Below are 72089 nucleotides of genomic sequence, written 5' to 3'. Positions count from 1 at the left end.
ATAGAAGGATAGATCTTGCCAAAGTCTATGACAGATCAAAATGGAACTTCATTATCACTTGTTTGAAGGATATATTGGAAGTATAAATGTGTCTGACACTAAATTATTGATGATATTTTATACAAATGCCTGCAGGACTGTATACAAGAGGAAAAGAAAGAAAAAAACCCTAGACACAAAGACTAAGCACGCATAAACCTTTTTCCAATCAAGCCATATATATATATATATACCACAAACATAAATATATGTCACAAATCAACAAATTGGGTATCTGTCTAATATGAGGTTTGGAATATGTCTGTTTCTTCATTTAGAGCAAAACCATGCTGTTCTCATCCACCTCAAATCTCATCTCGTCCAAATTTGGAGCCACCCCATTGTCGAAGCTGCCGTCTTCTAAATTCATGTCCCATAGAAACCCATACTCGCAGTCGTTTTTCGCGTTTAATTCGGGGATGGAAGAGTTGGTGTATTTTTCCTGATGAGAAAGCTGCAGGAGATTCAGGAAAGAGTTGCTTTGGTTGTGGTTGTACACACAAGGCATTGTTTGGCCATGAGTTGGAGGAGATGGAACTAAATTTAAAGGAACAGTGCATGGTGTGGTCTCCAACATAAAATCATGGGGGCTGAGTTTAGTGCTGTTCTCTGGTCCCTTGCCTTTGTGGAAAACTCTGCACAAAACCCAGTCTTCCTGTGAAACAAAAGAACAAAATAGTGAGCTTAATTTGCAAAAATGCAGTTAAAACATGTAAAAACATTATTAAAAATATACATATGTTTAATGAAATATATAGAATGCTACAATATATTGTTGCGATTTGAATGATTATAGCTCAGTTTCATTAATTAGTTTATGTAGAAGTGATATAATTTGGGTTGATTGATGCATCATATTAACATGCAACATGGTGTATCAGATGCACGCACGAAATAAATATCGTATACCGTGTGAATGTTACTATGATGAGTTATAGATACATGATACATCAACTCATACTTTCCCACCAAATTTTGGACTGTTTCAAAATTTTCCATGGATGATGCTGATGCCTGAACCCCATACTGTCCTTCCGGTTTCCTGTGATTGATGATCTCTCACTCAAAGACAGTTCACTGGAGTGAATGTTGCATTGGTGTACCAATAAACGATGGGTCTGTTCTGACGTGCAGATTTGAATTTCACGTGACTGAATATTAAACTTTATATCTTAAGGTGAAGAATATTTGTGGCGTGTGCATGCAAGATATAATACACACACACACACATATATATTAGTTATTATATGGAAATTTAGATAATATATGAACAGTACTAGGAATGAAATTACCTTAGGAGGCATATGTGGCGTCTCCAGCCGGAACTCATGCATAATCCAACCAGTTTTGATTCCATTAGGAGCTCTATTCCGATAGAACACCAAAGTCTTTCTCATCCCTACGATCTCCCCAGTTCCTGGCTCCATCACCATCCGATCTTTCCCCGTGGCTTTCCAGTATCCAGATGTTGTCGCCCGATTGGTCCGGAACCCCGTCGCATACTTACGGTCACGGAAGCTGAAGAAGTACCACTCATTGGCATTCAGCTTTGCCACCTCTACAGTAACCAAAATAGAATTACAAAAGTTTCACTATCACCATTATCATTAATCTTATATCATTTGCTATATATATATATATATGCATGCAATACTAATTAGCTAATTAGGAATTTTCGTATGTAGCATTTTCAATATTCTTGTCATTGAAATTAACTTCTGGCCAAACAAAAAGTACTTACAAAAGTCCCCTATCAAAGAATTGTAGGGTCTGAAAATTGGTCAAAAGTAAGAAAAGTGACATTTGTTATGTAACATTGCTTCATTTTATCTTTTTTTTTTCACTTAAAAGATCAAAAAACTTAAAGTTTTGAGTCACCAAATGTGTTGGCAAGTCAAGATCATCTTCAGACGATCGAGTTATGTCTAAGGAAACTAAGCTGAGACTAAGAGATGAGTGATAGGTAAGGACCATATATATCCATTAGGGTTCAAAGGCACAAATCACTCTGATTATCTGAACATGGAAAATTTGATGATATTCTTGATGAATAGTTGTGTGTTGAAGTGATGCATGCCTTGAAAAAAAAAAAAAGACTTGGGAAGTACGATAATGCACGCGTCACATTTTCACTAAAGACAAAACCATGAGTAACCATTTAGTTTATTTAAAAGAAATAAAATAAAATTTAAAGTAAGCTATAGTTTATCTTTAAATTTCTGGCTCTGAGGTTAGAGAAATTTCTACCTATTTTTGGTTATATATTTAGTTGTGTATCTCTCTCTTATATTACGGACGGATGGACTGAAAAGATATACAAAGGCTATAAATTAAGCAGATTTGCTCCTAAGAATAACCTAAAGTTTCTATTTATTCCTTCTTATCTGATGGTTGCCTAAGAAGATAAAGAAAACTAATTACTATTCAAGGTATCTCACAATTAATACATAGTTTAGAAGACCCTGTCAGATCAGGCCAAGGAAATTAACTATATGACAATTGGGACATATGGGTGGTAGGTAGATGATTCCTATTTGAAATAACAAGGATAAGGATAATTATAATTAGTAGCTATTAATGATACACTAAGCACAGAAGATCGATCACATCTAGCTTGCTAGGCATGAAAACATCTGGCCCGTTTATAAACAAAGCAAAGGTCCCACTTCAAATGGACGGTTTCGATATGTATGGGCAACTGGGGACGATTGTTGCACATGACAGCAGGCATCAAATGATCGAATTATAGCCACACGATTTGCATGAAAACAGCTGTGTGTGTGTGCGCGAGAGAGAGAGAGAGAGAGACAGAAAGAGAGAGAGAGGATATACGGAATACTTACGTATATGAAAACTATATCTGCTATTTTTATAATAAAAACTTGTATTATAGTAAACCAAGGGATGAAACAAGCATGCATAGTGCTTACTGTTTGTGGCAAATCGAAGAGATGTGAAATAACGTATTAGTAATTAATTAATTATTCTCTTGGTTGAAAAGGTAGGAATCCCTATGACATCTGGTATGGCTAGAGATTCCATACATATTTCAGGAGTCATTCTTCCTCAAAAGTTTGCATCTACCCAGCCATGGCCTGACTGACACACACACACACACACATATACATAATATTTTTAATTCATACATAATATTTGTAAAAGTATAGACATGTAAATACCTTAATTGTGAACTCTAGTTTAGTCTCAATATTGATGAGATGTAATGGTATGATGTTATTAACTTTTTTTTGGGTCAAAGTAGGATTTCATTACTCAAAAAACATAATGACTTACATAAAACCGAAGCGGCATCTGCAAAACCTTATCCGAGTAAAATCACATGGTATATGCTTAAGTTTGAAGATGAAAATATTATGGATTCAAGTCTCCTATATTTTTTTTTTTGGCAATTATGTATAATTAGCAATGAATTGAAGGCCATGTGATGGGAAAAAAGTTGGCTATACATATGTATGTAGAATGAAATCAATAAAAAGAACTGAAGGAAATAAAAATATAGAAAGAAAGAAAATTCCATTTTCTCTTTTCTCACTGATCTTTTTCGAAAGTCAGTCATCAACTTTCTCTCTGATCTTTTTCGAAATTCATCATGTCATCCACCATGACACAAAAACACCACAACTTAAACAAATCTTTGTGATTTCCGACCCGGAAAAGAAAACAAATCTTTGTCTTGGAATAAAAGATTAATTTCATCGATCTTTTAAATGGTCAATGTTATTTTTCCGAAAAGTACTAAAAAACCATGACAATCCTCATCAACTTGAATCTTGATGGGCGAAAAGATAAAGAAGGAGAAGTGAAAAGATTCAAGAAATGAAGAAGAAAAAACCAAGGAGATTAGTAAAGTGATTACATATAGAAATAGTAATTAATCAAAGTAATACGTACGTACCAGGAAGCTGCCATGGCTCGCAGGTATGCAAGTCAATTTCAACCAAAGTACCCTTCAAAGCTTCTTCATTCGTGATCTTTTTGTACAAATAATGGCAGACCAGCTCCTCATCGCTGGGGTAAAACCGAAACCCAGGAGGCAGTGTAGCTCCAATGTCTCTCAGCCCCATATTAATTAAAATTAATCCTGTTTAACTAATAAGGAGAGAGCTCAAATCTGTGGATAAAGGATAATTTGGGTTGTAGCTAGCAACAGAAAAGAAGCACTAGTTCTTCTCTGAACTATTGAAGTATACTTGGATCCTTGGAAGAAAAATTTAGGTTATGTGTGGTGGGAAGATGGAATTTAAAAGAGGCTTTTGATTCCCTTGTTGGAAATATTTAATTTATAGAGGGCCAAAGGTTGGCTAAATATTTAATTATATGGTTAATAAGGATGATAATGTCTCTGTTGCCTGTTAGAATTTCTTAATACATTACCCTCCTAAATAGCAAAGGTCATGCTTTTGTAACTAGTTAGTTATAGTAAGAAGTTTCAAGAAAAACCAAAGTTACAAGAAATCTTGTTGTGGGGGGTCAAGGTTACTATAGCAATATGCCACATATATGGACAAAGAGCCAACCAATTTCATATGAAACCCTCCAAAATCCCCCTTTTTATTTATATTATAAAATGGGGTTAATTAACTTTGTAATTAACTTTTTAGTTATAACATAAAACAGAACATTGTAATTAACTTTTTACCGCGAGTCTGATAATTTTCGTTATAACATAAAACAGAGGTTTACCGCGAGCCTGATAATTTTCGTTAGAGATGTGGTTTATAATATGTAATGAGTATGTGATTTTCTCGATTTGAAAATGTTAAATTTGGAATAATTGAGTAATTTGGGATAGTTGAGTAATTCATTTTGTAGGAAATTCAAGCTCTTCTAAGTCTTGATCAGTTCAAGAGCATTTCATTATTGCATGCCTCCTTAGTAACAATCATATAATGAAGCTTTTCTGCATTGTCTTATGCTAGTGACGTTTGTGGACAATATGCCTTACTATGATTGAAATATCATTAACTATTAATAATCTTATTTTGAAACAAGTGTTTGATCATAATCACGGTAACTAATATTATTAAATTGGTCCGGCCATGCAACTAGGATTTGTACCTAATTATGATACGAAAATAACGTGACATATAATTCTTGATCAAATCAGCTAAACCCCAATCGAATTACCGAAGGCACGTGAACAATTTCATTCATAAGGGATCGAAAATTGACATATCAAGAGAAAATATGATTAATTAACTACTGGAACAAATTTAAATTGAATAATATCGTACTACATGAATCATGAACTCAGAAGAGTTTCATCTGTTCAATTTTCTATCACAGAACAATATTTTTGGATGCGTGTGATTGTAGGGTCACAAGATTGTCCTTGATGTGGGACCCACCAAATGATCTATGATGGACATAGGCAGTGACGAAGCAAGAATTTTACAATAATGGGTCATGATTCGACCAAACAAAAAAATTCATTGTACCATTTCGTCGAGTATTTGGTGGAGAGACTTATCAAAATCTACCAACATTCGCCAAAAGCTTGTGATGACATCTATGGTTAGATGTTGTGTTCTTTTATCTGCATCTACCAAGGTGTGTCCAGGCTAACAGACTGTCAAGACCTGCCTGCCAAGACTTTTTTAGCTAACCATTACGTACATCGAGCATGCGGTACCCACCATTGGGTTGCACACAAGAAGAAAAAGAAGGAAGACACAGGAAAGAAAGAAGAAAATTGGAGAAAGAAGAAGCAATAATAGGTTGAAATTCAACGTGGTTAACTCTCTCCTTAATTGGAGCCAAAGATAAATCTACTAATAAATATCTATGATATTAGGAAGCTGTTGAGGTCATAATTAGCCATTGATCTCAAATTAGCTCCGCTACTGGACATAGGCCCATTAGACACGCTGTTATGCTTATCTTACTCAATTAATTTGATTTGTTATTTTTGCCTCGGGTGAGTAGTGTATAAAAGGCCAATAATAATTTGTGTGGACAAAAGGGTATTTGTCATGTATCATTCTAATTATAATTGTTCTGCTAATAATATTGAAGATGATGACTGGACTGGGGTCACCAATCCGCATATGTACATATATGTGGCTTTTTATCCAGCACAATGACGTCCAAATAAAGATAATGGAACTACAAATTTTGTAATGTGAGCGTGACTGAAAAACCTTAGGATCGAACAATTATGTTAATTAAAGGGACAATTGTACCCTTGAAATTCCATAGCAGAAAAATAATATTGATTGTGAAAATGGGACCTCTGCGGATGATATGTCATATTCTGCCCACATATGTGGCATGGAAACACAGACGATGCTGACAGTAACCAAAACGGTGTTTAAATCTGTGATCATGTCGGGGGAAGATGGTGATTAATTACAATAAAATTATTTAGACATACAAAATTTTTACGTTTGTGAAAACACTTTCTAATAAATGTGTTAATTATGTAAGTTCAAATTTATTAAACAGTGCGTTATCCTTGTATGTCAAAATAACATAACCCGTTGTTAAAACTATATTCAACATAATATCTGATGCGAGTGCTGTGATCCAGATGTTGAACAAGGAGAAAGGAAATTAGCCTGGAGGCTTGATTGGAGAGTATTGTGCATTACATCTGGGCTTTTGTAAACGATGTGAGGATTGTTTGGTTCGAGTTTACTTGTAGGGAAGGTAACCGAGCACAACATTATGTGGTTGTGTTTATTCAAAAACAAGAAGGATAGTTTAGCTGGGATCGTATTGGTCCAGAGTTTATTTTTAATATCTTATCTAAGTATGTAAATATTTTAATTCGAATTTAATAAATTCATTATTTGATAAAAAGAAATAATACAGGAACTAATGTTGAGTTTTACTTCTTTATTTATTTATTTTTTTTGGTCAAGAGTTTTACTTTGTAATATATTATATTTATTTGATCAAAGGACGGGTTAATTTGTGGAAAGTTATTATATTTAGAGGGTATCAAGAAAAATATTTGTAGGAATAAAAATAAATTAAAAGAGGATAATGATGGGTCAAGCTGGGTCCCTGACATTTCTTGCTCAAAACGTAGACTGATGGAATTGAATTAGTTAAATCCTAAATATCGGGTGCAATTAATTTTAATCTTTATCATGACCTTAGACCTAAATTAACGGGAGAATCCGGGAGCCATGTGAAATCACATACCAGATGTACACGTCATGAGGAGAGTGACGTGTAAGATTATTTAAAAGAATTATATACGATGATGAATATCCTTCCAAAAATCCAAGGAAAGATAATACAAATGATTGTGAGTTCTAGAGTTAGGGTTTATTTCCAATGAGGGAATTTTGTTAGGTGAGGATGATGTTGGAGAATGAGTGACGGCTTGATATTCCTCTCTTTGGCCCCCAATACTTCCTTGGCCCCCTCTTTCATACTGTCTTTTTACTCAGATTTACTTCCATAAATTAATGGGCTCCTTTACGATATATATATATATATATATATATATATATATATATATATGCGCGCCCTCGCACCATGTATATGTCACTATTTATTTTTTTCACTTAACTATAATTTAATGATATTCTTTTTCACTTATAAGTGAAAAATCTTAGTGTAAATCTTATGAATAATAAGTTTGATACCAATTTGTTCATCTCCATTACTTACTATAAAGATATCAATGTATTAAAAAAACTTGATACAAAGAAAAAAAATTTAGCCAATTTTAAGAATATCCATTTCATTAAAATAAGTTCGACCATTTGAGTTTGGATTTATTTTATTATCAATAATTATCTCTTTGATAATAAAATTTACTAATAGGATCTCTTCCTAATTATTTCTTTAATTTATTTCCTATTTCCTTTTCTTTTTTTTGTTATTTGTTCTTCTTCTTCCTCCTCTAGAGACTAGATCTCATTAATATTAAAGGTTAATTGTATTTATCTACCTATATGAAAAATTATTTTTTATAATCAACGTGTATCACAGATTTATGTGTCTCTCTTATAGGTATATTATGTTTTTGTACCTTTTAGTTAGGTTTCGTATCTCGCTTATAGGTATATTATCCATTCATGTATGTGTTCCTTGAGTTTGGTCGTATATTATGCAGGTGGTTTATGTTAGTATATTAATTTTTTGTTAGAAGATATTACGTAGATTAAAAAAAAACCAATTTTCAAATATTCAAAATCAAAAAATGAAAACAAAAAATGCATGAAATTACAAGGTTTTAGTTATCTACTATTTAAAAAATGTAATGACTATTTGTTCAAAAACAAAAATGTAATTAGTATAAAAAAATAAAAGTGAAGAAAATGTAATATTGAACTTAACCTAATAGCATGTTAATAATAGTTAACGGATCATTTTTTTCTCATCACCATAACTATAGTGTATGTTTATCATACACCATACAGCTAATCATTTGCCCATGTGTCTTTTTATTTAACTTTAGTTAACTTTCAAATTAAAAGTTACATTTTCAATTTTGAAAAATATTAACCAAGATTAAATGAAAGGACACGTGACAAATGACTAGGTGTATAATGAGCATGTACCAAGGTTTATGGTGGTGAACAAAAATGCTCCTAATAGTTAATACTGAATGGACTCTAGTCACTCAACAATGAGTTGGCCAATATTAAGTTCTACCTCTTGCGGAAGAATTGAGAAAAAGGAATTAGGAAAATATTGGAATTTTTTTTAACTTTAAAGCATAATTTTTCGATAATTTAGACCACAGTAATTAATGTGCTAATTGTAGAAAGAACTAACATACGATATCAAAAAGGGAGATTATATTCACACATCCCAAGGAATGGCAACGGGACGGATTGGGATTGGATGTGCCATCCCCATATCCGAACCCGAACTCATAGAATCCTCGAACGGGTTTTCCCCATAATTGAACCCATCGGGTGACAAATTTTTGATCGGGGATCGGGGAATGGTTCTCCCCATTATGAAATGGTTCGGTTTCGGGTATAGGTTTGGGGCGGATACCCCAATAACCATAACCAAACCCGTAAATGAAAATTTTACCCTACGGTTACTCATTATTAACACGAGGAGATTGATTATAGGCTATGTGGTATTCCTCGGAGTAAATCCGATATCATGGCATTCTAAGAAACAAGCAACTATGTCCAGAAGCTCTACTAAAGCCGAATATAAAGCTTTGGCTCATTGTGCAGCTGATGTGTTTTGGATCAGATCACTTCTTAACGACATTCATCAAGTTTTGACTTCTCATCCTTCCTTGAAGTGTGATAATATTTCTGCACTTGCGATTTGTTCAAATCCGGTGTTTCACTCCAAGATTAAACATCTAGACACCGATTACCACTTTATTAGAGAAAAAGTTCTGAGATGAGATCTTAAGTTAACTACATTCCCACCGATGACCAGATTGCTGATGTGTTTACTAAAGGGTTACATAGTCCAGTGTTTGTTAAGCATTGTCATGGTCTTGATTTGGGGTTTGCTGCTCAGTTTTCATCAGCCTTATGAAGTCTAAATGTCACTATCCTTCTTGATTTCTCATTGCCTGATTTCAAACTCAGCAGGAATGTTTCCAGCCTCGTTTGAGGGAAGGGTAATAGCTATATACATACACTTGTCATGTTTGTATTGGTTTAGTTAGTTAGAGGTGGTTAAGGGTAGTTGTGTAATTGTCATTGTATAACTACTATATAATCCCTTTTGTACAACTCATCAAAGTAATCTGAAAAATATAATACACCTTTACATTTCTCTCTCTAAGTTTCCCGCTTTCTCTCTCTTATTGTAATTGTTCTTCACCGACTCAATCTTCAAAGTTAGCACTCATAACAGTAAAATAGCCGAAATTTTATGCCCGAAACCGAACCAGTTACTTGTGGGGATCAGATTTGATGGGTTAAATTGCATCCCTATGGCCCCAACTTACTTCTCCCACACGCTTTTAATTTTTTAATATTTTTCTATCAAGTGTTAGTGGTGTGTAGAAAATATTAAAAAATTAAAAAAAATGTGGGAGAAGTAATTTGGGGTGTATGAACATAATCTTTCTATTAAAAATTTGCACACATATTGTGCACGTAAGACATGCAAAAAAATTCAGAGAGTAGTGAGAAAATTGTATTCTTTTAACAATGGTAAGATTGGTAAAATATGAGAGTACCATTATAAAAAGATAAGAGAAATGAGTAGGCTACATGAATTTCTACAAGTTGTTTCTCCCCTTTCACAGGTTAATTAAAACCTACGAGCTGCCAAGGGGGAGCCTAAAGTTGAATATTGTAGATGGAGCTTCCTGGTGTTGGTGTTGTGATTCGCAAGCGCCAGTTTTTGGCTGGTGTAGTGGTAAGATTTGATCACACATTCTCACGTTTTTAGGCAAAAGTTACGACGGCTAGAGAGGGATTAACGATGAGAGGTTATTCTAACATTGTTTGAGAATCGATTAACTCTAGATCATTACTTTGGTGTGACTTGAGAACACATCTTTTCTTAATTAGATAGTGAAAGAAATAAATTTAATCTTTAACAAACGAAAACAACGAAGTCATACTTTGACTTTAATAGTAAACTACTTCATATTTTGATTGATAATATGTTAAAGTCCAACAATGAGCCAATTTTTCATTGAAAGCTGTGACTACTACTTATATAGACAAATAATCTATATGATTCTCCTATTGTTGTTCACATAAAATACCAAAGTAATCTCCTTATCAAATTGTAAGTGGTGAAAACCAGTTTACATACTAAGTCCAATTCCACATAAATTAGGACAAAATAATCATCTTTTCATATTTTCCGCACCAATTTGAATCAACCAACTATAACAATAACTTTCATATTCATTTTCAATATGAACCATGTTTCTAGAACAACTTTCAAATTATAACAGAAGTGATCACAAGTCTTTTTCATCAAAAGAGTTTATCATCACCAAGGTATAAAATATCGATGATATCGAAAATATCGGTAGTCCAAAAACACAGAAATATCGATGGAAATATCGGGATATTATCGATATCGATAAAAATTGAATAAAAACCACGGAAATTGTAAGAAAAACTTGGAAATTTTTATTGAAACTTTGCAGGATGTTTATTTAGTCAATTATCTATTAGTTTATCACAAAAAATTGGAAGGAAATGCATTGCATGATGGATTTAACTTATTTAAGTTGATTATATAGCGAGCTGACAAACATTGTTAGTGTATAAAATATGTAGTAATTAATGAACGAAATTTAAACACACCATAATCATTTATATATATGAATTAATACAATATAAGAAAGACATGAAAAATATGTTTTTTTTTTTTACAAAAAAATAGTATACGTGACGTTAGAGTTTCAAGTATATAGCATGATCTGATCTTCAAAGAGACTTTCAAGGTCTCAAAGATGGATTTCCCAAATAAAACAATTTAATTTAAAAAAACTAAAATAATAAATATAAGATATTTTGAATGAAATTAATGTTTAACATTTTCTTTAAACCACATGTGACCCCTCCACCTCACCTCCCTCACATAACCCAAGGTCCCAAATTGAGACTCCCAATCCTATATTTGACATTTTCTTTTTCGTATCTTGTTCCTCCTCTCTCACTTCTTCTTCCTCTACTTTATTTTCTTCTTTTTCGTATCCCATAAGTCTCTCTCTCTCTTATTTCCCATTTGGGTCCAAGAGCCAGAGTTTTCGTTTTCCGATTTTCTTCTTTTTCGTATCCCATAAGCCTCTCTCTCTCTCTCTTATTTCCCATCTAGGTCCAAAAGCCAGAGCTTTCGTTTTCCGGCGGAAATGGCGGTGGCGGCGCAAGAACAGAAGGAAACAGCGGGGGATGGAGCCGGGGTGAAGATGGGAACTCCGACGACTCGTCCTTGTCATCGTCGTCGGTTTCGGGATTCGGAGTTTTGGGTATGTTTCTCAATAGGTGGAGACCCGAGTCGCCGCCGATCCGCAGTTCCCCTTCAAGGTTCTGATGGAGGAGGTGGTCGGAGTCAGCTCTTGCATCCTCGATGACATGGTTTCCCGCCCCAATTTCGGCCTCAACGAGCTCAACTTCATCTTCTCGACTCTCGTCGCCGGATGCATACTCAATTTCATACTCAATATCGCGATATTATCGATAAATATCGCGATATTATCGATAATATCGCGATATATTAACGATAATTAATTGGATAAGTGTAAAAATATCGTCATCTCACAAAAACGATATTATCGGTGAAATATTGCCGAGAATATTGATATTTTATACTGTGATCATCACAAACAATCTACCAATGTGTCACGCCCTGGGCCAAGATCAGTGGAAAACAATTAATCACACGCCCGAGCACGAATAAAAAATAATAAAAATTTTAAATTCCTCGTTTAACACAAACTCAGCTCGTCTAGCCCTTGTCTTGCCAAACAATAAAATATTTTTTAATGAATATTAACTTTGTAGATATAGCTAAGCATTTGAATACATATGCGGATGTGTCAAAATATATATGTGATGAGTAGCTTAAGAGCTCTCAAACCGTCGTACCTCTGGCTAACACCTCATCCAAGTAGACTTCCACCTCCAAGCGGTCATAGCCACACACATATGAAGCTATGACTACTGAGGCGACATGGTGGCGTTTTATAAAGGACAAGGATTGTCTGCCCTCCTAGTTGTGGTGCCCTTCCATGCCCTCCTATTTTGTGTGGCCATGGTTAAGCCACGTCAATATTTTATATTTTTATTGTTTTTTGTCTTATTATCTCATTAAACAATTAATATAAAATATTGACATGGTTTAACCGTGACCGCACAAAATAGGAAGGCATGGAAGGGCACCACAATTAGGAGGGCAGACAATCCTTGTCCTTTTATAAAATAGGAATGAAAAGTGATGATAGCTAAGTTGACAAGTGGAAGATGACACATAAGCAACTAGAGATAAACAATGTAATTAACAGGAATGAAATAAATTGATAAACCTTAACCGGTAAATATTCACATGTTGTTGGAGATGTTAATCGGATATGATATGCAATACGTGGTTATTAGATAACAAGGTAATATTACCAAATAAATATATATAACACACTTAAATAAAATATATGGAAAATTAGATTTTTAGTCCATAAATAAGATGAAGTTTAGAAAAATGTCTTATACAAGACTAAAAATTGATTTTAGTCCCTAGACTCTATTTAATGTCAGCATATGTATTCAATGTCTTTCTTTTTATTATTTATAATTGGTGTTCATAAATTAAATTTTATGAAAATATTATAAATTTTAATTCTTATTATGGTGAGTATCTTATATAAGAAAATATTTTCGTAGAGATTTTTCGGTACATTTATGTGTTTGCATATTTTCTTATGTGTCACTAATTTATTACAATATATTTTGGTACAAACATTTCGGTATACTAGGTTGGTATAATATGTTTATGTACAGACATATTGGTACACTAGTTTAGTATAATATATTTAGGTACCAACATTTTGGTACACTTATGTTTTTGCATATTTTCTTATGTGCCACTAATTCACTACAATATATTTAGGTACGGACATTTCGGTACACTAAATTAGTAAAATATATTATGATACGGACTTTTAGGTCCACTAATTAGAAGAAGTTAAACAAAATTAATGAATTAAAATGTGTATTGTAATAGCCCGTCCCAATATATATTTCTTGATGGCGTGATATGTCGATTCTACCTTTTTTATTCTTGAGTTGTGTGTGTGCATAAACTAAGGTTTTGGACCAATGAGTTCTATCCCTTATTATTTGGACCCAATTAGAACTAAGGTTCAAATTGTTTTGGTTTTGGTTGTTGTTAGTGACCCAAAACTAGACCACACACACCCACACATACTCTCTCTCTCCCGTTGACCCTTTCTCTCATTTCCCTCTCGGTTTTTCTTCATTTCCATACAATACGTACGGACAAACCTCAAACCTGATCATTTCGTTGCAAATTGAAGTTTTTGAAGTCACCCTTGTGTTCCTGGTGAGCTCAATAACATATCTATACCATTTTTAGAATGTGAGAGCTTGTAAAACCCGAGAAACCATAATCTCCGATTTGAGCACTATTCATGCAATCGTGAATGTGAGGTTTTTAGAAGATTTTAAGCTACTAGTGAGCTTTAGGACATCTTCACGAAGCTTGGAGAAGAAAAACGAAATGAATTGGACGTCGGGAAGTCGAGTTTCAAGTTTGGCCAGATTATCGAGGTTCCTCCAGCGAAATCCTGAAGATTTCAAGGCTTGAAAGTGGTAAGGTTGTGTTCCTCTCGTCCTAAGCTTCATTTTGGTACAAATTTCATGAAATTTGGTTGAGAAATGAGCGGGAAATGACGATTTGAAGTTTTCCAGTTTTCCGACGACGGCGTCGGTCATTGGAGTTCGAAGGTTGAAGACGACGGAATATTCCGTCAAGTTTGACGGAATATTCTGACGACGTCAGGTTAGTTTAAACCGAATATGCTGCTTTTTGACGGAATATTTCCTAACGCCGTTAAAGATTTTATTAGGCGTGCCAAACACGTGGCCGCGCGTGTGGGCGCGTATGGCCATGCCTTGGCCGATGCGTGGCGGTGCGTGGGAGGTCGGAAATTTTTTCTAAAAATATGGGAATGTTCCTAAGGTTGAGTAGATCATAGTGGTATATTCAAATACCTCATTTGAGCTTTGTATGAGAAGTTATTTCCTAACTTTGTGTATGTGCTTTAAATAACATTTATTTAGTTATTTCGCATATAGGTGAGACCTATCCTGAGGACAAACGCCATCAATCGAGGCTCGGGGGCTACGACCCTTCGACATATCAGTGAGTGGGCTTTTGGTTTTCCGTATATACCTATATACTTGAGTTTTTCCAGAAAATGAATTTGAATGATTATACGTTTTGAAATGCCATGCAAAGTATCTGTCTATTTTATTATGCATTAGTAGTTGCATACATTTATGACTGGTGCTACGAACGCACATGTAAGTGCCAGGTAAATTCATAAATTAATGATATGAGGTTACTTCAGTTATGTAAGATATGATGTGATGTATTGAGAGTTCATAAACCTGCACCTCGGTGTTAGTGCTCCTGCCCAGAGTTAGGGCACAGTCTTTCACGTGATGTTCACCTCCCGCACCATATGCTCACCTTGGATCCAAGTTAGGTGCACAGGCTTGTCGTACATACCACTTTAGGTGGTTCAGACTCGTAGGTGACCCGCGATTATTCGCACAGCCTTCACGTGATCGTAGCACTAGAGCATATTACTTTACACTTAGTCTTGTCATACAGACCACTATAGGTGGTTCCGACTCGTGTGCATAATTTGATTTGGTATGATTGAGATTGGTTATGAGCTATATACTCAATAGTGCATTTTGAGTTAGAAAGATTTGGCTGACATGATATTTAACATTTATATATTTTGCCTGGTTTACCTATAACATTGCATTGAGATACTTTGGCATGGTATACTTCTATGGATTTTCATCTTGAGTATGATTTTTGATATAGCATATATTATATTTTCTGGGAAATTATATAGGTTTTACGGCGAGGGGTTAGAACTTTTGAGAAATGAAATGATTTTGAAAAGCTTTGTTTTGCCCACTCACACTTTATGTTTTGCGCCCCTCCAAGTTTTATGTAGAAGTGCTTTGGTGGATCACGAGGATTTCAACGGTGGTTCTGACAGAGCATCATAGATGTAGGATCACCCTTGGGTGTTGTATAATTAGTACTTATCCTGCTTGATTGCACTTAGAATATTTATGCTCTGGTTGTGTATTTCACACTTAATCTCGTTCTAGCACTTTATCTTAGCTAGTATTGCTAGTAGATTGGTTTTTATTCATTCGCATTTCCCTTATATTTCTATTGCTTTCGCACTGTGCACATAGCTACGTCACCCTCACATGACGGCCAGCATGCCTCGATCTAGGTCGGGGTGTGTCATGTAAAATAATAAATTTAAAATTTAATGTAATGACATTAAATAAGATATCTATTAAATATTAAAACAAAAATATAATATGAAGTTGAATTAAGTACACATTAAGGGACTAAAATCAATATTCAATCTAACACTAGGTTTTTATTAAATTTTAATCTTCTTGAAGGATTAAAGTTCAAAAATCCCTAAAATGTACTAGTACAACTTTTCAATTCAAACTTGAATGTAAATAAATATAATTTAAAATACCGGGTTTCACGCAATAGATTTCAAAATGTAGAATCAAATAACCATTGATGCAAACATAATACAGAACGGATTCAAAGAACTATTGGGTGATGCTACCCACACACCTCTTCTTATCTTTTACACACACTTTTCAATTTTTGGCCACTGAATCGAATGAATACACATAATAGTTAGCAACATATGATCGCACTCAACTACCTAGACTCACACAAGCACATAATTGAGTTCTATTCCTTTTCAATACATGTCAAACCTACAATTCGAACTAAGGACGGGATTTTGGAGTTAGCTCACCCTCATGGGTTCACGATCCTTTATTCCAGCCATTGTAGCACGTGTGTCGCCCAGGACATAAGGGGCATGATGACTTGACGTCATTCTCAACTTCCTCTGGATTATCACCACAATCTGCTCAGGGTTCCAAACTCAATGGTGGCAACTAAACACAAGGGTTCCGCTCGTTGTCGGACTTAACCCAACACCTTACGGCACAAGCTAACGACAACCATGCACCACATGTGTCTGCACTCGTGAAAGCACCCCTCTTTTTGAAGAGGAATCGCAGTATGTCAAGCCCTGGTAAGGTTTTTCACTTTGCATCAAATTAAACCACATGCTCCACCGCTTGCGCAGGCCCCCATCAATTCCTTTGATTCCCATGCTTTGACTCAACTCATGGGCGTTATTACATATTTTGTCGCACTTCAGAAACAAAGCCCAAATCTTGAAGTGGCACGAACATGTGCACGCTTGTGTATAAAATCATTAAAGTTTTCAACATAGGCTCTAATATCTCATGAAAGAAATAAATCTAACCTTTAACAAACAAAGAAGATGAAGTCATAGTCGGCTTCAATAGTAAGCTTCTCATCTCTTGCAGAAACAATATACTCGACTTACAATAGGTCTCGGTCCAATAATGACTAATAAGTTTTGTGATTATATAGACAAAACATTCCAGATGATTCTCCTATTAGAATTCACATAAAAAACCAAATAGTCTCCTTATCAAATTATAAGTGGTGAAAACCTATTTACATACTAAGTCCAATTCCATGTAAATTAGGACAAAATAATCTTTTTCCATAAGACTTTTCTACGCCAATTTGAATCAATCGGCTATAATAATCACTTTTATATTCATTTTCTTACATACAGATGATCAATTAATTGATTAATGCAATGAAAAAGCATAATAGAAATACAAAAGGGTTTTTAGCTAGAATCATCATGAAATCGACGTAACTCTTTACTGTGGTCCCTGACAATGAAAATTGGTAAAAGTGATCTCTAAGTTTATCCACTGTAAATCATTTTGGTCATTCTTTGAAAATATGTCAAATCCTCGTTAAATAAAGGGGTTGGTTTGACAAAAATACCCTTAAAAGGTGACCACTTGGTCGTTCACGTGACAATTTAACAAGGATATTGACAGATTTTCAATAAATAACCAAAATGATTTACAGTGAATAAATTCAAGGGCCACTTCTATCAATTTTTATTGTTAAAGACTAAAGCAAAAAATTATGTTAATCTCAACCAATACAAAATTTACAAATGCCAGTATACCCCCGGAATATCCTTTGTTTGCACATAGAAAAGTGGGCCTAACCCTAGTTTGTATCATTGTAGGTAAGGCTCAATTCAATCACTAGTTTCCAATCACATCCCTTCCAAACGAGTTTCAGCTTTCAAGTGTGCATTGATGCAAAGGTGATGAATAATTAGATAGATATTACTAATCAATATCATTTCATTTCATTGGCCTACAATGTAACATTTTAGGGTTATTATGCCATCACTCATTTGTTAATTATAACAAGAATACTGTGAGAACATAATAGTCTTCGATCTCTTCCCTTCTTCGTCCATAATTTTCTCCTATAAAGCAAGGAAAATAATACACACAGACATATATATATATATATAGGAACTGGATCCCCTCCGGATTCAAGGAAACTAAGCCTACTAATTAATGAATCCAGACCTTTGAAATTTGATTCAACGGATACAATTATTATAACATTTAGAGGGGTCCCCTGTTTATAGCCGTTGAATCAAATTTCAACGGCCCGAATTCATTGATTAATGGGCTCAGTTTATTTGGATCTGGAGAGGATCCGTTATAGTTACTAACTGAAAGTCTGAAATGTTATTAGTTTTCAATTTTTTATTGAAGTTTTTTGACTTTGTAGACATCAACATTTTTGCATTTAAAACATATATATTGGCCAACCAATATTAGTGGCTAGAGATTGAATCCTAATTTATTCATATATTATATGAGAAAAATTAATTTTAGTTCAATTTTGTGAACTATTATTAGGTATAGTTCAATTTTACTTGATTATTGAGTTATGTACGATGACTCATAGTCCACATCAGTTTATTTTTATCTTCTTGCCAAATTTATCCCTAAATTGATAATATTATCCCTTATTGATAAGATTATCTTATGCTTAATGATAGGATTAATTATAAAGATTTAGATCTCTTCCATCTTCTTTTTCCTGCTCCAAAACATTTCTTATTTCGTCCTTCTCTTTTTCTCCCTCACGATATCTTCTTTTTTTTGTTTTCCTCCCTGCTCCCAATCAAAGATGTCCAAGAGAAGTTTATAGGCTGTAGGAGTGAGGCTGTGGGAGTGGAGCTGTGCATGCTTCCGTAGTTGTAGCAGAAAAGTCGCTGTCTATATTTGGCAAGATGGTCAAGTGATGCCCAATTTTAGGAAATTGATTCTTCGACAACTTTACCTTTAATAAATTTTTTGAAAATTTTGTTGTTAGATTCCAGAACCAACTACCTTTTCGAAAGATAAGTATCCTCCTTTATCCCTTCACTTTTTACACTTTAGAAAAAATTGCAATCTACGATGAGACCTGATGGGGCTAGCAATATATGACTAAAGTTTCCCACGTAAAATTTTTGCTTTTGGAAACATTGATTAATTTACAACTCAAGAAAGAGACCCCATCAATTGAATTTTAAAACAGTCATTCACAAACCAATTAACGGTTCCAGTTATTTCAGTTTGTTCAAGGATAAAGTACTGTTTTGTTGTTAACAAATCAAAGAAACATATGAACAAAAGTCCTATCCCAAATATAAAAATTATTAATACTGAATTCAGCCCTAGTGATTGCATCCGCTAAGAAATTTGCTTCCCTAAGCACATGCTTCCAGGAAATAGACTCATACGAAGACGCCAGCCATTTTATGTCTTCATTGACGTTTTTCAACCTCCATGGTATTGCACACATTCCTTAAATTGCATCAATGACAAGTCCTGAATCTCCCTTCCACATACACGTTCTTGAACCTCTTTCCTTTTGCAGTCCAGAGAGCATCCCTTTGAGCCAAACCTTCAGCCACAAATGGTGTTCTCTCACAGGTTTCTTGCACCAGCAATAATGATTGGGTGCCCCTCTTCATTTCTGATCACAAACCCCGCAGCCGCTTTAAAATCCACCCCAAAAGCCATCAAAATTGATTTCAAAAGATCTGCTTCTGGTGGTTCCCATCTTATCTTCAGTTGATTCTTCCTAGTAGCTTTTTTTGAACTTTTCCATGTAGAATCATTTCCAATATCCTCCCAAAATTGGAATGTACGTGTGGAGCATTTTTCAGGTTAATTTGCCGATAAAAATTTGTGGTTAATTTAGAATCTTTGAAGTTGATTTCTGTAATTAATATTGAAAGGGCCGTATTGTCCTGACGCCCATTATTGGAATTGAGGATGTTACATTTACACAATTTCAGAAATGTCAAAATTTAATCAAAAGTATTACCAATATTTTATTAGCTTGGAAAAATTTCTTTTATTTCTAATTCTAACCCCAAAAGCTACGGCTTTACCCGTTATTGTAAAAAGTGCTTTCTCAAGAGGTTTCGTATGGAAGTGCATGTTAGTTTAGTTATCATTAAGTACCTAATTTAATCAACACAAGCTTCGACAACAAGCTAAATTCTAATTTTGCTCCTTGTCAAAAAAGCTAGCTAGCTAGCTATACATATATATATATATATACATACATATTATATAGTCCTGTATATGAATATGATCTGGAATAAAAATGGCAGTCTCAAAGGTTTAATTATGTGATTAGTGTCAGATACACCCAATTATAACACGGTATGTCTTTATCATAAAAAACTTTAAACAAATTAGAAAAATGGAACCATATCGAAAAGATTCTGATGGTTGAAAACGCTGGATATTGTTTTCTACAAGTATAAGCAATTAAGTTTGACAACGAAGAAAGCAATTTAGCATTGTTTCACGCATAGCTTGATGTGATTCGGTGTGTGTGTGTATATATATATATATGTATTACATTCTGATCGATGGGACACAATTAATCTTTTTTGTTTCTGAATTTGAGAGGATATTTATACTTGTTTAAACCAAAAGTATAGGGAGAAAGTTTGAACTTATTTAGATGTAAATATGAAGTATATTGTTCTAACCAACTTGATTAAATGTAGGTATGTGGTCGAACACAGTTCATCTAAAACCAATAAGGATGAGGAAATAATATTGAAGATCATGAATTACTTGTGATGATATGGAATATTTAGTTATGGTTTAAACATGACTTGTATAAATGACCTTCACTGTTATTGACAAGGTTATAAGTTAGATTCTTCAGCTTCCTAATAAAAAGCAAATACTTTAGTGCATGTTCATGTTCATGTGTTGGAAATCAAAATAAGCATTTTAGCAATTTAGTTTATTTTTATGTTAGGGTATTTTATGTTATTGGGGTTTTAGATTGCTCTCCATTTTGTGTAACTTAATAGAAAATTTTAGTAAGATCTTGTTGTTTCGTGATGAAATCTTCTTGGTAATTTTGTAATATTTATCTTTAGTGTGTATAGAATAAGATTCAAAATTTTGAAATCAGTTTGTCTTCTATTTCGTAAACTAACTCACCATCTGATCCAGGTTTTGAGTTGGTTTTCATGGCTTCTCTTCGATCACAGCTTCAGCATCGTGACTTCGTGAGTTCTGCAATAGTGTGCCAACTAGTCGGTGAGAAAGATGACAACAACAACACCAATATAAATTTGTTAGCTTATTAATTAGTAATGTTATTGGGGGCAAAACTGTGGAGCCACAAAATAATTGTGCTTCTTTGGATGTGACTCAGAACGCATCTTCTAGCAACAGGTGGCAGCCGATATTTCTGATTTGTATAGAGAAAAAGAGAGAGCAAGAAAGCGTGTGTGTCGAGGTTGAAATATTTCTGATTTGTATAGAGAAAAAGAGAGAGCAAGAAAGCGTGTGTGTCGAGGTTGAAATCTGAGGTGGAAGAAGTTCGACCATTTGAGTTTAGGTTTATTTTATTGCGATTGATTAGCGCCGCCAAGTACAAGAGCGAGCCCACGTATATGTAGACAGAGAAGCTATTGGAAGAGAAAAAAAACCCATGCATATATGACTATCACATGAGGCAAAACTTTTGAACAAACTATTTATAGCAATCATTACCGAGTACGAAGCTCACAATATTTCATCCATTCTCGATATTTGATTAACAAAGTATCTACCAAAGATCGACATATATTGACAGTTATCCACAAAGTTTTACGCAATACGTATTAACGATATATCAGATACTACTGTAAACATTAATGCACATTATCATATCAATGATATGTAAATCAAGTATAAAAACCCAAGCCACATAGCTTGTCATTTAAGGGTTGGTTTGAGATTTTGGTGCTTTAAAAAAAAAAACAGCTTATTAAAAATCTGGAACATCAAATGTATTTGGTAAAACAAAAAGAAAGTACTTTTTTTTTTAACTGATGCCAATGCTAGTAGAAAAGCATAGAAAAACCAAAGCATAATCTACCATGCTTCTAAAAAAAGTTTTTTTTTTTTTTCAAAGAGGAAATGGGAGGAATGGTCCCTGAACTATGCTCGAATTGTAGATTTGGTCCCTAAACTAAAAAATCATTAGATTTGGTCCTTGAACTTAACAAAATGTATAGCATTGGTCCCTCTATACTAACACCGTGAGATTTTCCGTTAGTTTGATGACGTGGTCTTTGTGGGCTCCATATTTTTGTTTACTAAATGCCATGTGGCTTAAAAATTCAAAATAAAAATAAATACAAACATAGAAAAAGAAAAAAAATAAAAAAGTAAAAGTTATCTCTCTCTCTCTCCCTTTCATTGCTTGGACCGCAACGCCCAGGAAATCCGGCGCCTCACCAACCTCGGCGTCGACACCAACTTCGACTGCGCAAAATCCCCAAAGTCTTTCCCTTTCTCTCCCACCGGTGCTCTTACTCCTCCAAATCCCCGTAAGTAGCCACGATGTCCACACTTCCAAGATTCAATCGCTGCCCACCTCAGAAGCTTCCCAGTCGACTCGACTTCTCTGCCATGGCGATCCAGTTCAAAATCAGAAGCTCCGTACTCCGTCGCCGTCGACGGCCGAGCCTCCATCTCCGATCGTCGATCTCAGCAGCACCCTGCTTCAACTTTGCTTCTCCATGGAATGTCGCCGACCTCACCACCGCCGAGCGCCGTCTCTGGGTGATCACCACGGCGACATCATGCCATTTGATCTGGGCGCCAAACTCCCTCGCCGACTTCACCACCGCCGAGCGCCGTCTCCTCCAAATTCCAGAAAGCTCCAAGAAACCATGGCGTCGGACTTCTTGGTCTCCCTCGCCGCCATCCTCTTCGCTCTCTCTCTCTCCTTCCCGGGAGCACCTCGCTGTTCACCACCTAGCCATGATCCGCGCTCTGACTCGACGCCTCCGACCCAGCCATGATCCGTGCCTTCCTCCTCTCCTTCTCCCTCAAGGCGTGCTCGATCGATGCGACCTCCCTCTCCGTCGCAGTTCGTCGTCGCAGCAAGGCAGAAGGGAAGACGGGAGAGAGAGAGATAACTTTTACTTTTTTTATTTTTTTTTCTTTTTCTATGTTTGTATTTATTTTTATTTTGAATTTTTAAGCCACATGGCATTTAGGGAACAAAAATATGGAGCCCACAAAGACCACGTCATCAAACTAACGGAAAATCTCACGGTGTTAGTATAGAGGGACCAATGCTATATATTTTGTTAAGTTCAGGGACCAAATCTAATGATTTTTTAGTTTAGGGACCAAATCTACAATTCGAGCATAGTTCAGGGACCATTCCTCCCATTTCCTCTTTTTCAAAGCATAATAATCAGTGTCTATTTAATGAATTTTTCAAATGGCAAGTATACCCGCACATATTTTATAAAATTACAATAATTGCCCCTACATTATGTTCTTTAAAAATTATTATATCACATTAAATACCATATCATTTTTAGTCATTTAACATATTCACAGGAGTTTATATAAAAATTTACCAAAAGATAACAATTGAGGCTCTCTAGGTTTCTCCCGAACCCTAGGAGAGCGACGAGTGACTAAAAAAAATCATTGGATTTCGTTGATTTTCCGGCTGTCTTTGATCATTTGACGGCGTGGAGAGGTATAGGGTTTCAAACAGTTGAGGCTAATTTCATGTTGTAGGGACGACTACGTAGAGGAATCGTGCGGTGTTCTCTGGCGGGCGCACGTATTTGGGGTTTGGTTACGAACACCTTTATGGCTATCGAGGATTTGATGGCGAACTTCGCAGGTAGGTTCGCAATTACGGAGGAAGAAAACAAATTGATTGTTGTTGATCAAATGGAGGCTGCAACACTTAAGTCTTCGAGGGTCTTCCTCGTGGCAAGGGTCCTTTCACACAAAGCGGTAAATAAGGAAGCCTTTAAACGACAGATGAGAAACCTTTGGCGTCCTAAAGCAAATGTGGTGCTGACAGATTTAGAGGATAATCGGTTTGCTTTCGAGTTCAATTCCATGCAGGAACGTACCATTATTCTTCGTGGAGGACCATGGTTGTATAACAAGCAATACCTATTGTTGCTTGGAGAGGTAGATACGTTGACATACCCTACTCGGATTCCTTTGCACTTTTAGGAATTTCAGGTGCAGTTTAAGGGGTTACCCTTATGCTACATGACTCGACATATGGTGGAATTTTTAGGAAATATATTAGGAGAGTACATCCTCATGAATTAAAGTCGCAAGGATGAATTATTTGGTAGCATTCTTTGTGTGCGGGTGCGACTGGATGTAAGGAATCTGTTGCGAAGGTTTGTGAATATACAACTGGATGGCAGGCAAATGCAAATTGATGCTAGGTATGAGTAATTACCTCTCACATGCTTTCTGTGTGGAATGATGGACCATCACTACTATAAAAGGGTGTTATAGTGTCAATAGGTGGTGTTGCTTGAATCTAATATAGTGGCGGATAAGACAGTTGCGACACTAACTGAACATGACGTCGAACTTACTGTCGGTTATAAGCGTCATAAAATGTTTATGTCGCTTTTAAACCAACGTAAACATACATTTTAATAATTTTTAAATACTGGTGTCGCTTTTAAGCGACATAAAGTATTTTTTAAATACTGGTGTCGCTTTTAAGTGACATAAATTATATATATATATATATATTAAATTTTATACCCCTAAAAACTATAATAATTATATATATATATATATTAAATTAAATTTTAAAAATTGGTGACCATTGGATTGGCTTAAATGTACATACGATTCAATTGCTTAAGTGTTATACATACAAAATAAATAAATTTAAATCTACTTAATAAATAAATATATATATACACACACCATGGAACTTGATTGGATACGAATTCTACGAAACTAATTTCGACGGTTATAAACGAAAAATCATGATTTAACGGTTATTTTAACTTCGATTTTGATGATTTTTTACAGCTACACTCCTTGACCCTATATCAATACAATGAATGAATTTGATCTTCAATTTAAAATATTTACACTAGTGGATACCACAAATCTTATGTTATACTTAATGAAAGTATAAATAAAACTCTAAGTGTTAGTGAATCTATCGTTTTGATGAGATACACATCCTACAAAACTAATTTCAACGATCCAACCGTCAAACTTGTTTGTATATGCTTCGAGATTGCATAAGCCAAAAATCACAAAAAACAAACATTCAGAGATCAAATAACGGGACAAAAATTTTGACGGTTATAAACAAAAAATCACGATTTAACGGTTATTTTAGCTCCGGGCCCTGACGTTATATCACCGGGTTTTTATCAAAAGCATTGGGAGACGGTCAGCCAGGATGTGTGTGATGGGGTAAGGCATATTCTTTCATTGGGTCATATGCTTAATAAAATCAATTATACCCATGTCACTTTGATTTCGAAGAAAGTGGATCCCTTAGTGATGACTGAACTTAGGCCAATTAGTCTTTGTAATGTGATTGATACGATATGCTCAAAGGTTCTTACTAGCCGTTTGAAGGCCCTTCTTTCGGAAATTATATCACCATCGCAAAATGCCTTTATACCAGGAAGGTTAATTTCTAATAATTATTTGGTAGCCTCCGAGATTGCTCATTATATGACGTTGAAGTTAGATATCAGTAAAGTCTATGATCGTATTGAATGGAGTTTCTTGGAGCAGATTGTGAGAAGGTTAGGTTTCGTAGAGGAATGGATACAATGGATAATAATGTGTGTGTCTACAGTTTCTTATTCATTCAAATTGAATGGGGAGCCTGTGGGAATAGTGTATCCGAAATGGGGAATTTGTCAAGGAGATCCTTTCTCACCCTTTCTATTTGTCTTATGTGCGAAGGGATTATCAGCATTATTTGATTATTAGGAAGCACAATGCCGTATTCAGGGGGCCTAGGTATGTAAAGGGGCTCTAAGTGTTCATCATTTGTTATTTGTGGATGATAGCTTTATTTTTTCCAGGAGTTCTTTGTAGGAATGTTTGTAGGTGAAAGAGTTATTGCGCACATATGAAAGGGCGTATGAGCAAGCGGTTAATCTTTCTAAAAGTAGTGTTGTGTTCAGTAGGAACCTTATGCAGTTGGATGCATAATTGTTGGCCGATTGTCTAGGGATGGAACGGGTGGAGTATCACGACCGATATCTTGGACTACCGGTGTTTACTGGTAGGTCCAAGAAAGACACATTTGCTTATATTAAAGATCGGTTGTGGAAAAAGTTGCACAATTGGCATGGTTCTTTGTTGAGTAGCGCGGGTAAAGATATTTTGATTAAAATGGTTGCTCAGGCAGTGCCATTGTATACGATGCAGACATTCTTGCTACCTAAGTCTTTTTGTGATGAGCTAAATCAAATGGTGGCCCAGTTTTGGTGGGGAAGAGAAGGTGGAAAAAGGAGAATACATTGGGTTAAATGGCAAAGGTTGTGTAAGCCAAAAAGTGAAGGGGGTTTGGGGTTTAAAGATTTATATGCATTCAACCTTGCTTTGCTTGCGAAGCAAGGGTGGAGATTACTACATCAACCTAACTCTCTTGTGGTAAGAATTTTCAAAGCCCGGTATTATCCTACTTCTGAGTTCTTACGGGCTCCAGTTAAACCTAATTCATCATCTTGTTGGGGTAGTGTGGCAGCATCTAGGCATATTATTTGTCGTGGTGCACGATGGAGGTTGGGGGATGGTTTACGAATCCATATTTGGGGGGATAGCTAGCTGCCATGAGAACACTTCTTCAAAGTTCTTAGCCTCAGCCCGGTAAGGGTACACCAGAGCTCACGGTGAGATCTTTGATGGTAGAGGATGATGGGGTTTAGTGGAATTCAACTTTAGTTCGTAGTTGGTTATTGGATGAGGAAGCAAATTTGATTTTGAGTATACCATTGAGTTTATTCTATCGTGCGGATTTGTTGATTTGGATAAAGGAACCTAAGGGCTTGTTTACTACTAAGAGTGCGTACTTTATGGCTCGATCGGGTCTGGGAATTAGTGGTGATGAGCCTATTGGATCGGTGATTAATGGTGATACAAGATTCCTATGGAAAGCTTTGTGGCGAGCTAAGGTCCCGAGGAAAATGAAAATTTGTGTTTGGCATGGGTATATGAATGATTTGCCTTCCAAAGTTAATCTGAAGAGCAGACGGGAATTATGGACGATACTTGTGGTTTTTATGATAAAGAGCTAGAGACTGTTGAACATGCTCTTATAATGTGTCCTATAGCGGCAGTGGTGTGGTTTGGAAGTCCATTGGGCATCCGTTTTCTTCATCTAATTGAGGAGGGCTTTGGTTGTTGGTTGGAGTATATGGCACAAAATGTGTCCAAGGAAAGCTTTGACTTGCTTCTTGTTCTTGTTTGGAGTATTTGGAAGGTTCGTAATGAGTTCATTTGGAATGGTGTTGAGGTTTCTCCTTTGGATACACAAATCAAGGCACAAACATGGTTGGCTGAGTTTAAAAAATAGAATGAGGGGGCACCGCATAACTCTTTGGCAAGAACAACTAAATGGCAGTCGTCGGCCCATGGTTGGATAAAATGTAATTTTGATGCATCATGGGATGAGCAGGGGTCGATTGGAGGCTGTGGGTTGGTAGTGAGAAGCTCGGAGGGCAGGTTTCTGGCAGCACAGGTGAGCATAGTGGTGGCTGTGAGATCAGATCTTCATGTAAAGGCAGCGGCTGCTAGGGCAGCAGCTTTACTCTTACGCAGATGGGTCACGGAGCAGGTTCATGTAGAAGGGGATGCATTGTTGGTGATTTCTGCCATTCAAAATGCAGGTGCAACATTTAGTGGTCATTATCGTTATATGTTCGAAGATACGAGGCAGCTTCTGCGGGACTTCAAACAATGGAAAATCACCTTTGGTCGAAGAAAGACGAATAAGGTGGCTCATCGCCTTGCGAGGTTTAGTCTTATTTTTGATCACCCGGTTTCTTGGTTTGAAAAACCTCCTGATGTAATTTCTCATTTATTATTAGAAGATAGTACTAGTAGTTAATTTGGTGTGGGACACTCTTTTTTCTTTGATCGGGTTGAAAGCCCAGGCAAGGTTTTAATCGAGACTCATTGTAAGCACCATATCCTCAGTTTGTACATATTTCAATCTTCAATGAATATTGTACTATTCTTCAAAAAAAAAAAAAAAAAAAAAAAGTTTACCAAACATTTGGATACTTTTTTTTTTGTTAAAATCACTTTTACCAAAAAATAAAAAGTTTATCAAACACTCAACAATTTTATTTTACAGTTGTTTACTTTCACAGTACAGCATAAACATTTTTTTTTTTTTTAAACACAACAATATCAAACTAACCCTAAGTAGGCTGATTGCTCCATGCATTATTTGCTTGGAAATCTAGATTTTCGTAGCTGTGGTCGGCCCCTCTCTTCAAACCCTAGCCTATATGATCCCCGAGCTACGATGTGTGCTTGAATGTAGAAATATTTGAAAGCTCTAGTTCAACCAAACTTTCTTTGAAGTAGTGCAGATTGTTCTTTTCCTGATAAGGAAATATTGATCTTTGAAAACCTGACAAGGTAACATTGAACTTGGCCTTACTGATTAATTACTCATTGTTTGTTTCTCATTTTCCCCTTTTTACTCAGCTTCCAATAATTGAGAGAAAGCAAACCAGTGCTGTCACCGTGATACCGATCCCTAGCTGGAGTCCGTGATCTTTAAGCTAAAAGCTGGCATTAGAGAGATACCATATATACTGGTTTTGAGCAAATGGTAAACCTTTTTTTACCAGAGTAATTAAACGTTATTCTACATTAAATTTATTTAAATTATTAAAAATGACATTCAAACTTGGACATAGAAGCTTTAGGTGTAGAGAAAGAACGCTTGACTCTGCGTTTATATAATTAAGTTAGACAAACAATATGAAGAGAACCAGTTCTTTTATTTTCTTTTTTTGAACCAAAAAAAAAGAGAAACAATTCTATGTTAATTTTTGTGAGACAAAAAGACCCGTGTCTGGCAACCTTTGGCTGTCATCCATGAAAAATGTGATTAACAGATTAAAAATTAAGGTAAGACGTATACGTATATATAATTGTCAATCATGTCCACGTATTTCTCCATCAATATTCTGAGATTCTACGTTTGATAGGTCACACCCTCGTCCACATCAGGAGTACAATTAATAATTAATGAGTGCAGATACTTGGGTGAATTGTTCAAGAGTACATGCATGCCAATCGGCTCATAAATTACCAGGATTGGGTTTGGGGTTCGCACGTTGGCTGGCTGGAGAGCCACGTATATCACATATGCCTCAATTTTTTTTCAGAAATTTTTAGTGTTCTACAAAGAGGTACTAGTCTACTCATATTGTAACATGCATATTATTATCTGTTCATCTTTATATTAAATTTATAAAATATCAACGGTGTCCACTACATTATGACACATAGATTAATAACAAATCATGAATATACAAACCACACGCCAATTTGTTTCCATGCATGTCACCAGAATGTTGTCGACCACTTTTGTGTGGTGGGTACTGGGTATTGCTAAGCTACTGCTAAATCGAGCACTTGCATCAGCATCGCTATCAAGTCCAAACTATTACTGTAACAGTATTCTGTACACATGAACTTCATTATATCTTAGTCCATGCGCATGGGATTCCACTTGATAATACACACATATATGGATTCCACTTGATAATACAAACATATAATATATATTCGAAGTTGTATGCTATATTCGAAGTCGTAACCACTGATGATAGTTTTTTTTTTTTTTTTTTTGGTGGAAACCTTCACGGTACGAGGGAAATTTTATTGATAACGAAAAAAAAGTTACATCTAGCCAGGGTGGACATAAACCTTACCCCACAAAAAACAAAGACAACAAAAAGGAATACACTAAAAAGAAGAGGGTGACATAAACCTTACCCTTCTAGAAACAAAAAACGAGAATGATACAAAAAAAAAGAGGGGGGGGACATGAAACCTAATCCCTCTAGAACCAAACATAAAGGTCTAAACCTGCAAAATAAGTCAAACAACACCATAAAATTAGGAGAAAAAACAACTGATGATGGTTAATTAACTATATTCGTTATTGTTGTGTTAGATATTTCTTCAATTGCTATATGTTCAAAGATTAAAATGATAGCTCCTTTTTTGAGTCAGTTGTCCTCAAAGATATTTTGTAACTGTGGTATGACAATGACAAAATTATGGGGCGTCAGAAATTCGAGAGCCTCATAAAATCGGGGTTTGTGCGGTAATACGGTACCACCTTCATTCCGAGGGTTGGCCCCCTAAGAGTCGAGTTCATTGAAATGGTAGTACATGTTCGATTTGTATTTGATAGTTTAGGATCATTTGATTGTAAATGAAAAGTGTGTGTGTGTGTATATATATATATGTATATCTGCTTGGTCTTATATATATCACGTACAATATAATGTAGACCCAACAACAAATTAAACAGTTCGAGGACAACCTCCCATGCATGCATCAATCTAGCTAGCTAGCTAGCTAACTTATCCACTAATCATCGATTGTGTGATCCACATTTTTTATAAAGGCAAACAAAACACTGAAAAGGAGAAAAAGGATATCGAAAAATAAAGAAAAATACGTATTAGTTAACGTCATGGTGTCTCTTTGTTAGCTAGCTACTCAATTATTGCCACCAAAGACGTTTTCATGTTAAGAAACAATGAGGTGGCTAACTAGATCAAGTAAATATACCATGTTTTGTCATGTAAAATGCTACCAACTTGGTAGTTAGCTACTCAATTATTGCCCGCCCGGCACCGTCCCGCTAATTTTATGGACCTGCCCCATCTCGGTAATTTTGTGGTCCTGCCCCATACTCATCTCAAATCGCATGGACCGTCTCGACCTGCAGGTCCAAGACTCGTCCTAACCCGCAGGTCCAAGACCCATTTGCCCAAACCTACCCAAAATGTGTAAACCAACAATATGTGTAAAATTGTAGTAAGAGAGCAGATCACATGCATATATATTGCACCTGTTACTTTGCTTGATATACCACCCTTAAAAGTCCTTTTGTAAACTGTGTGTTTGTTTTTTTGTTCCCTACTTCAGACAACTCCCTTCACATCAGTCCTGTCTGGAGGACTTCAACGTCCATGCCTGCAGCTAGCTTCTCCACACCAAAATAGTGTACCCCTCTTAGCCACTAACTAATTAATTAGTAGTAAACCCAATAATTCCTTGCCATGGCATCCTCTATTTATGACATTACCCTAAACCCTAATTAGCAAGGACTATTCAATTTAACTGGAATAATGTTTATCTTTTTAAATATTGGTGAGACAATTAAGCTACATTAACTCGAGCAAACCATGAAAAGAGAAAGAAAAAGAAGAAGAAGAGAGGATCTAGATTCAAGTTGCGAAATCTAGTTATGTTAATCTGTTATAATTGACCAGTTAATTGAATTGATTCACAAATGAAGAAGACAATGTTGAAAACGTGTTTGGCTTTCTATCACGATGACAAACACTAACAAGCAAGGACAATAATGATTAAATTAAGACAAATATAAATCAAACACTCCTTAATTTAGGCAGGGCCGATTGCCAAATAATTAAACTTAACACATTATCATTTTGCACCACAATTTTTTGAAAGTGAGAAGTTTTTAAACTAAGTTCTCGTAAATGAATTATTATAATTGTTGTATTGCGAGGTAACTGAAATTTCAAACTCCCTCAATATAAATATTATCATGTATGAATAAATAAATAAAATAAACCACTCAACCCTAATTTCAACGTGACGGTCCTATACGCGGCTGAACTCACATCAACCTATAAAAAGGTTATAAAATACCTAATTAAAGTAAATGTTATCTGCCTAGCAGATTAACCAAAGTTAAGAGTAATACTTAACTTTCACGAAAAGGATATAATCAATATCAAGTTCAACTCCAAGTCCAAGTCTGAGTCCAAAAGTGCCTGCATGAACAATTAATGCAATCGACGTCGTTTCAACAATGTACATAAATATTCTCTTCATTGGTTTCATTCGTGTTGACCCTACACCACCATTAAACTTGTTTGGACCAAAGTATATAATAGCTTGTGGACATATTATTAGAAGTAAATTGATTTTCATGGTCCAAAAGCCTTCTCCAGATAATTTACATATTTTTATAAAGTGAATACTTCCTGGATGTTGTTCGCAATTCCTTTTGAACTGCTAGTGTTTTAATTTTTGTCTTTTCTTTAATAAAATTTGAAGATACTTTAGATGCTGTCCTTAATCCTTAACATTCTTTGACTAAAACATTAATGATATTCAAAGTTTAATCAAAGTCCCTTAACTTTGTACACCTCATTATATTACAATTAATATTTACATTTTTATAGTTTTGACATTAATTGTTTGATATTTTATGAGATTTATAATCCTATAAATTTAAAATCCCTCATTATAATACTATTAGAAACGGTTACAATAAAAAATTCAAACACTTTGATTGAATAAATGGATAAAAACTATGTAAAAATAAGAAACAATAAATGGCAAAAGAATGTATCCATAGTGTTAAAAAAATTGGTACATTTCACATATAACAAAGTGGTATATTAATAAAGAAGAATGGGTACATTGTAAATAAATTAGGGTATAGATAAAAGATTAAAAAATTATGAGTACAAATGAATTTTTAAAAAAATATAGGAGCTAAAAGAAATTAATACATGGGTACAAAATAAAACTAAAAAGAAAATACTACAAATTTAAAAAAATGTTGCAAATTAAAAGTGGGTACAAACTAAAAATATAAATATATGATACAAAGTTTAGGCATAAAACATAAATATACCATATGTAATTTTTCTATCATTGATTAAATATACAATGTCACGTGACGGTATACACATGGGTATAAACACAAATAAAATTTTAAAAAATATGGGCACAAAAAGAAACTAATATATGTGTACAAATTAAAAATGAAAAAAAAAATTGGTACAAATTAAAAATAGGTACAAACCAAAAATAAAAATATATGATAAAAAATTTAACCATAAATATAAATATACTAATTGTAACATTTTTAACACTAAAGGAATATATTTAAAAATAAAAATATTTTATTATTCAAATAATTAATGATGTTATTAATACTCAAGGACCTTGATCAAAAATTGAAAATGAATAGGATTTTAATCAACGAAGTAGCAAAAAGAATGATGTAAACCTAATGTATTTTACAAAAAACAGAGCTAAATCAAACAAGGATATCCAAAAACAGCTACCATGATACACATACCTGCATGGACTGTAACATCCAAAATAATCAACTATATATCTACACCCAAAAGTATATCATTTAGTTGAGATCATGTTATTTGGGAGGAAGACTTAACATATGGGTGCCATGTCAATTGTATCCCAAGGCCACGTCACAACGACACATGTCTATAAATGAGAGGTCAGAAATTGGAGGAGAGAGATCATATCAGATGGACACTATCGTTACGTTATAGGCTCGAGATACAACTAACATAAAGTATTGTATATTCACAAGTATTTAAATTATTTGATAATTTGTTTAGTCTTTCTCCCATAGTAATTGTTTTATGGTTGTTTTATTTGCTTTTGTCATCCCTTTCCTTTTTTCATGGGACCAATTTGCCGTAATTGGCTATCATATTAGGCCTATCATGAACACTTCCATAAAGTATTGTTATGTTTTTGATGTGGATATTTGATTACGGGATTGGTATCTATTAAATTATAATGTGTAAGTTGAATGAATAATATTTTTTTCATTGATGAAGATGGATATTACCGTTAACCGATAGGGAATCTGTTATCCTATAGGTATGGTTATGGATAACCTCCAATTGTTAATTTGCGGTTATGGATATGGTTAATTTTTCTGATTATGGAGGTGGATATGTCATTTTCTCCCCAAACCGAACCGTTGCATTCCCTATTTGGGAGGAAGACTTACCATGGGTGCCATGCCAATTGTATCCCAAGGCCACGTCACAACGACACATGTCCATAAATGAGAGGTCAGAGATTGGAGGAGAGAGATCACTTCAAATGGACACTATCGTTACGTTATAGCCTCGAGATACAACTAACATAACACCCTTATTTTATGTAAATTATTGTTCACATTTGAATATCATTTTAAACGCAATAACTTGTATGAAACGAGTTGAGCACACGTTTGAAGGGAGAAGAGATAACAAGAGGGTTGCATGCATAAGGATCATGTTATCTTCTTTGAGCTAGCTAGTTCTAGGGTTTGTTAATAGCAATTATGTACTCTGAAATCTTAATCTATAAGAAATGTATAATATTACCCAAAAAGTGTCACATCCATGCCAAAGATCTATCTAAAGTTAAAGTGTCCGATTAGACATTTCGTTGTTAGTTTACTTATATGACTAATTTTGCAGTTGAATAAGTTAGAATGTTGAGATTAATTAACAGATTAAATTGTGATTGAATATGGCCCACTGAAAATCATTTCTAACTCCCTATTTATGTAACTCTGAGATTTTTAAATGGAACATTCTGAATGATTTAGAACTAATTTAATATCACTTTTAAAATAGCTGAAAGCACATTATGTTGAAACATTTTTGGAATCAATATTTAATAAAAATACAAGTGAATCATGAAAAAACAATTGAAGTACTTCCTACAATAAGCATATAACTAGTGCTTCTTACAGGAAACACTTTAAGTGCTTTTGGAACTCAAAAACGTTTTTCTAAAAGTATTTTTTGTCATTTTAAAAACACTTTCAAGTAGTTCTTAATTAGTAATGTCAAGGCTTTTAGCTTTGGATTCTTTCAGTTGGCATATTCCGCTTAGCCATATTTGGCCTATTTATTCTTAAATTTATTTCTTAGCATGCATGTCATTCTAATTTCAAAACATTAACTTCATAAGAGTCTTTTTTTTTTTTTTTTTAATATAGAAAAGTGATATTGAGAGAGGAGAAGTCAAAGAGTGAACACCGAATACACAGAACAATACACTTAATCGACAGAATAACAATTTTTTTTATATAAGAAAAAATCAATACTAGTCAGAAATTATTTTCGTCTTAAAATTTTCACTAAGTGATTTATTTAATGTCCCTAAGATCTCCAAATCGTGGTTAGGCAAATAAATACTAATAACAATAATAATCTCCAAATCAACAGCAAGAAGAAGTAATTAGGATGTCGATCTGTAGTCCAAAACAATTCAGCTTGAGTGTTAAGCTTCTAAGTTATATCCAAAAAGGAACAAATAGGATGACAAAAGAAGACAATGATCGGTTGATGTCCAAGATTACGAGAAATTTTTAATTGTGACGGGAATACAAGTGGTACACTACATGTTTTAATAGAAATTGTGTGAAATTTTATTTTTTATGTTATTAACTTTTTAGTACACATATCCTACAATTTGTATAATGACACGTGGTATATCATCTCGTGTACCGGTCACACTGAAAAATCTTTCCAAGATTACCACTAAATCTGACGGATTAGGTCCAAATCCATGGGGTGAAATCCAAACATAAATTCTTAAAGCAAGGATTAACCAAATAATTGCCTAGCTAGCCACAAGAAACCCAAAGATTCTGCTCGTGACTTATTAAGGATATTTAATTAATTAAACATTGCACGGACACAATAGTAGAACTGGAACCTTATGCATGTCGATCCTTAAACACGATTACGACCAAAATTATAGAATTGACCCTCTCAGATTGCGTCGAAAATATCTCCATCCTTGAAGTTGAAGCAGCAACCGAAGATAACATGAGAAATATTGATTTAACCAACCAACAACAGCACCAGAATACTCCAAGTTAGCAAGAACCCACCAAGACGTTCATGTTTGAGCATCAAACATGTATTAATAAGTACAAAAGACACACCTAACACTTCCAAATTTCACAATGATTAGACAAAGCTTGTTTCCTGAAAAATCTGAAGGCTCGTTTAGTGTCCAGGATAAGATTGGAGCCATGTTGAAAGAAGAAATGAAGAAATTTTGTCTAAGCTAAAAGTAAAAGATGAATTGCTGATCATGAAGGAAATTGATCGCTTCTAATAACGCCCAAAATAGTAGGATATAAGTAGCTTATAGATTATCCCCTTTAATCCCTATAAAAGTAAAAAATTTCACACATCTGCCTCCATTTCTTACTTCAACAGACATGAATCTAATGATTTATCCTTCATTCCAAACGACTTTATCACCAAATGTCTCTTCCAATGCAATTGACTCAACACCTTCACCGCAGAAACATGCAAAGGTTTTGGGATGGTGGTGGGATTGCGGTACTGGTTAAGTAATGATGCTTGTGCATTCAAGCATTTCTTGTGTATATCGATTGTCCCATTATGCATAACCAAATTGTGGGAAGCTAGGCCAAGTGGTTAGTACTTAAAAATACGAACTTTCAAATCATATTCTCTCAAAGACTGCAATAGTTTAGAATATCACATTGTAGGGGAAAAAATAGTAATATGAAAATATAGTATTTCTCACGTCAATAAGAGTTTAATCTTTTAGAACTGGGAATAATAGAAATTAAATAGCCACAAAATGGTGAATATGAATGTGATTGGAGAGTAAATTTCTAATATCGAATGTCAATCTACAGTATCTAATACATATTGTTCGTATTACTAACAACGAAGTAGACTCATATCCGGTACCAAACAATCTTTTCCCAATTTGATTTTGAAATTTTTAGGTGCTTCTTTGGTCCTACGACTAATATTAGTCGTTGTCCATTTGTTATGATTCACATTCATGAGAAAAAGCCCAGATTCAATTCATTAAAAGCAGTATTATGGAAGGCTATCAGCTAGTTGTATTTCTTTTGTCTCAAAGTCTTGTTGGACAGGCTCTCCACCAGCCCTCCGAAGTCTAGCATGCCACCAACTGTTGTATTTTGTAGTCGGACCAGCTGCTTTCAGATCATCCGCGACAGCTCCCCGCTGTCTCGAACATCCCACATACTCTGAAGAACTATGAGGTTTTGGTGAAATTCGAATAGCAGCATGTTGACTTGCACACCAGGTAGTTCTGTCCACAACCTTCACCAGTGATAGCAGCGAGATGTCCAACAAAAGGAGCTCCGAGTGTACTCTTCTGTAACTCATTTTCCTACTGTGCTTTCAAGTACAACGTATTACAAAAAATGGATAATCAAATCAGAAGAAATGAATTAAGCATGAATTCACATGGATGCTGTAGAACTGAAAAAAAAAATCAGATATGAAAGGAATAATACAAGACCTAGCAGATCTTCTATCCTTCATGCTCATGCGGGTTGGGCTGGTTTGCTGATACGATGACTTTGTTTGTTCGTCCACATTGGACGGCCTGCAAAAATTCTGGTCATGTACCTAGTAGAACGTATATTCAGCAGCGCTGGTATACCTATAATAAGATAGACAGCCAAGAGAAGCACAACAATCTTATGAACCCATGGGGCTGCTAGTACTATTCCTGTTTTTCAATCTTTTGAGACTTGAACAACTAAGCCTGTCAGTCTCTTGGCAGTTTTGAGATGACCTGAGCCTATTAGATCACAAAGGTGAAATCTCATTAGTGGAGAAAATCGAAGACCCGTCTTCTCTAAAGGAGCCATCATCATTTATTTGCATCTCCTGGGGTTTAGAAGAGAAAGAATTTCCTTTCTTCCCTGAACAAAGAGGATCTCGTGATTCAAAATTTAGACAATTTTCCTGTTCAAACTTTAAAAAAATGCAGTAAAATGCCAGAGAAAACTCAATCTCCATAAGTGTCGAATGGCCATGGTACTTCAAAATCTCAAAGCTAACATTTTGAATAACAAAAGCTATGTCTCTAATCTAGCAGCCTACAAGTTTACAAAGTTAACCTTTTATTATATACCTGAGAGAGGCCTTTTAGTACCGAACCAATATTTGAAATCACAGACCAATGAACATTTTGATCAATAAGTTGCCGAGTCTAGAAGTAGATTTCATAGTTAAAAAACTGGACACCGTCAAAAAATTCAAAAGGAACCCAATAAACAGAACTAAGGGGAAGCATTCCCCATAAAAGGAGCTGCATAAAAATCTTTAAGAGGAAAGATATAAATCAAATCATGCTCAGTGTAAAATTATTTCACTAGTTTCCGACACCACAGACCAAATAACCATAGAATGTACCATATAATCAATGAGGGAATTCACACAGCTGCAACATATTATACTATTGAATAAGTAAAAGCGCACTTACAAAGAAAGCCAGAATTGATTAAGAGGGAGATGTGTTCATCCTTCACCTTTCCTCCACGAGATAATAATTTACACTGCCGCAAACCATTTTTCATTTGGATTGTAATTGTATTGTATTGTATCTACATAGCGACTTGTTCAATCATTATCTTGTTAAGCGCATTAAACTGCCTTAAAAGAAACCTTCTCCGAGAAGTACACAGATACTCCAATCACTCACAAGTTCTTGATGTCCAATACTGGGTTTGAGTTTCAAATAAATAACGTGTCACTTAAACCACTTAAAAACTTCAAGAATATCTTCGTCCTTTTCTTCGAATCTTTTCACAACCTTTTCCATCTACATATATATACAGACAGCAAGAAGTTCATCAATGTACTGTCATGTCCTAACAAGGTTTTGACAAGGCACAAAATTGGAGGAAGCACACACCCAGACCACGTTTAGTGGACATTCATTACTTCTTTTTACGACAAGATAGCAAGATAGAGAAGCATTCCTCACTTAGAAAATATATGATAAAATGCAATCCTGCTTCTGAATAAACATGTAAATATTCTTGTAAACAAACCTGGCAAAGATAGTTATCCAAAAAGATTATTGCATGATCGTCTTGTCCAGTATTTAACTTGAAAACCCGTAGTACCTTCTCTCTTCTCAGAGTCTGCAAAATATTAGTAACCTAGGTCAGTCATAAGAGACTCCTGAAGGAAGAAGGTGCCAACTATCTTAAAGTGACATTGCACCTCACACCTAGAATCGAATTCCACCGTTGATGGAAAGAAACAAAAGTGTCAAGTTCTCTCAAATTTTGGGATAAAGTTGTATATGTACTGATCAGTAACTAAGATCATCGATTCAATTCTCAAGCAAAAGGGCTTCACAACAACATTACTACTCTTGTAAAAAGCAGATTAAAAATGTATTCGAACTTCAAACAAATTTCTGTTATCTTCTTTCAAGTTCTCACAGACCTCTAAAATCTCGGTCCACCTGCGTTCTGTCGTCTACAATGCTATACAACTGTGACCGCAAAATGAAAAGCAGAACTGTTACCTGAAAAAGGCATGAATCAAACAAAAATCAAATTGGCTAGAGCACCCAAGTTCGAATCGGTCCCCAGTATAATTAGATTATAATATCGCTCAAATAAAACAAACAAAAATCAAATTGCCGCGACGAATACAACTGACTAACCACCACCTTAAACGGTGGCAAACACTTGGGAAACAAGAAAAGCTACAAATTCACAACTATTCAATTAACTCAGCTGCTTGTGAAATCTGAAACTTAAAAAAAAACAATCACATCAAAATCAAAAGTTTAGAATCCTAACCCTTTCGTTGTTCGGAAACTGAGCTCGCATCATCCGAAGACCCAACCAACGTGCTGCTGAATGTAAGATTTTCCTCTGCATTTGCCCAACAATTAATAATTGCTGATTAATATGAACTACCCAAATGCAATAAAACATTTCCCAGATTTTCAAATCCATAAAAATGATCAACTAAAAGTGTAAAAAATACAAATTTTAATTCTTTTTATGAAAACAGTGAGGATATGCACCTAGCCTTGGAATCTGATCGAAATCGCCGGTTGGGGCATCAATGTCTGCTTCTCGCTGCGTTTTTACCTTTGAAATATTATTCGCCATCTTTTTGCTTGTGGGCTTGTGGGGAGGATCCGAAATTCGATTTGGGATTTTAGGTCATAAAAAAAATAAAAAATAAAAAATATTTAACCATAAATTTCCTGTACTGTTTATTTTAATAAAAAAAATTATATTTTTACATTAAAAAATTAATCATAGAATTTTTCACTTTATTTTTTATTTTTTAAAATTCAAAATTTTTAAATCATTTTTATTAGTTTAAAAAAAAAAAACCTAAATCCAACGGTCTGATTTGGGGTTTTGCGAAAAGTTTGAAGCTTTTTGCTTTGCTTGTTCATGTCGGTTGGAGGAAACCCCGTAAAGATTGGCTTTTTTACCGCGCGACGTATAACTAACGGTTAAATTGACCAAAAACGACATGTTGTCTGAGTGGGCCAGTCATGCCAAAAATACTTCACGATATTCTTTTATGCAAAGCAATATTGGTGGGCCAGTCACGCCAAAAATACTTCACGATATTCATAAATGTCGCTGCTCATGCTGTAATTTTATATGTTGTCTCGTATAGAGATGCTTTTTATTTGGATGCTCTGGATCCAGAGTTTTTATTTAATATTTTAGTAGAAGATATAAACATTTCGATTCATATTTAATAAAGTTTACTTTTTGACAAAAAAAAATTCATTGATGAAAGATTTTGGTATTCACTTTTAAGGGAAGGGATCTCATCCGGATCTCTCCCATCAAGTTCTAAGGATTCAAAGATTCGGATTCTTAAAATTTGAATTATAATAACTTTTAGAGAATCTTCTTATTTGTAATCGTTGGATTAAATTTCAACGATCTGAATTTTCAGATTCTTAGGATTTGGTGGGAGAGATCGGATGGTATCTCTTCCTCACTTTTAATATACAAATTCCTTAATGTTAAGGGTATAAGATAAAGTAATGGGGAATTCTAATTTAATAATACTTGACCTCAAACGCCATCTCATGCAATCACGTCGAAGTAGTTGCATCATAGCCGATCCAATTCAATTAGCTTAGTGACCTCCGGTTTGATCTACTAGCAGACAAAGAATTGTGTTGAAAATATCAATTGATAATTGCACATTAAATAAGAAATGTTTGGTGAGGACCTGCCGACTTTAGTTTAATGAGTAATGTTATTCATACTATGTTTTTTTTAATTTTATTTTCATACTATCTTAGGTGATATTTGATATAGACATCCACATCATTTAAATTAATCAGATTTTTAAATTTAGTTCATTATTTAATAAACTAATAATTAAGAAAAACTAGTTAATTAAATGATGATTGTGGTATACGAGGAGTCTTTCTCCTTCCTTTCCTTGGGTTTTGCAAATTTTTCAAATGATGTGGCTGTCCACATCAGAAAATGTGGTATAAAAACATGGTATGAATAACTTACTCTAGTTTGATACGATATAAGTTTATACGACAAATTCAAAAATGTTTAATGAAAACTATATATACAATATGAAAAAAGTTATCACGGTAAATTGTATTGTTAAATTATAAATATATAAATTAATCGCTTAGACTTAGAGTATATTAGTTTATTTGAAATAAAAAAAAGTAACATGAAAGATGCATGGTATGAGATTAACTCTTTGTGTCACTCTAATTCCTATTTTGCATGTAGTACATTATAAAGGAAGTCAATAATTAGGCTAATTTGAACACTTACGTGTCGTAAAGATATATAAGAACGTTGTGATTCTAATTCATTCTTTTGCAGTTATTACATTACAAATTATAATGTGTGAATCATTTTAATTTTGTGTGTGTAACAAACACAAAGGAATTGAGAATTAGACTAATTTAAATGCACATGTGCCATTAGATGTAGATTGAAAAATTAAGAATAAGGACCTAACCGCAAAACAATTATGATGTCTCAGATTAGAGGACTATTTTGCATTGTTCCAAATATGAGTTTTCATGTGAGAACTCCTTATTTATTGCATTCAGTGGACTCACTTTCTATTGAACACCTACATACTTGTCTTGGTGTGATTCTAACCAATATCTCCAAACCAGTCACTATGACACCATCCATGGAGAGAAGACATAATATGTATTAACCTATATGAATGGACCAATTTTCAATCTATAATATTTAGTGTGAAAACTTTAAACAATAATACTTACCTTTATACTAATCCAAATTAATTTAATATGTAAAATGTTCATAAAGACCTGGTGAATGTGTAGATTTACACAGTCAGCCTCACACAATTAAGACTTTGGCACTTGACTTTATTTGTAAGTGAGAGGTTTTAGGTTCGATTCTCACCAAAGGTAAATTTAGACCACATTATTGATAGATCATTATAAGATTGAATTCATCACTTATCTTAGCGTAAATAAGCTAAATTAAAAAAAAAAAAAAAAGAACTGGACACTTCCTATCCCACTTGCCACCAATGCTTTGTAAAAAATAGTGAAAAAAGCAAAGGACTTTTCACTTTCACGCGCCAAAATCTCCCATGTGACGTGTAAATGCCGCGTATTCACTCACTCGTCTCTCCAAACGACCACCTGTATCTGTCGTGTTTTCTCACCGTCGCCGTCTCTCTCTCTCTCCTCTGTAGATCTCACTCTTTGTTTATTACTCGAATAGATCTCTCTCTCTCTCTCTCTCTCTCTCTCTCTCTCTGAGTCAAATTCTCACATCACACATTCTTTTTCAATATTCTCACTCCTCCCTCACAAGAATTAAGGACCCCATCTCTCTCTCTCTCCTCTGAGAAAAATCCATCGCAACAAGGTACGTCCTCTGCTCAATCCTCATCCAACAACGGACGCCATCTAACGGTTCCGATCCATCCCCACTCTCCAATCTCACTTACTCTGTTTATGGCCCATCTGCAATTTCGAGTCTCTCCAATAAAGATTTTTTTACTGTTTTTCTAAAAAATTTCATCTGGGCAATTTCAAATCGGACGTTTTCAGCTTTGGGAATTAACGTTGCCGACGCTTTTTGCGATTTCACGAGCTGGGTCGTATCAATCTCTGTCTATTCTTGTTTATTAAAGTTGAAGGTCTCACATTTATTCTGTATATGGCAACTGTCAACTGTCGGTGCTTTTTCGTCTGCTAATGCCTTGCATCTTATTTTTTGGATTTCTTGTTTCCGATTTTATCCTCCTTCCTCTTCATTCTTATGCTTTCTATTGGTATCATTCGTTTTTATATGCCATTTATTTAAGCTATTTAGGGGATGTATTCAATTGGGATTTAGAGGGATTTTAATTCTTTTAATGAATTTAGGGTATTCAATCAGGATTTTAAGTGATTCTCTGAAATTCAAGGTGTATTCAATTAGAATTTTAAAATAGTTTATTCAAATCCTTAGAAATCTGGGTGTATTCAATTAAGATTTCAATTAAGATTTTAAAGAAGTTTATAACATTCCAGATGTATTCAATTAGAAATTGATTTTAAAGGATTTGAGAAAGTTGAGGAATTAAAGGGAATTGGAGAGATTTCGTAGTGTATTTTAAGCACCCATAAATTTTACCTCTCTCCATGAGATTTTGAGATTTTGAGGTAATTGAATTAAAATTTTATATGGAATCTCTACAAATCAATTGAACTCCGTAAAAATCCATGGATTTATAAATCTCTCAATTTCTCAATTGAATACACCCTTAATCTGTGCAGACAAATCAGGTAGCGGTACTTTTTTTTTTCCAGATTTGTTCCTCTTTGAAGGAACTGGGTCAGACTTGAATTCGTTTTTTGATTGCTGGGATTCAATTTTGGTAGCTTTTTGTACTTGTTTCACTTGCTTTGGTTTGGTTGGTGTCGGTTTGTGAGTATCTAACACTACCTTTTAGCCGTTAGTTTCTGGTTTTCCTTTTCTGTTTTAATTAATGACATTAGGTATTATCTCAAGTCACAAGTTAATATCTTCTTCTTTTTCGTATAATATGGATTGGATTAGGATATGATTCATTGTGAATCTTTGCGATTTTACTAAATCGAGTTATGGGGTTCTCTTCCTTTTCATAAGAAAATACAGTGGAGTCATAGAGAAACTTCATCTGGATTACTTGAAGTGATGAGTTGAATGTCTTAATCTTATATGTTAATTTTCAATTTTTGAATTCGTAGTATCGCGGATCATTTTCTTTATGTACTGGCGTTGTATCTGTAATCAAAGGAACTAACCAGTTTAATGTTGTTTAGGTGATTGAAGCTGTTTCTGAAGTGAGACATCGACTGATCTTCCTTTTGGAGTGAAACTGGAGCTGGCATCTTGTAGCTTGATTTTGAACTCTGCATGTTGAAGTTGAAGTAGAAGGGTGATTTTCTTGTTGGTTTCCAACAATGTCTCGGGGGAGGGCTGACGGGAGCCAAAAGAAACGTTTGGTCACCTCAGTTCTTGTTTTGGTAATCATTTGTGGTCTCCTATATTTTTATTCTAAGAAAAATGGTTCCTCCGCTCTCGAGTATGGCAGTAAGATTAGAAAATTTGGTTCTACTTACTTGGGTGTGGATGAAGATGTTGGCGATTCACCTCCCAAACTTGGTGAAGATGAAGAGGATGGCGTTATATTGAAGAGCATACCGGTGAGTTGCCTTCGCTAATATTTACTATGTCGTTTCACTTCATAGTGTACTTATGAGTTATTTATCTGAGTTATATATATTTTTAGACTAATATAAGTATGTTTTCAATGATGAAGGTCTGTGATGATAGACATTCAGAACTGATTCCTTGCTTAGACAGAAACCTTATCTACGAAACAAGATTGAAATTGGATCTGTCTGTGACGGAGCACTACGAGAGACACTGCCCAGTGCCTGAAAGGCGATATAACTGTTTGATTCCACCTCCTCCCGGATATAAGGTGAGATCCTGCTTAAGTCTTTACATCAAATGGAATTGAACGAGGAAAGTTTGTATTAGAAGTTTCACTTGAATAATATAGTCTGAAAAGCTTTCCTGCTGTTTTTATGTAAATAGATCCCAATCAAGTGGCCTAAAAGCCGAGATGAGGTATGGAAAGCAAATATACCTCATACCCACCTTGCGACTGAGAAGTCTGACCAAAAGTGGATGGTTGTCAAAGGTGAAAAGATTGGATTTCCTGGAGGAGGTACTCACTTCCATTATGGAGCTGACAAGTACATCGCATCAATGGCTAATGTAAGACAGTGGCCCTTCACAGGGTAAAAAATTGAATTAGTGAGTAGAAATTTAGTAAATCTGTAATATTTTCTTTCATGATAAAACACTGACTATTTTTTATTTGGATTGGCAGATGCTCAACTTTCCTGAGAACATTTTAAATAATGGAGGAAGGCTCCGAACAGTCCTTGATGTTGGTTGTGGTGTTGCTAGTTTTGGAGGATACCTGCTGTCTTCTGATATTATCTCAATGTCCTTGGCACCTAATGATGTTCATCAAAATCAGATCCAGTTTGCATTGGAGAGAGGAATTCCTGCATATCTTGGTGTTTTAGGGACCAAGAGACTCCCTTACCCTAGTAGATCTTTCGAACTGGCTCATTGTTCTCGCTGTAGGATTGATTGGCTTCAAAGGGATGGGATACTTCTCCTTGAGTTAGATAGAGTACTTAGACCTGGAGGTTATTTTGCCTACTCATCTCCTGAAGCCTACGCACAGGATGAAGAAGATCTTAGAATTTGGAAAGCTATGAGTGCCCTTGTGGAACGGATGTGCTGGAAAATTGCTGCTAAAAAGAACCAAACTGTTATTTGGGTCAAGCCGCTGACTAATGATTGTTACATGGAAAGACCGCCTGGTACTCAACCACCCCTTTGCAGATCAGATGATGATCCAGATGCTGTCTACAACGTGAAAATGGAGGCTTGCATCACACCATACTCTGAGCGTGAGTCCTATTTCCTCCATTTTCTAAACGATTTCTATAATTTCTGTGCTTTGTTAGTTGTCTTGAGAAGTCTCGAAGTAACAAGCCAGAACCTTTTTTGGTCTATTACATTGTTATTTGAGAAATACTAATGTAGAAAATGGACTCACCCGGAACTATAGGTTGCTGATACTTTTGCAGTATCTAGTTGTTTAAATAGCAGAGTTGAGAAAGCATTTACATTTTGTTGGTGTGTTCTTTTCAGAAAACCATAGAGCAAGAGGAAGTGGTTTGGCTCCTTGGCCTGCTCGATTGACTACGCTTCCACCCCGTCTTGGTGATTTCGGCTATTCCAGTGACATATTTGAAAAAGACATGGTAATTCTCAAAAAACCTACATCTTTTTTACCTACTCTGCCATGGTAATATTCACATATATAAATTACCAACATTACCAACATACAAATACTTGGTGTATGACAGTATTGATGTGTTGCAGGAAGTTTGGCAACAAAGAGTTGAAAATTACTGGAATCTTTTGAGCCCAAAGATTAATTCCGACACAATAAGGAATGTGATGGACATGAAGGCAAACTTGGGTTCATTTGCAGGGGCTTTGAAGAACAAAGATGTTTGGGTTATGAATGTGGTGCCCGAAGACGGACCTAACACACTAAAAATAATATACGACAGAGGACTGATAGGCTCAGTACATAATTGGTACGTTGGACAATCTTTATGAGTTAATATGCCTTTTGTTTTTGATATTCACTCCCTGTATGATTGGGACAAACAGAAAGATGACGATGAGGATGGTACTACTCACTGCTGGTAAGGCGAACTAGCCCATGAAAAATTTCAATTAGAAACTTGTAGAACCTTGAACCGTTGAGGTAGTTGGTTTTTAGAATGAGAAATTCCCACCTACATAGTTATGCTGCCATGTATAGATTTGTTGTTACTCTTGAAATATTACTAGGCAAGATCTCAGGCTTACTTTCAATCTTAGGAACGAGAGAACCTTTCGTTGGATTGCATTAGGCATAAGTGCATGATGTATAAACATGATACCAATTTTCTTTGCCATTGTAACATTGATCAAATATTGATATATTTGTGTGGTGCAACTTGTGACAGGTGTGAAGCCTACTCGACCTACCCACGAACTTATGATCTACTTCATGCTTGGACCCTCTTCTCCGATATTGAAAGGAAAGGATGTAGCAGTGTTGATTTGTTAATTGAGATGGATCGCATCCTGAGGCCCCAAGGTTTCATCATTGTGCGTGATAACCGAAAGGTGGTGGAGTTCATAAACAAATATATGAAGGCGTTACACTGGGAAGCAGTGGCTACCGCTGATGCAGAGGGAGGCACCGAGCAGGATGATGATGTGCTGTTTGTTATCCAGAAAAAGATTTGGCATACGAGCGAGAGCTTTAGAAATGTAGATTAGCGCAATATGATCCCGGCATTTCACAGGGCTGAAGATACTACTGGTTTTATTTATAATTTTGTTGCATTTGCTCAGGTTACTTTTTTGTTTTCCTCAGCTTTTCCAATTTTCTTTGTTCCTCTAATTGATACAGAAAGGTCACAAAATATGTTTACATTCTATTTATAATTCATTGGGAAATTGTAAGATAATCACTTTCTGCTATTGATTGGAGAAAAATAGAGGCATAGCCCATCTGCCTATGAGAGGATTGAATCTGTAATCTTTAGCAATATATATGATACTAACGGAAAAGTATACGAGTGTTTTTCTCTATGCACTTGAGTTCAAATTTCATCCTGCTCTTTAATTTAATTGAAGATGACGTTTTTTGGAGTTAGGCCATTCTTGGAGCTTGCAGAGGATTGGGCATATTGGATTAGGATTGTAATTTAAGGTTATCATTTTGTTATTTTGTTTCCTAGTTTTCTGGATGGCCTTATTTAGGCAGGATTAGGAATAAGGTGCTGTTTATAAGCGCCAACCAGCCACTAGGGTTCCACTACACGACTTGGCGAAACTCTGGTGAATTGCAAACTACAAACTACAAGGGTGATTTTCTTTTACTCAACTCTAATGAATATATATATATATATATTGTATTATGATTATGCGTAACTAATTTTTTTTGCTAGGACATCATAAGTTTTGACATGAATATGTAGTCTCTTATCAATTTACTTATAAAATTATGCATGCTTGCTTTGAATTATTAATCACCGCGTTTAAATTATTATGTCCCAATGCTTAGCTACCATTAGGATATTTAGACAAATACTTTAATGCAATTTTTGTTGGAACATTCCCCCTAAAATTGAGGAAGGCTTCTTGCAATTGATAATTGTATTTCACTTAAAGCGAATATCATGCTCTTAAGGGTTGCATGGTTTTTTCAAAAGGTTTTTGCAAAGCGTATTTGAGTTTTGTATATTTATATTTGATATGAATATCACAGACGGATTACATGTTAGATATAAGTTCTTGCTTGAACTTCACGAGGAGAATATGCATTAGGAAAACCTAACCTTCAAAGCTTGTATGTGGTAAATTCATAAGTAACTGAGAGAACTGTATAGGACTGTTAATGGCGACGACTAAACTCTAATGCCTTTTACATTTGATTTTTCCAAAAATTATTTCCTTTTCCCTTTGCCGCCGAGTTCTTTACAAAAACCAACTCTAGTTATTTTATTTTCAGTTTCTTATTATTTTAATTCACAATTTCAAATCTTTACTAAGTCTTGTGTTGAATAGTTAGCTAAAAATTGGTTTTAAATATGAATAATTCATATAAATCTTTATGGAGAACGATATTGTTTGAGCTGTGACAATCCGTCTCTAATTTTAAGTTTGATAAACTTTAAGTTAGTGATTTTACGAAAATGCCCTTGAGGCAAAGATTTTGACTTTCGTTGACCATTGATTAGAGAGACATATGACTCATTCTTTTATCATATTTGTGTAGTATTCGATTATACGAAAGCGTAGACACAAGTGGAATTGAATTTGGAGCAAAAACAGGAATATTATGGAATTCGAAATGTAATGGTGTGTTGGTAAGTTCACAAATAGAGATATTTCTCCCATTTGAACCACTACATGACTGACGCGTGGCACCACCCTATTTCTGGTGCCCTCTGTCTTTTCCCTCCCGTGGTCTCTCATTCGAGAACCCTCTCATCTCTCTCTGCCTCCTTATCTTCTTCTCTGTAAACAGAGAGGCCAAAAATACAGGCCAGGAACTACCGCATCAACCCATTCTCCCCCATTTTCCCGAGTTCCCTATCCCCTGGATCTTTCCCTCTCTTTTAACTCTCACTGCCCTCACCTCTCATTTCAAACTCACTATCTCTCTCTGGGTTAGTCACCACCGAGACACCACCACACATGACAACTTCCGTACATACGAGACCCAGACCATTACAGCACCATGCTACAATCATCTCACCTTTATGAACTTAACCCCAAGTTTGGGTTATGAGAACTGTGCCTTGGAGCTCAAAAGGAATTCAGTTTTAAAAGTTGAGATTCCGGCGACTTCAATGAAACCCGACCAAGGTAGGCATTAGGATCTCTCTCTCCCTTATTCTTTTTCATTTCTAGTGAACGATCTCAGGGCTTAGACGTGTTTTGGATAGGGTTTAGAAGATGCGGGGACGAAGGGAGGACTTCCCTAGAAATTTTGGAAGCTTGGACCGTGACTATTTAGCCCTTTGAGAGGATTTTCCGGCCATCTCGGTGATGGTTGGCCCTCGAAACTGGTATTCACTACATTTCTAGCTTCAAGTTAGTTTTTGAATCATCGAGTTTGGTTAAGTAGTGAACTAGAAATTAGCCTTCAAAGTTGGGTTGAAATCTTTTTAGATTATGGAAATTTTGGTCATGACCAGTTGGCCATCTTTAGGCCATTTTTTTGGCCAACTCCGACATAAACTCGGCTTCAATTTGGTATGGACTTGTTCTCTACATTTCTAGCTTTAATATGGCTCAATCATCAAATTTGATTGAGAATTGAGCTAGAAATTAGCTCTGAAATTTGGGACGAAATTTCCTAGATTCTGGAAAACTTGGACCCGTGGCCATTTGGCCACTTTCAGACCATTTTCCCGGTCAACTCCGGCCATTATTTGATTTCAAACTAGTACGAACATGTTTCCCACATTTCTAACTTCTAGTTGGCTTTTGAATCGTTGAATTTGGTTGAAAATTGAGCTTGAAATGAGCTCCTAAAGTTAAGGGAAAAACACGCAATAAAATCTAGAAAACTCGTTTATACTTTAGCACGTTATACATAAGTACATAATGGTTTTGTTTCTAGGTGAAACACATTGCAAGGATTTTCGAAGCCGCGAGGCGGGTTCGACCCAACGTCATGTTCTATGAGTGGGTTTTTTTGGTTTTCTATATATATATATATATGCTTTACATGTTCCAGAAATTGCATTACATTTTAGCATATGCGTTAGTATAGATACACATCTTATTGCATGACACAGCGGATGCCCAAGTAAGTTTCAGGTGAGTATATATTGATGATAGTGATTGCAATGGGTATATATATATATATATACACACACACATGTATATATGCTTTACATTTTCCAGAAATTGTTTTAAATGGATTTACGGTTTTTTTTTCAAATACCATGTCAATTGCATTACATTTTAGCATATGCGTTAGTATAGATACACATATTATTGCATGACGCAGCGGATGCCCAGGTAAGTTTCAGGTGAGTATATATTGATGATAGTGATTGCAATGGGTATGGTTTTGTTTAGATGCATTTAGTACTCATTATCCTGCACCCCGGTGTTAGTGCTCCCCCCGAGGCTAGGGCTTAGCCTTCACGTGATCGTTCACCTCCCGCACCACATGCTCACCTTGGATCCAAGGTAGGTGCCAGCTTGTCGTACATACCACATTAGGTGCTTCCGACTTGTAGGTGAGTTGCGATACTTTGCAGAGTCTTTACGTGATTGTAGCACTTAAGCGTATCTATTTACACATAGCCTATCGTACATACCACATTAGGTGGTTCCGACTTGTGTGCAGGAATTGGTAGATGAGCTATAGGCTCAGTTGTACATGTCACATTAGGTGACTTCGGCTGACATATAATTTTATATTGATTTATTTCACCTGGCTTACTTATTTCATTGTTGAGATACTTGACATAGCATATACTTGGTTTTCACTACTTTCGAGCATGATTTCTATATACGTATGTATTATTATTTTCTAGAAACTATACGGGTTTTACGGAAAGGGGTTATTATGTTCATAAAGATAAATAGTTTTCAAACGTTTTGTTTTTGCCCACTCACTCTTGTTTTTCGCTCCTCCAGGTTTTAGATGCTAAAAGTTCGTATCGACGAGGATTCTTGGTGAATCTCAGTATAGGTGGCTACCTCTGAGGGCATGATCCTTACCCACTACTGTACTATATTTATGCTCTGACTTCGAGTGTGAAATGAGTTCATTCTCGCTCACAGCGCACTCTTGTCTTTAGAAATTATTAGGTTTAAATTTATTCACATTTCCACATCACTATACTTTATGGCTTCGTCACCTTTCAGGTGTTGACCAGCACAACTCGATTCGGAGTCCTAGTGGACATTCCGGATCAGGGTGTGTCATGAGCCGTTTATACTACAATTATCATGTTCTCTTGCTTTAAATCTTACTTTTGCAGGTGGTAAAACTCTTATTAGAACACGTGAACCAAGCATGGTATTCACTTTCACCTGATTAAAATTTCTAGTACAAATCACCTAAAATAGCCCTGAACATAAGTCATGACTTATTTTGAGTGAAAAACTTAACGAAGTTAGGATAAGATAACAAATTAATGATTTTAGAAGGTTGATATGGCAAATCACTTAAAATTTTAGTTCTATAATATTTTAAAATTTTTCCTCATTGGTAAATAACCAACCCCTTGTCATTATAATGAAAACTACATATGCAATATGAGAAAAGTCTTCACGATAAATATATATATATAGACTTTTTAGCTAAGATGGTGCCTAAGATTGTCATAACTCCTTACTTTGATCATTGAGATTTGAAATCAATAGAAGTGGTCATTGAGTTTGTTCACCATCAATCATTTTGATTATTTCGTGAAAAATATATTAAATAAGGATAAAATGACTAAAATACTCTTAACTTTTGTCAAATCATTTTGGCCAATTGTTTATTAAATTGAGAATATTTTTGTCATTTTGGTCCTTATTTAATAATTATTTTTTACGGAAAGACTAAATGATTGAGGATGGACAAAGTTAGAAACCACTATATCGATTTCAAATTTGAGGAATCAAAGTGATGAGTTATGCCAATCTTAAAGACCATTTTGGCTAAAAAACCATATTTGTTGTAGTCTATTTTATCTGACTAAAGGGAAATGGTCGGCAGCAAGGAGAGATTGTAGAGAAAGATGTGTTTGTAGGATCATAGGGGAATATGTGTGTTATTCCCTCATTCATGATACCTTTATTTATAGTAATAAGAGAGAAAATAAATCCTTCATCCTCAAGGAGTACAAGTTCATATAAGAAATAATAACTAGAATAAAATCTAATTTAGGATTTACACAATCACAGTTTGAGAAGGAACCGAGTTAAAATCACTGGTGGTACTGTCTGTTGGATTTGAAGTATCATAGATAGGTGCAGTAGGGTATGGAGTGTCGGGCATCAAGTGCCGAAAAGGGTTAGTTGAAGGCGTAGGAATCTAAACTGCACCTTCCAACATTTTAACCATGACACTCATCAAAGGCCTTGCCTCGGGCATGTACTGTACACACCACAGAGCTACCTTTACCATTCCCTCTGCCCTCTCTTTATCTTTCTCCTCTATTCCACAAACTGCCATCAACTCTCCTAACTCATCGGGTTCAAACTTCTTCCATACCCACCTAGGGAACCAATCTTGGCTATATTCAGTATTGATGTCGAGATTCCTTCTCCTTCCTATGATCTCAAACAATAGCATTCCAAAGCTATACACATCACATTTGTGTGTTATAGGAAACTGTTGGAATTTTTGGATCGCTGGGCTTGCCCCACTCTAACGACACCGATATTATCCCCAATTTAACCACCTGCACAATCCTCAGGTGTGAGATTTTACCACAAAAGGCCTCGATGTTAGTTAGAGTGGGGTAATACTATTTAAACCCCTTTGGTTTTCTTGCACCCACCAATGTGACTTTAACACTCCCTCTCACGTGTAACCTCATTTAGTAGTTCACATGTGGAGATCCACATCGGTAATTAAAACTCAGAGGTTGGCTCACGTTGGGCCGACTTGTTTTCAATGGAACTCAGCGGTGGGCCGACTTGTTTTCAATGGAACTCACCGATCGTCTCTTTGTTAAGAGTTCAGACTTGTTTCCTACTTGGTGACAAGCTCATTGGCTTGCACGGGCCCGCATCTGTGGGCTCTGATACTATGTTGGAATTTTTGGATCGTCGGGCCTGCCCCACACTAACGACACCGATATTGTCCCCAACTTAACCACCTGCACAATCCTCAGGTGTGAGATTTTACCACAAAAAACCTTGGTGGTAGTTAGAGTGGGGTAATACTATTTAATTGGTTTTCTTGCACCCACCGATGTGGGACTTTAACAGAAACCTCAGCCAAACTTTCGGTGCAGAATAACCCGGAGTCCCTCTCCCCCTGTCAGGGTTATATGAGTATTTTCCCTGTTACACAACTTGGCCAAACCGAAATCAGCTACTTTTGGAAAGAAGTTTGCATCCAAAAGAATGTTTTCTGGCTTTATGTCACAATGAATAATTCGTTGTTGGCATTCTTCGTGCAAGTAAGTGATTCCTCTTGTTGTCCCCACAGCAATCTCATGAAGCTTTTCAAATCCTAACGCCACCATGTTGGTATGAAATAAGTACTTTTCAAGCGATCCATTTCCCATGTACTCGTAAACAAGTGCTCTGAGGTGTTCCTCATAGCAGAAACCATAAAGACAGACCAGATTGAAGTGATGGGTTCTTCCGATTGTACTAACTTCCGACATAAATTGTTCCTTGATTCTCGTATCCGAACTTCCATATAGAACCATCACCGCTACAAGAGTTCCACTGCTGAATATTCCTTTATAAACTGCACCAAATCCTCATTGGCCCAATAGATTGGTGAAGTTATCAGTAGTAATCCGAAGCTGTTGGGAAGTGAACCTGATGGGCTTTTCTCTTTCCATAGGAAGTTGTCCATTGTGAGTGTCCGAACGTCTGGACTTGAGATCTACACTAAGTTGCCATTCTGAATTCGATTATTTTCTTCGAGTTTGTTACATTCCCGGAACACTGCCATACTTACGCTAACGATCATCACCACGATCATCGCTGCACAATTCAGAACTCATTACTGACAAATGAATTATAAACAAAAGTAGTGAATGCAGAAATGAGAAAGGTAACGAGGAGGGACATTGATCTTTACCCACGATGAAAGCAGTAATTGGTATTGGTATTGATGATGGATCCGACATTAATCAGAAGATGGAGAGGGAAAGAGAGAAAGCAGTTCTTAGTTCTTCATGGAATTCATCCACTCTCATACATTTATTGGGGAAATCTTCTCTCTCAACATTCCCTTAAAGCTGACTAAGTCAACAACAACCCTTGTTATTAGGATCAAGGTTTAAAATATCGATATTATCCCGATATTTGCATCGAAATTCTTGTGTTTTTGGACTACCGATATTTCCGATATCATCGATATTTTAGACCTTGATAGGAACTATATGTGGTACTAAGTCACTCATGTATCTTACCATGCAATGTATAAAATATAAAATATTGTACTAATTCATTATATATAAATGATTATGGTGTGTTTAAACTTCTTTCATTAATTACTACATATTTTCTATACTAACAATGTTTGCCAGCTCGCTATATAATCAACTTAAATCAGTTAAATCCATCATGCAATGCATTTCCTTATAATTTTTTGTGATAAACTAATAGATAATTAACTAAATAAATATCCTGCAAAGTTTCAATAAAAATTTCCATGTTTTTCTTACAATTTCTGTGGTTTTTATTCAATTTTATCGATATTGATAATATCCCGATATTTCTATCAAAATTTTTGTGTTTTTGAATTATCGATATTTTCGATATCATCGATATTTTAAACCTTGATTAGGAACACACAAACACACATATATTTACTTGATTAGATAATAATTCTTTGCCCGGACTTAACTATTCTGATGTTTATTTGTCGAAGCCGCGTGGGGTTTCCATGATGGTGAGATGACGAGTCCGCCAACACGTTAGCGTAGTGGACTGGTTAGAGACTTGAGAGGAAGTTTCAATCTAGAATTTTCTTTGTTGTTTCACCCAGTGCCGTGTATGACCGTAACGGTTAGCATTCGGAGACATTTTTTTTTGACACATATTTGGACACTAGCCTCTCTGCACGTACTTGCGTGCGTGCGAGAGGCATATTTTCAATCACGGGCGCTACGCGTCTCTAAATATGTCTTGATTTATTTATTTTTCATTGTAATTGTCAAAATGGCTCACTGAACAAATTGAAAACAATTAACGGACGACATCTTTAAGGGTGCGAGAAATTTGTTTGATAACTATGTAAATGAAAATGACATTAATGTTTAATTGTACGGCTTATGTCACATTTTTCGAGCTATATATCATGATCAAATGATGGTATGTTTTGATTCATTGATCCAAAACAAAACGATGAACAATATGTACATACAAAAACATCAAGTCTACTTGTAACATGATGATGCCATTACTAAATCATGGTCTCTTTCATCAAGGTTGCGCAAGAGGTATTTTTTTAATTACCAGTGCTACTTGGTTTTAATTATATATTGCGCAAGTTGTTTTCATGCAATAGTGAAACAACACTTGCGTGTGAGAGGATTAAAACAGCCTTTTTTAGGAGGCATTAGGTGTTCATTTGTCTATCAACATTCTTATTCGTTGATAGCTGAATTTTATGTGTTTGCGAATTGTGTTTTCTTAATTGCTCATGCTTAACTTGTTTCTATTTTTCTATAGAAGATGAAAGTTTATTACATTAGTTTCCAATCTCTTTATTTGTAGATCGCCTTATCATGTTTTTATTCTTAAGAAAAATTAGTGTAACAATTTTGTTTTTGTTTTTACAATCAAACCCGAGCCTTGTTCTATTAAAAGTGCAAATGGAGGTTGTTTTCTTAATGTGTATATGCCAACCCTATTTTATTTGGTATAGATATTGTACCTTAATATAAAATTGAATACATAAAGTAGTAATAATCTTGTTTTATTAGTGCAAAACATGTATATCTATTGTATTTTGGAGCACTGTAAATGGTGTTCATTTTTATAACCTTCCAATCAAAAATACAATCCCATGCATGAAAAAAACAAACAGATCATAAGATACAGTTATTTACTTGATAAGACAAATAATTACACCCGAATTTTGAAGTTGTTCCAATTCATATTCCTAAAAAGAAAGTAATCAAATCCTTTGCAGCCTGAATGAACCATGAACCTGTAAATTTAAGACGATCCATTATATACAGAACAAAAGGAAATAGGGGAAGATTATTAGAGAAGAAGAATCAATTACATATAAAATTATGCGTACCTGCACTCTTGAGTATGATAGACTACATTCCTCCGAATCTTACACTAATTAATAGCCAAGCAACTCTTAAACCTCAATCTGACAACCATTTTCATGGTTTGGCACTCAGTAGACATAAACCCAGAAAGCTTTACTTGCTTGCATGGCATCTTATTTATGCAAAGAAAAATTGATCGAAACATGAAGTAACAACAGACAAAGCATATTCAGATAAAGAACATGTTTACTTCAACAATTCGAGATAATTTTGTGCTCAATGAAACATAAAAGCACAAATTCATATCTGTGCTCAATGAAATTGAAAAGGGCACCAATGAATTGTGTTAGACATTTTTTTTTTTTGTAGTGTATATGCATTCTTGCCTCCTCACTCCTATTCAAATAGAAGGAGAAGTAGTGCTACCCGTACTTTTCCCCTTTCCTAAAAAAACTTACAGAAAGCAAGGGTTTCAAGTCTGTTTCTTTATTTTGGTCCAAGTAAAGAGCAAAGCAATAAGGATATCACCCTAAAAAATAAGCAAACACTCTTACGAATACTTGAAACACCAAATGAACAAACCCAAATTCTATAATCAACCCCAACGAAGAGGGAATCCAACTGAATATAAGGAAATAAGAAGTTGAACCCAAATTCTATAATCATTATTCTTGGACCGACTGTAGATGTCTTCCCATGGTTTTTCTTTGTTTCCTCTGGATACAAAGTAAGAAAATAAAAATCCCTTCTATGATATAGCGTTCATACTACATATATAGGTTTGATCGTAGATTACAGTATTACGATAAACTAAACATGATATAAACAATTAAGGACATCTATAAAGCCTTAAAACCATTACAGAATAGAGCAATTGTAACATTTTTCTTCCAAAATGGAAGAAGAACAAAGTATCATTTGATCACCAATAAATAAGTAAAACATGGAAGAAAAAGAAAATAGAAATATACCCTTCACGTAGCCCCTCAAAGCACGCCAGTTCTTTCACATCAAACACATCCAACCACTTCGACACACCTGACGGCTCTACAGGCGAAGAGTGAGAAAGAGAAGAGCGTGAATTGAAAAATAGGAAATACTGAATGGAAGTGTGAGAGACATGTTAAGAAAATGGGCATGCCCATAAAATAAAGCATAGATCTTCGTCCTACCTGACGACTGCCGTCCCGTCAAAACATCGTCCACCAATTGTCTATAAAAAAAATACAGCTAGGAAACAGAAGCAGATAAAAAAGTCAGAGCGCCAAATAAGAGAATAGATCAACCATCTAAATGAAAAAAAAAACATGATCAAGTCCTCTTCTGCTCCGCTCTTGAGGTCCAAATCATGGACAGAAGGAAAAACAAAAAGGGATGAAAATATGTTACCTAATACAGAACAGGATGACTCAAAACTATTTTTGTTCCCTCTTCTTCCGCTATTTCTCTTCCTTCTTCCATATTTTTCCTGTGAAACAAACTTCAAAATTGATTACACAAATAGAAAAGGTTCAAACTTTTAATTTCCCAGAAACCAAAAATGAACATTTGTACTAAATTAATTTAAATTTCATGGACAGGAGGAATAAAGAATTAAACGAAGTTACCCAAAAGAACAAAACCACCAACTCATATATTGAAAACGCATCGATCACTGGGGATTCACCAATCAGCCTATATATTTGATCAAATATGGAGTTAATGATAAAAATGGAAATTAAAAATAAATCGAACATCAAAGTAACATACCTAAGAGTGAAGACGATTTAGTTTTTGTGGAAAAGGAATAAAACCAATTGCAGTTTCAAATTTGAGCTCCATTTTTTTTTCAACGTGTTATAATTATAACTGCTCAGTTTAGGAGGATAATTATCCAACTTTTCCTCCATGTTCGTCTTCAAATGTCCAGCGATCAATTATATAAAATGTGAACAAAATCACATTACATTCCATAAGAAAAATATAAATTAAGCAATAGATTCCGGAACGTTTACGATAATACCCATGAATTATCGTCTGATATTTTAGACTAAAATGTAGAGATAAAATTCGGAAATTGAAGAAACTTGGCGTACCTGTAAAAAGGTGGATGGAGATTGAATTGCATCGTCCTCGTTCTACCTCGTAAAACCATCGCAAATTTTGCAGTAAAGAAACTAAAAAGGTAAACTGTCTTCCGATAACTGTAAACTTGGAATAAAAAGGTAAACTCTCTTCCGATAACTGTGTCTATTCCACGTTCTGAACTCCATCTTCTCCAGTTTGTTTTTTTCTGCACAACGTGGAGGTTTGAATGCCACGTTCTACTTTTTTTTTTCTCGGCTTTATGTAATTTTTTTAATACAGTTTTCTGTTCAGTATCAAATCCCCCCTCGTGTGTGAAACGGTTTCATCACGTCAAAGTAACATTATGTTTAGATGAATAAATTTAAAATTACTAACAAATTTTAAAATGATAGAAATTTAAATCATGGAATTTTATTCTATAGAATTTGTGAATTTTCTTATTTGGGTAACCTAAAAGAACAATGAAATTGAATACGGAATTTGTTGTTTTTAAACTCTTAATCATAAAAATTGGAAAATGACACCTATTTACATGAAATTTAAACTTGGGAATTGGAGGTCCCAAATTCCAAGTTTTTTTCCATGCGGAAATTCTAAATTTCTATGTTTATGAATCCAAACAAGGGAATTGGTGAATGTCAATTTATAAATTCTGTCTTTAATTCAAATTCCAAGTTTATTTCCCTCATCCAAACATAGTGAGGTTAACCATGTTTGAATGCGTTAACTGCTCTTTGTATTTCATTTTTTTTTATTTTAACTTTTTAATTTGATGACTGCCCTTTTTTCTTTTTGACAAAATTACCCATGTTGTGTTTGCTGTGTTATTTTTTGTTAGTTTTGGATTTTTTTTGTTTTAGGGGTTTTTTTTTTCTAGAAATTTTTGGTGAAGCCTTGAGACACCAAAGTTGATTGCTGGCTTTCTAATATTAAAGATAACTTTTTCAAAGCACATTATATAATGTATTTTAACGATCTAATCATCTATACCAAAAATTTACCCACATTCGAAGTCATATGACCACTAGATTAAATTTAGTATTTCTTTGTAGAACCGTATTCATCATTTTCTTCACTACAAACTAGTGTCTTAAGAGCATTTTCAACGAGAGTCCCACCACCTTTGAGTACTCATTTAAAACTTAAAGGGAATCTTTGTGTCCCTAAATGAATATTGCCTCCAAATGGGAGAGTCCTTATAATAGAATCCCTAAATTTTAGGTTTTTACGATTTTCTATGGTAATTTGATAATGTGCGTATTTTTTGTTTATGTTAACATTTTTTTAATTAATTTAACATTACGTTCTTGTTGAGCAAAAATTGTATACAATATGGAAACAAATAATTCACTCGACACAATTTCACCATCGTTCATTTTTCAAAGAGGGATTTATTAAATTGAGTTTGACCCATTCTAGGCTACGCACCTATTAATTACAACCTTTCTTTTGGGAAAGGAATACCCTTTGATTCCAATATGAATAAATCGTAACTTGGGGGTTTGGGTGTTTATTTGATTTTGTGACTGCACCTAGGCAAAGCCCTAGATTGCCTACGTACCCTCGTTGAGGGATCAAGTCACTCATAGTTCTTTTTGTATTTGTTAGGGTTTGATGTCTTGTGCAGTTTTAGCTCATGCACGCAAGTAACATTTGATGCCTTATGCAATTTTAGCTCGTGCGGGCGAGGACTTTGAGCCATTAGAGCTATTGGTGCCTCATGCAGTTTAAGCTCGTGTGAGCGAGAACTTTGAGCCATTAGAGCAGGATGTGGCTTCGTGCCATTTGAGTCTTGTTGCGGCTTCGTGCCGTTTGATTGTGGCTTCGTGCCATTTTGGTATTTGATGTAGCCTCGTGTCATTGGCCACCTTGGGAATTTGATCCATTAAATTTGATGAAGCATAAGTTCATTGAACTTTGTGTTTTGAGATGGTTCGCGTCCACGACAGTTGAAATGGTTTGTAGTCCGTAGTTCAAAGTTGTCTCCAATGTTTTTTCATTTTAACTGCTTGAATTCGGTACCTCCGCGATGAAGTAGTGAGCTCTTGTTTGCCACAAATGTTTGCCAAAGTGATAATGCCCACATGAATAGTATGGAAAAGCTACTCTCTTTCTTTTCTCTCTAAGTTCCATGTGGATAGTATTCCCATTTAATTTGAGAGAACTGTATTGCATCAAGTAAAAAAAAATGACTAGTCATAATCATGACTAATGTTTGAAAGCCATGTCACATTCACTTGATTTTTTTAAAGGAACTTAGTGTTGGAATTGGTATGAAATCAAGTTTGTATTCCTAACTAAGATAGGAATCCGAGTTTGTATTTTGTATAGGAAACTTGGACGCAAGTTTCTAGTTGGTTTTGGGATTTCTAACTTAGTTTAGGATTAGTTTTGTGGCTAGGTTATCTAGTATATATATATAGGTAAGCCTTAGTGTTGGTGTGTGTATGAATTCAAGAGACTTGTAAGGCATGAGAACTTTTGTGTGAGAGTTTTGTGAGTTCTTTTGTAAGACTTTACTGATTAATAAAGTTAGCTTCTGATTGTTCATATTTTGTGTGGTTGTTCTTAGTTTAATCATCTTGGTTATGTTCCAATAAGTGGTATCAAGAGCCTAGTTTGGTGATTAAGCCAAAACAATGACAAAACCTGAAGACTCCAACAAGAGTGGAGATGATGGGGGCATTGAGGTAACCAAAACCTCGGTGCAAAGTGCTAGGTTCGAGATCGAGAAGTTCGTCAGGACCAATAACTTCACTATGTGGTAGTGCGAAGTTAAAGATATGTTGATACAACAAGGACTACTTGTTGTGCTTGGAGATATGTTTATGGCGATGAAGGAGGAATGGCAACGGCTAAATGCGCATGCATGTTCCACGATTCAGTTGTCTTGGCAAGGCACAAAAGTATGGTGTAATGAATATTTCATTGGCCAAGGAATTATGGGATACACTGGAGTCCAAGTATTTGAAAAAGAGTGTAGAAAATAGACTTTACCTCAAGAGTAAGCTTTATCATTTTCAGTATAAGGAAGAAACAAAGATGATTGATCATCTCGAAGAGTTTAACAAGATGATTGCTGAATTGTTGAACTTAGAAGAGACGATCAAGGATGAAGACAAATCTTTGATCTTGATGAATTCTTTGCCTAAATCCTATGAATCATTCGTTACGACATGGATTTATGGTAGAGAAACTATTAAATTTGATGAGATCTCAAGTGCTGTGATGAATCATGAAGTTTGAAATCTTGATAGACAAGAGAGGAACAATTCTGAAACATTAATGGTGAGAGGAAAATCAAAGGAAAGAAAGTCTGCAAATAGGAAGAAAGGCAAGTCTCGTACAAGAGGTAACTCAAGCAATAGAAAATTCTTGGATAAGGATGAGTGCGCCTTTTTCCATGAGAAAGGACACTGGAAGAATGATTGTCCTAAAATCAAGGCTAAAAACAAGGAAAAGAGACATGAAGATTCAGAGGCAAACATTGTTGAAGCTGATGATGAGGATTTTGTTTGTGCTCTAACAGCAACGGAAAGCATAGACTACGTGAATCAATGGGTGTTTGACACTGGATGCACTCATCATATGACTTCACAACGTCATTGGTTCTCATCTTTCAAAAGCTTCATTGGAACTGTGTATATGGGTGACGATAATCCATGTTCAACGCAAATTATTGGCAGCGTTATGATTAATCATCATGATAGTGTAATTCGAGAACTACAAGGAGTAAGATATGTTCCAAACCTCAAGAAGAATTTAATTTCTTTAGGCACCCTTGAATCTCAAGGTTGCAAATTGTATTATGAGAATAATATACTTAAGGTAGTTAGAGGGGCATTAGTGATGATGAAGGCTCCTAGAAGAGGTTTGCTTTACTTGTTGGAGGGTAATATCGTGGAAAAACAATTGACTATGGTGGCAGAAGGTGATCAAGGTGATTCATCTATATGGCATATGAGGTTGGAGCATGTGAAAAACAAAGCGTTGCAAGGGTTGATTAAACAAGGGGTTTTAAAGGGAGCTAAAAGTGGAAAGATAGAGTTCTGTGAGCACTATATTCTTGGCACTGTTCTAAAAAATGCCTTAGGCGGCCACCTAGGCACTAGGCACCTTGGAACCGAGGCGATTTTGTGCAAAACGGCTGGAAAAATCGGGGTGGCTGTAGGTGGCTGGGTGGTTTTTTTTTTTTTTGAAATTTGTTTAAAGTCTAAGTTCTAATTATACCTTGAAATTTTTTTAATTTTATAGAATAGGTGTGTTGTGTACCAACTTAAATTCCGAGATGCTAAAGATAAGTATCTTACATTACTAATTTCCTTAATTTCCTCCTATTTTCCATTTTATGTTATTTTAAATTGTGAACTTGTTGTACATGTGTCATCCTACAATACTTCTCACTATGGTTATATGGCATATATGCTTAATGTGTTTTTAAATTTTGGACTTGTTGGATACTTTTTTTGAATTTTATCATTCTTTTATTATCATATCCATAGATTTCATACAAGTATAATTTTTTGTAAGTGTCAATATGTACTTATTTACAAGATATACAAGAAATTTACCTAAATCCACCTAGGCCGCTTAGCCGACTAGGCGCTAGGCGCTAGCCCACCACCCGACTAGCGCCTAGCGTTTTTTAGAACATGGTTCTTGGCAAGCAAACAAAGGGAAAATTTTGCACTGCAATACATCAAATTGAAAGGATATTGAATTATGTATACATGGATGTTTGGGGACCTGCAGAGAATGAATCTCTAGGAGGGAAGAGATGGTTTGTGTCATTTATTGATGATTACTCACGAAGATCATGGGTTTATATGATAAAGCACAAACATGAGGTGTTGAATATTTTATTGGAATGGAAAATTATGGTTTAAAAGAAGACTGGCAAGAAGTTGAAAGTCTTAAGAAATGATAATGGCAGGGAATATACTTCTAATCATTTCTTCGAGATATGCAAAAGGGAAGGTATTACTAGTCATTTTAGTGTTAGAGAAACCCCACAACAAAATGGTATTGCAGAATGGTTGAATCAGACATTGTTGGAAAATGTGAGATGTATGCTTTCACAAGCGAAATTGCATAAAAGATTTTAGGCAGAGGCATTAAATTATGCATGCCATATTTTGAATCGTCTACCTTCTGTAGCTCTAAGTGGTAAAACTCCAATGGAATTATGGTCAGGAGAAATAGCTCAAGACTATGAAAGACTAAGGGTTTTTGGGTGTGATGCTTACTACCACATGAAAGAAAACAAGCTGGATCCGAGAGCAAGGAAAGCTATCTTTTTAGGGTTCAATAATGGTGTCAAGGGATTCAGATTGTGGAGCATTGAATTCAAGAAGGTAGTAGTGAGCAGAGACGTGACGTTCAATGAAACTCATATGAAACTTAGCGATGAAAGGAATGTTGTCCATGAGGTGGAGCTATCATCCAATAATTTTGGAAAAACAAGTATTGAGGATGATGTTCACATTAAAGAAGAAGATTGTGTTAACCAAGAAGAAAGACAAGATGAAGAAGTTATGAATGATTATGTTCAAGCTCAAGAAGAGTGCATTGCCAAGAGGAAAGGAAAAAAAAAGGTTGTGCTTCCTGCCAGATTCAAAGATTGTGTTGCATGTATGGCATACGCGTTACCAGTAATCGAAGTTGATATCTCTACAAATTTTACTGAAGCAACGAGTAGTGGAGAAGCAAAGCATTGGCATGAAGCTATAGATGACGAGATGTTGTCACTCAAGAAGAATAAAACCTGGGAATTGGTGGAGTTGCCTAAGGGAAGAAGGGTTATTGGATGCAATTGGGTATATGCAAAGAAGGATGGAATAGATGATGCAAGTTCGGCGAGGTTTAAAGCCAGACTAGTGACTAAAGGTTATGCTCAGAAGGAAGGAATAGATTATAACGAAATCTTTTCTCATGTAGTGAAACACTCATCCATCTGAATTCTACTTGCACTAGTGGCACAATTTGATCTCGAGTTAGTTCAGTTGGACGTAAAAATTGCTTTTCTACATGGAAATTTGTCTGAAGAGATTTACATAAGGCAACCTGAAGGGTATGAAGAAAAAGGAAAATAGGGTCTAGTCTACAAACTCAACAAGTCACTATATGGTTTAAAGCAATCATCGAGGCAATGGTATTTGAGGTTTGATAAGTTTATGAAGGATCAAGACTACACTAGAAGTCATTACGATCATTGCGTGTATCACAAGAAGTTAAGTGAAGGTACATATGTCTACTTATTGATTTATGTGGATGATATGCTTATTGCCTCTAGTGATATCACCGAAGTTACAAAGCTTAAAGCTCAAATGCAGAAAGAGTTTGAGATGAAAGATCTTGGTAAAGCAAGGAAGATTTTGGGGATAAAGATCACACAAAACAGGAAGGAATGACTGATGTATTTATCACAGAAACAATACTTTGAAAAACTGCTACATAAGTTTGGCATTAATGGGGAAACCAAACTTATGAGTACACCTCTTGCTCTTCATTTTAAATTGAGCACTCAACTATGACCTAAAAATGATGAAGAAAAAGCCAAGATGAAAGATGTTCCGTACTACAGTTTGGTTGGAGGGTTGATATACGCTATGGTATATACTCGGCCGATATTGCCCATGCAGTTGGAATTGTTAGTAGGTTTATGTATAATCCTCGAAAAATGCATTGGGATGCTGCTAAATGGATACTGAGATATCTTCATGGAACAAGAAATACAGGAATTTGTTTTGAAAGGAATAATGGAGAAATTGATAAGTTCTCAATTGGTTATGTGGATTCTGATTTTGCTAGTGATTTAGACAAAAGAAGGTCTACAACAGGGTATGTATTTACTATGGCGAAAAGTCCTGTATGTTGGAGATCAATACTACAACCAACCGTTGCTTTATCAACAACAGAAGCTGAATATATGGCAATGGCTGAGGCTATTAAGGAGGCTATTTGGACACTTGGTTTGATAGAAGATTTGGGTGTAAAACAACACAAGTTGGATGTGTATTGTGATAGTCAAAGTGCCATTTACTTGGCAAAGTATCAGGTACATCATGCAAGGACCAAGCATATAAATGTGAGATATCATTTTGTTCGAGAGGTTATAGCTGAAGGTGAAATTCTAGTCAAGAAGATTGCTACGGCTGATAATCCTACTGATATGTTAACGAAGATAGTTGGTGTATCAAAGTTCAAGCATTGCTTGGATTTGGTGCACGTTTGACAAGTTTGAAAACTTGACAATGGTGGAGCAATGGAAGAAGATGAAGGTCTCTGATGTGGATTTCTTACCAAGGTGGAGATTGTTGGAATTGGTATGAAATCAGGTTTGTATTCCTAACTAAGATAGGAATCCGAGTTGTATTTTGTATAGGAAACTTGGACGCAAGTTTCCAGTCAGTTTTGGGATTTCTAACTTAGTTTAGGATTAGTTTTGTGGCTAGGTTATCTAGTGTGTGTGTGTGTGTGTGTGTATTTATAGGTAAGCCTTAGTGTTAATGTGTGTGTGTGAATTCAAGAGACTTGTAAGGCAAGAAAACTTTTGTGTGAGAGTTTTGTGAGTTCTTTTGTAAGACTTTATTGATTAATAAAGTTAGCTTCTGATTGTTCATATTTTGTGTGGTTGTTCTTGGTTTAATCATCTTGGTTGTGTTATAATACTTAGTGCTTTAACTTGTCTTGCTGCACTTCTTTTCTCCCCCTATTTTTTATGTTTGGTGTCGATGAGATGGGGTTGCCCATTTTTTCTTCCTTGCTTTTCTTTGTCTTGGGACCCCTATTAGTTTGTCTCCATCTCATCTTTTCTTCATTCTTCATATGAGCAACATTCCTTATAAAATTAGGAACTTTGTTGTGTGAGCAGCATCCATTAAATGGAAATCTAGGAACTGTGCTTTGTAGACTCCTCTTTTACTTTTTGTAGAATTTGTAATTACTTGGTCAAAGTAGCAGGAGTGGATTTAGTTTATATAAATCAAGGATTTGTTCCGACTTCATGGTTGCGTTTAAAATTTGACATCAAACTACATACGTATCCTTAACGGAATTAAATCGGCGTATATCGTGAAATATTTGATTTGGATTTGTAGACTTGTGTTTAGACTTGGCAAAGTGGATTTATTTAAAACCTATATATGACCTTCGGTAATCGCCTAATAGGCTTTATGAAATAGGACTTTAATTTGTCTTTTCCTTAAGTAGCATAAAGTGGAATGGAACTCCAAGTCCCACGTGAGATGTACAGTTCAGTCTTTTCCTTAGGTAGCTCAGGACTTGAAGACATAAAGTGGGACTCCAAGTCCCACGTGAGAAAAACCCAATCAGAAATCTTCCCTGCTCTAGTATTCGTTTCTTGATTTCGCAATGTCTTTTTTGAAATTCCTTTTGGGTTTGTTAGTCGTTGAATTCCAAATGAAGATGGGTAAGATTGGTGGAGTTCAAACTCTTTTGAATTGCTCCAATTTATCCTCTTTTCCTCATAAACCGCAGAGGCTTCTTATGCAAGTCACGAGTTTTTTTTTTCTTCTGCTGCATCGTTTTCTTGCTCTCACCACCTTGCTTGTGCTCCTTTTGTGGATTGAAAATTCAAAGCGAAAAGGAGGAGAAGATAACCAGCAGGTGACCCCATTATCATTTTCTGTGTTCTGGATTTGATTCGGAGTGGGTTGAAGCTCTGAATTGCAATTGATTGGTTTAATTATTTCGTGCAGGTGTCAGTGGCAACCACTTCTCTTCGATTTGGTTATTGTTGTGTCCTTCAGGTAATGAGCTTCATTGGGTTGTAAAAACCCTTTTTTTGTGAACAACCCAGTTTGATGTTGGTAGCTTTCGTAGTCTAAATTTATTTAAATTTTCGTTTAGCATGAGTAGCTTTTAGGACCAGTTTGACTTGGTTTTTGACATGGTTGTTGGACAAACTATTTTGCAGCATTGAGTTCATTGAAAACAAGCGTTGATTTATGGATCCAAAGGTGAGAATTGTACTCTAAAATTTGTAGTAACACATTCTTCATGCTTGCCATATTTGAACGAGTCTTGATGCATTAGTGTCTAATTATCACTTTTCGGCATCCATGTTTTTTTTTTCTTCCGTAGAGAGTCATGTGACTTGGTTTGGTCAATATGCATTGGATGCCCTCTTTTTTCCATCTATGTGTTGCCTTCTATGCTTAATCAGAAAAGAAATAGGCATTATGCCTTTTCCATTTGAATGTCACGTGAGTGGCTTTATGATAGCCATGCTCATGGTAACTTGATCATACTTGCTTGTTCTTTCTTGTTGACACTTGTGCAAAGTGATGCTTTTCCCAAAATCTTCTTGTAGTTTTGATTTGTCTACCAGGTCTTTGGGTGTTAATATAAAGGTTGCCATGTGAATGAGTTTCCCAATTAATTTGGGAAGTTTGACAGCAAACTTTTCCTTCTCTGTAAACTTAGGACAACTTGAACTCTTTCAAGTCCAACTTCATGCGGCCGAGAAGCAATATCTTTTACCTACTTATTTAGAGATTGACAAATTTTCTTTCTTTTCTTTTGTCTTGTAGCATATGTCAGTTTGACCCAATATTTGATCAAAATGATAACCACATTTAAGTCATTCGAAAGACGTCGTCCTTTCTTTTTATTTGTCTTTATCAAAAGTTGAATTGGGGAATTTCCTTTTGTGGAATTAGACCAAGCATGAGTCGGCCAAGGGGAACAAAAGTTGTATTTGGCTTTTTATCCCTTGTTCGTTTGTCTACACATGCACATATTCTCTCATTGGACCGCAAAGAATGACTTTGCATACAAAACTTGGCTTCCTATGTCTACTTCCTTAGCTTGATTTTTGACAGATGGCCTTTAGAATGATCCTTTGTTGTTTTCAAATTTCTTTAACTTTACCTAACATGATAATCGCGTGAATGACATTCATGTTATCTAGAAGACTTCTCTTCCTTTCCCTTATCTGGAGTAATCTTTAGAACGCCGACAATGTGTTGATTAGAACTTCACGGGGTGGTTTAGACCATCCCGAAGAAATTCATGGGATTGACGACAGCGACGGGGAGTGGAACTCTTGTGTGTTTTTGTTCTTTCAGATCTAGGCAAAATGAAAACATGTGGCTACTACCATTTTTGGATTGCTTTGTGTTGTTGTTGCAGGTAGAGGAACGCAGGGCTACCATTTAAAAACCCTCCTTGCATAGAAACCTTTTTTGGTGGCTTGTTGGCAATTTTCTTGTATAAACTGAAGGTTACAGGTTCTAGGTAGTTGATTATGCCCTTTTTTTTTACCTCACTTTTGTATGCAACACAACATCAAACAAGAGAAATAAATAATTTAACAGGACTTGTTTCATACATGGTGATGAATGTTCTTCTTTGGATCTTGACTCAAAAGCACGAATGGTTGAACCTCCTTGTTCTCTTTTCTGGTAGCACTTCGTTGCCTTTGGTATTTCCTCTCAAAGTTTCTCTTATTTTCTGCAGAGTATCTCCTTTCTTTTTTTTTGTGTCTACCCTTCTTACTGCAACTGATGCCTATTTATAGACATCTTAGAAGGGCTCTAGAGCTTTTACGTGGGGGAGATAAAGGCCATGTCTTCCACCACTTTCTCTTAACCTCTCTTACTGACTCCACGTTCTTTTGTTGTAGAAAATGGGGAGCCCCCTGTTTTGCACATTACTTCCCCCTTTTATTTTATTTTAATTTTTTAAATTTATTTATGGATGTTTGATTTGTATGTAAAGCTCATCCTTATCTTTTGGGCTGGATTACACTTTTGTTTTACCTTGTAGTTTGGCCCAATTTGTATGGACTCTATTGTTTTTATATGTTATATATTTTTGTTGTTCAACAGTTCTCGTAAAATATTTTTGTGAACATTTTAACCAAATAAAATTCAAATTCCACACCAAAATTTTTCTTCACAAAAACTTAACTAGAATTGCTTCATTATTAGTGTCACAGCCCGTCCCAGAATTACTTAATACCGAGGACGTGAAATTACAGAAACGCCCTTAAACGGGATTAAGGTGCGTAATTTTGACATTTGTTTTACTTTAAGATCCTAAACTAGGGTTAGAATTATATATTTGTATGTGTTAATATTATATGGGTTAAGGTAGGGCCTTATACCCTAAATCCCTCCCCAAAACCCGTTTTGTTGTCTCTCTCTCATCTCCTTAGTCACACTCTCTCTCTTTCTTCATCTCAGAAACACTCTCTCACCCTCTCTCTTACTCTCATTCTCTCTCAAACTCTCGGACAAACACCCAAGACCTTGAAAACTTCACAAGTTAAGGTTGAGGAAGGTAGCATCGTGTTCGTAAGGACCATACGAACACATTGATATTGTTTTCAGGTAAGATTTCCCACGATTCCATGTAGAAAACTTAAGCTCCGAGATTGCTACTGTTCATGAACTTAAATTTGGTTGTGTTTTAGGTTAAACAAAGATCACCACGAGTCTTAGGAAGTCCCAAGGAGGCTCGGAGTGCCTCGTTTGAACAAAATGGACGTCGAGATCGTCGGGTTCGAGTTTGGCCGAAATTGAGGAATTTTGGAAGGTATGATCTCGTAGTTTTTAGGCCTTAAAACCCTTCCAACGTGTTAGTACATGTTAAATGCTTCATTTTGGTGTAAAATTCGAAGAAATTGGACGAAAAACGAAGGAGAAAAGTCAATTTGAAATTTTTCCAGAAACCGGCGAACAGTCGCCGGCGACCGGCGACTCGCCGGAGAAGACAGGGAATCTTCCGTCAAGTTTGACGGAATATTCCGACGCCGTTAGTTAACTTTAACGGAAACCGTTAGTTTTTAACGGAATATTCCGGGAATATTCCTAACGCCGTTCACTGTACCGTCAGTGTGCCTGGCACGTGGCTGCGCGTGGGCCGCGCGTAGGTCCGTGCCACGTCAGGCGCGTGGGGGCGCGTGGAGCATCCAAAAATTATTTTAAAAATATGGGGATGATCCTGAGGTTGTGTAGGTCACTGTGGTATATTCATATACCCAATTTGAGCATCGTATGAAGAATTAATTACCTAGTTTGGTTTAGGTGCGTTAATTGTGCGTTAAATGATTGTTTTAAGTTATTTCACTTCTAGGTGGAACTTTTAACGAGGACGAGCACATCCAGGGGCGTCAAGGGGGTTACGACCCGGCGACATACCAGTGAGTGGGCATTTGTTTTTATATATACCTATATACTCGATTTCCCCAGAAATCAAATTTAAATGAAAAGTATATTGAAATGAAATGAAATATGATGTGATTGCCATGCATAGAATGTTATGGATATTATGAACTGTCGTATGATGCATATATGTATGATGGTGCTGTGGACGCACAGGTAAGTATTTAATTACTGTTATGTTGAGGATGATGATATATTGAGCTCATATCCTGCACCATGGTTTAGTGCTTATAGTATTCACCGCATCGCAAGCTCGCCTTGGATCCAAGTAGATGCTGGTCGTACAGTCCACGCGGAGTGGGTACGACGGGCCAGTCGTAGAGTGTTAGTGAGATTATGACTGGTGGGTGACCTTAGGTTATTGTATACAGATGATTGATGAGAGAAGCACTAGAGCGAATATTACCATGAGTCGTTCAGACTACATTAGGTGGTTCCGACTTATGTGCAGAAGGCCGGACAGGTCACGCGGAGTGACTCCGGCAGAGAGTGAGATTGATAGATGTTGAGCTCTAGGTTCAATCGTTCAGGGCTATTAGAGGGCCTCCGATTGATTATTTCTTTTACCTGATTTATATTATGTCAATGCATTCATACTAAACTGCTGAATTTGGCATGGTACATTCTTTATTGAATCTGTTATAAGATTGTTGATCGAGACAGTTGAGATATATATGCTATATACTATTTTTCTGGGAAAGTATACAGGTTTTCCAAAAAGGGGTTATAAATGTGGATTTATGAAATGTTTTGGAAAAGCTTTATTTTCGCCCACTCACGTTTTCTGTTTTTCGCCCCTCCAGGTTCTAGTTGATAGTTGAGGCGTTGGTGGCCTACGAGGACTGCTTCGGCGTTCTGACAGACTAAATAAATGTAGGATTCACCCGAGGGTGTTGTAAAATAGTTATGGTCCTACTTGACTGCACCTAGACGCTTATGCTCTGTTTATGTGTGTTTAGTACACTCTTATGCACATAGAATGCTAGGTTGTAAATAACTGCAATTAGTGGTTTTCGTTGACTCGTATTTTATTATTAAATCGTTTCCGCTTGCGTTATGGTTACGTCACGCTCACGTGACGGCCAGCATGTCCTAGTCTTCGGGTTAGGGTGTGTCAATTAGATTATGTCCTTAAAAATTGATTAGGTAAGTAGTTGGGCACATAATGAAAAAAAACCTAGGGTTCATATATTGTAATGTGTTAATCTCATTTTTTATTTATTTATAATTAAACTAGGAAAATGGTGAAAATATAAGAATGATTAGGGACAAAAAAATATGACATTAGCTTACTATTGTTTAAAAGAAATACATTGAACCAATACCTAATAGAAAAAACATTAACTTAATACTTAATTGAAAAAAAAATACATTGCTACATAATTTAAGATGA

The 72089-nt window shown here is 35.4% G+C and overlaps 2 protein-coding genes and 4 long non-coding RNA genes across 15 annotated transcripts; 3 read left to right on the top strand and 3 right to left on the bottom strand.

Moving 5' to 3' along the window:
- Positions 1–74: 74 nt before the first annotated feature.
- LOC103445618 (protein CUP-SHAPED COTYLEDON 3) lies at positions 75–4393 on the bottom strand. The gene is made up of 3 exons (XM_008384632.4): positions 3956–4393; positions 1332–1597; positions 75–694 (listed from the first exon to the last, which is right to left on the bottom strand). Exons 1-3 carry the CDS (start codon positions 4122–4124, stop codon positions 314–316), a joined length of 816 nt encoding a protein of 271 aa, XP_008382854.3. The 5' UTR covers positions 4125–4393; the 3' UTR covers positions 75–313.
- A 32273-nt stretch (positions 4394–36666) lies between these two features.
- Positions 36667–40043, bottom strand: LOC103445615 (uncharacterized). 3 transcript variants are annotated; one of them, XR_011572038.1, is made up of 8 exons: positions 39903–40043; positions 39673–39747; positions 39311–39392; positions 38908–39000; positions 38556–38675; positions 38337–38409; positions 37365–37451; positions 36667–37235 (listed from the first exon to the last, which is right to left on the bottom strand). It is a non-coding gene; the product is annotated as an uncharacterized lncRNA (long non-coding RNA). The 3 variants fall into 3 exon arrangements; XR_011572039.1 differs by having other exon boundaries at positions 36776–37235; positions 37360–37451; XR_011572040.1 differs by lacking the exons at positions 36667–37235; positions 37365–37451 and adding an exon at positions 37725–37773.
- Positions 40044–42438: 2395 nt separating this feature from the next.
- On the top strand, positions 42439–47592 carry LOC103445616 (probable methyltransferase PMT3). 8 transcript variants are annotated; one of them, XM_008384630.2, is made up of 8 exons: positions 42439–42744; positions 44169–44552; positions 44669–44833; positions 44950–45132; positions 45248–45842; positions 46087–46199; positions 46321–46541; positions 46959–47592. In XM_008384630.2, the coding sequence occupies exons 2-8, from the start codon at positions 44310–44312 to the stop codon at positions 47275–47277; spliced, it is 1839 nt and encodes a 612-aa protein (XP_008382852.1). In that variant the 5' UTR covers positions 42439–42744; positions 44169–44309; the 3' UTR covers positions 47278–47592. The 8 variants fall into 8 exon arrangements, with proteins under 8 accessions (XP_008382852.1, XP_017190682.1, XP_008382853.1 ...); XM_017335193.3 differs by having other exon boundaries at positions 42449–42791; XM_008384631.4 differs by having other exon boundaries at positions 42518–43018.
- Positions 47593–48962: 1370 nt separating this feature from the next.
- On the top strand, positions 48963–51498 carry LOC139188976 (uncharacterized). The gene is made up of 2 exons (XR_011572433.1): positions 48963–49374; positions 51166–51498. It is a non-coding gene; the product is annotated as an uncharacterized lncRNA (long non-coding RNA).
- An 816-nt stretch (positions 51499–52314) lies between these two features.
- LOC139188977 (uncharacterized) lies at positions 52315–54416 on the bottom strand. Its single transcript, XR_011572434.1, has 2 exons — positions 54287–54416; positions 52315–54189 (listed from the first exon to the last, which is right to left on the bottom strand). It is a non-coding gene; the product is annotated as an uncharacterized lncRNA (long non-coding RNA).
- Positions 54417–70605: 16189 nt separating this feature from the next.
- Positions 70606–71722, top strand: LOC139188959 (uncharacterized). Its single transcript, XR_011572394.1, has 2 exons — positions 70606–70674; positions 71500–71722. It is a non-coding gene; the product is annotated as an uncharacterized lncRNA (long non-coding RNA).
- The last annotated feature ends 367 nt before the right edge of the window (positions 71723–72089 follow it).

Source organism: Malus domestica, chromosome 10 (genome assembly GCF_042453785.1).
Source record: "Malus domestica chromosome 10, GDT2T_hap1".
NCBI lineage: Eukaryota > Viridiplantae > Streptophyta > Magnoliopsida > Rosales > Rosaceae > Malus > Malus domestica.
The sequence above is the reverse complement of the archived record's forward strand: the minus strand, read 5'-3'. Positions and strand labels throughout refer to the sequence as shown.

Bases quoted from the DNA above. Each gene is read 5' to 3' on its own strand.
- LOC103445618 (XM_008384632.4), bottom strand. From the start codon at position 4,124: ATGGGGCTGAGAGACATTGGAGCTACACTGCCTCCTGGGTTTCGGTTT. The intron at 1,598-3,955 runs GTACGTACGTAT...TGGTTACTGTAG, and splicing joins CGAGCCATGGCAGCTTCCTG to AGGTGGCAAAGCTGAATGCC. The intron at 695-1,331 runs GTAATTTCATTC...TTTGTTTCACAG, and splicing joins CGCCACATATGCCTCCTAAG to GAAGACTGGGTTTTGTGCAG.
- LOC103445616 (XM_008384630.2), top strand. From the start codon at position 44,310: ATGTCTCGGGGGAGGGCTGACGGGAGCCAAAAGAAACGTTTGGTCACC. The intron at 44,834-44,949 runs GTGAGATCCTGC...TTATGTAAATAG, and splicing joins CACCTCCTCCCGGATATAAG to ATCCCAATCAAGTGGCCTAA. The intron at 45,843-46,086 runs GTGAGTCCTATT...TGTTCTTTTCAG, and splicing joins CATCACACCATACTCTGAGC to AAAACCATAGAGCAAGAGGA.